Source organism: Diabrotica virgifera, chromosome 6 (genome assembly GCF_917563875.1).
Source record: "Diabrotica virgifera virgifera chromosome 6, PGI_DIABVI_V3a".
In the NCBI taxonomy this organism is placed as follows: domain Eukaryota; kingdom Metazoa; phylum Arthropoda; class Insecta; order Coleoptera; family Chrysomelidae; genus Diabrotica; species Diabrotica virgifera.
In genome coordinates, this window is record NC_065448.1 from 196,384,578 (window position 1) to 196,456,666 (window position 72,089).

General features: G+C 34.1%; 2 protein-coding genes across 2 annotated transcripts; both read left to right on the forward strand.

Annotated features, from left to right (window-relative positions):
- The first annotated feature begins 7,960 nt into the window (after positions 1–7,960).
- LOC126886269 (piggyBac transposable element-derived protein 4-like) lies at positions 7,961–10,213 on the forward strand. Its single transcript, XM_050653139.1, has 3 exons — positions 7,961–8,555; positions 8,614–8,727; positions 8,787–10,213. The coding sequence occupies exons 1-3, from the start codon at positions 8,285–8,287 to the stop codon at positions 10,211–10,213; spliced, it is 1,812 nt and encodes a 603-aa protein (XP_050509096.1). The 5' UTR covers positions 7,961–8,284.
- A 10,741-nt stretch (positions 10,214–20,954) lies between these two features.
- Positions 20,955–37,388, forward strand: LOC126887093 (uncharacterized). The gene is made up of 2 exons (XM_050654428.1): positions 20,955–21,362; positions 35,959–37,388. Exons 1-2 carry the CDS (start codon positions 21,045–21,047, stop codon positions 37,321–37,323), a joined length of 1,683 nt encoding a protein of 560 aa, XP_050510385.1. The 5' UTR covers positions 20,955–21,044; the 3' UTR covers positions 37,324–37,388.
- Positions 37,389–72,089: the final 34,701 nt, after the last annotated feature.

Here is a 72,089-nt window from a genome sequence, read left to right on the forward strand (position 1 = left end):
GTTTTTACTTTATCGTACTACATACGCAGTATGAGTATAATAGATAAAGTTATAGGATCGTGCAAAAAATTTTTTTTCAGATTTCACTTTTTTTCGACGTTTTGAGTCCCCCTGAGTCTGAAAAGCAAATAAAAAAAACATGTCGGAAGTATGTACGTACGTATGTACGTACGTATGTACGTACGTATGTCGCCACCGCCCAGCAAAAACTACTGGACCGATTTCGATGAAATTCGGTATGAGTAAGTTTAAGAGAATTTTGTCGAGAAACTAAGCTTTTGAAAAAAACCTCTCAAAGGGGGGCCGAAATAGGGGGGTTATTTGGGGCCCATTTTTGCAAATTTTGACCGAAACGAATGAAATTTAACTTAAAGTTAGCTCATCGATAGATAAATAGAAACACGGAATTTGACATTTCCAAATCCAAAATGGCGGCCAGCATGGCCGACCGCCCACCCGACACATTTCCCTACCAATCTAAAAATTTGTTTAAGATAAATTTAATTTGAAAAAACATTTATATAGCCTAAAGATGGGGCTATAACAAGAATATTATCGTTTTTCAGAAAAAGTTATGGGTTGCCTATATTTAAGGGGTCAAAATTTGACATAAATTTGAACTAAATTTTCTCAAAAATGACTCCAAGGAATTTGTTTATTTTTTGATATATTTTTGATATCCTATCGGTAAATTGAATAACATTAGTCAGGTTTCTTAACTCCTCATAGGAGGGGAGTTATGAATTTTTTATAAAAAAATATTCGAGTGCCCGTAACTACCTCTGTAATAGAAACTAAAATTTGAAATTTGGCAGACTTATATAGTACTTTATTATCTATTAGCACAATAAATTTTACCCACAATATGGCTTCCGGTTTAACCGGAAATGAAAAATAAATCTTAATTTTTTACATACGCCCTGTATATTTTTACATATTTTGAAAGAATGTAAAATTATCTTTCCAATGACATAAAACTCGTTGCTGTAACTCAAAAACTCGAAAAGTTACAGAAAATTGAAATTTTGCTAGAATCTTGTGTGTGTCCTCTCACGCGATCATAGCAGAGCATTATTATAGGGCAGTCAATGAGGGTATTTGGCTCCGAATTCCATCCTACTACATCGATGTACTTGATATTTTCACAGTAAGTAGGGAATAGCTCAAGAAACAAAATCTACCCTATATACTATGGCGCTTTTATCTTGGGGCAATTCCCACCCCTTCAAGGGGGTGGAAAATTTATTGGTCAAAATAAGCATGGAAGTGGCTAGAGAACCCATTTTTAAGCAAAAACTGATCTATACTTTTTTTTGAGAACTCAATACTTTTTGAGTTATGCGCAGTTGAAAATTGGCCATTTTCATTTAAAAATGACACGTTTTAGGACGGTTTTTTGTGAATACCTTAAAAACTATGCATCAAACTAAAAACATTATATAAATTTTTTTTTAATTATAAATAACAAAGAGATTCGTTCCTTCGTAAATTTTCTATATATAATACAAAAAGAGATATGGTAGGTAAAAAGAGTTTGGTTTTTGGTGCATGCTCAAAATGCTCATGCTTTTGTAGTGTTTGAAAAGGCCTTTAAAACGAGCACTGTTAAATGTCGGTTACATTCAAACTAAGCGAGATATGGTGCAAAAAAATATATGACTAATGTACTTTAAGGAAAAATGAGAAGTACATACATTTAACCCCTCATTCACCAGAATTTAAATGCATTGTTTTTCTTTTGCAATACCTCTTAATATAGTGTTATTTCTACTTTCAAAAAGTTGGACGGGTGAAAAAAATAAGATCAAATTATAGGGCGCATTTTTAAATTTTCTTAAAATTCTTCCTTTTGCTCCATGCAATTCGCAAATAAAAATGTTCTATCCCCGAGAAGTGGTGAGAACCGCCCCCACGATAAAAGCGCCATAGTATATAGGATAGACTTTGAATTAGGTGATTGGGCTTTGTGCTACTCCCAAAATTTCATTACAATCCATGCAGTAAAATGCAAATATTGTAAACTATTAATTTCTCAGAAAAATGGACTAATTTGAAATGAAAGTATGACTAATATTCTATTGATTTATGCAATAATCTATAGTGTGTCCCCGAACATTTTCTCAAATGCGGGAATTAATGATGCGTAGAACCATAAAATATTTTCAAGTATACAAGGTGTTTCTAAAATATCAAAATAACGAGTAACTTTGTTATTTTTATAGAATGGCAGTATCTAGTACGATAACGATAATAGATCGGTACGATAAAGTTCTCGGGCGGCCCTTCCGTCCAGCGTTTTTTTTCTTTTTTTCTTGGAGTTATATTACTACGGGCCCTTGTAGGGTTAAATTTTATTAAGAATTTCGAATCTCTGAGTTGTAGATTCTAGACCTAATAATATTAAGATTTAACTAAAATCTCTTAAATAAAATGTGGCTACTTACTGAGTTACAGGGTGCTTTATTTAAAAATTTAAAAATTTTTTTTACCAAGTACTTTAAAACTGTTTGACGTATCCTTATCATACTTGGCAGAAAGTGTGGCAATTATACACCCTACCAAATTGTGATTAATAAACGTTTCTAGCTAGTGCCAGAGGCGTACGACAGGGGATAGTGAATGATTGACCCTTTCCAAATTCTACGCCACTGATGGAATTACTATTGTAGCGAAATTTTTCGATCCTCCAATACCTTGTATGTAAATAACTTTATTGGTATCGATAAAGTCATCAGTTTGAGAGATATTAGAAGTTTAAAATGAATGAATGAATGAATCAAAATAACTATGCCGTTTCATTTTTAACGTCCAATATCTCGAAAACTAATGACTTAATCGTTACCAGTAAGGAGTATATTATTTACATAGAAAGTATTGGAGAATCGAAAAATTTTGCTAAAATAGTAATTTCCTCAGTGGTGTAGAATTTGGGAAGGGTCAACCATTAACTGTCCCCTGTCTTACGCCTCTGGTGGTAGCTAGAAACTTTTATTTATCACAGTTTAGTAGACTGTATAGTACTCACACTTTCTGTCAAGTGTGATAAGGATACGTCAAATAGTTTGAAAGTACTTGGTAAAAATAATTTTTAAATTTTTAAATAAAACACCCTGTAACTCAGTCAGCAGTCACATTTTATTTAAGTGATTTTAGACCAATCTTAATATTTTTAGGTCTAGAATCTACAACTTAGAAATTCGACATTCTTAATGAAACTTAACCCAAAAAGGGACCGTAGAAATATAATTCCAAGAAAAAAAAAGAGGAAAAAATACAAAAAAATTTGTTAATTTGTGAAAAATTCCCAGGAACCCAATTATCGAAACGGTATTTCAAAATATATAATTCCCGCGACGCTATTAAAAAAATAAATTATAAACAAATTTGAATAATTTTGAAATGCCATTTTAGGGGGAAGTTTAATGGAAATTTGAATTTATCAATACATTTATCGAAAATATACATAAAAATAAAAATAATAACATTTAATACAGGTTAATATTTCTTTGAAAATAGAGTAATATTTAATAAACAAGTTCAATATCTCAAAAAATATTAAATAGTTTTTGACCAATTTTTTTTTGCTTAAACTGGTAACATATCGCAACTTAGTCTGTAAAATAAGATATTTTATAGTGCTTATTTAAAACGCTAAAAATAATTTTTTGTAAATTTGTTTTTAAAATTTTATGTATAGTTACTTAAATAAATAGGGGGCCAAATTTAATTTAGTAAGTCTTATATGAAAGATTCACCCTTCAACTTTAAAGAAAACAATCCTATAGACCTTCATTAGTAATTGGATGGCCTCAGCAGTTAAAAAAGTAATTTTTTATGCAAAAATGACCCCTTTTTAATTATTTAAACAATGATCCCCTTGTATGATTTGGATACTTTCTTGAAAATATCTTTTGTACCCACCTAAACTTTGATATAAAATTTGTTTCAATCTGTACGAATTTACATTTTGATTTACATGTAGTGTAATTTTATTTTACTAGACTATATTATTATTGACTGGTTAACAGAGCTATAATTATTCATGATTTAACTTTAAATGTAAATAACAACATTAAATAAAACAAAATTTTCGTCGAAAATACTACAAAAAGAAAAATAAGTTACTTTCCTTGAGTATATTCGCAGATTGTTTTGAATAAAATAATCACATATATATCATAACCACTTGTATACTGTTTTAACTCAACAAACGACGTTTTATACAGATCTTAGATGGACAAAAACCTTGCACAAGTCGACATGTGACACTGTATATATATTCGGGGCATCGTTGATTTTGGTTAACCATATAATGACACTAGTATCATCGATATCAACGAGAAATACTTTAACCATAGACGGCCATGGGCCATAGCCATAAAAATATTTTTGAGATAGGAATTTATAGTTTTATTAAACTGTTGATGCAATAAAACCGTTATTAGAAGAAAGACTAAGTTTTCAATCTAATGGCATATAAAGCAACATAATGTTACTCTACATTCCACCAGACTGAAAACAACGGGAACCTTCTCTGGTTACACCTCCGAGGCTTCTACAATTTGCAAGCCATAACGATGCTAAGACTAAGGAAGATGAGGGAAGTTTACAATTTATAATTCACGTCCCATCTGCTCAGCGCGGTAAAGTTCCAACGAGAATGGTTCCCATCATACTCCAATCAAAGTAAAAATGTAAATAAAAAATGAATAACCATTTTCAATTTCGTTGCAAAACAAAATACAGCCGCATCATATTCTAATCCAATCAGAGAGGGCAGCAAGCTCCTCTACCGGTTTCGAAACTTATTAGTCTCTCATCAGGAGGCACATATGTGTCCCAATTTAGAGATATGACGTCATCGTCGATTTTCTTAAATGGCAACACTGTCATTTTGATAGCTAATTTGATAGGGTTTGTAAAGTTATACATAACTGCAAAATATCAAATTTTTATTCTCTACCATTTACAAGATAATAGAAAATAACAAAGTTATATCTGTAATTTGGAATATATTCAATAATTAAAATACTAACTGTTTTTTTGAAAAATGCTCAGACCCGTCGATTAGTATATCAAATTATAATATCAAATGTCATTTTTGACATATAATAATAATGTATACAGGGTGTCCCAATTTAGAGATATGACGTCATCGTTGATTTTCTTAAATGGCAACACTGTCATTTTGATAGCTATTTTGATAGGGTGTGTAAAGTTATACACAACTGCAAAATTTCAAATTTGTATTCTCTACCATTTACAAGATAATAAAAAATAACAAAGTTATGAAGAACAAGAAGTAATCAAATAATAATTGAATTTATTTATTTCAATTAAGCAAATGCTCATAACGTTGCCCATTGACAATTTGACAATAATTGAGGGCAACATTATGAGTTTTTACTTAATTTATTGAAATAATTAAATTCAATTATTAGTTGATTACTTCTTTTTCATAACTTTGTTATTTTTTATTATCATCTAAATGGTAGAGAATACAAATTTGAATTTTTGCAGTTGTGTATAACTTTACACACCCTATCAAAATAGCTATCAAAATGACAATGTTGCCATTTAAGAAAATCAACGATGACGTCATATCTCTAAATTGGGACACCCTGTATACATTATTATTATATGTCAAAAAGGACAATTTGATATACTAATCGACGGGTCTGAGCATTTTTCAAAAAAACAGTTAGTGTTTTAATTATTGAATATATTCCAAATTACAGATATAACTTTGTTATTTTCTATTATCTTGTAAATGGTAGAGAATAAAAATTTAATATTTTGCAGTTATGTATAACTTTACAAACCCTATCAAATTAGCTATCAAAATGACAGTGTTGCCATTTAAGAAAATCGACGATGACGTCATATCTCTAAATTGGGACACCCTGTATACATTATTATTAAATGTCAAAAAGGACAATTTGAAATACTAATCGACAGGTCTGAGCATTTTCCAAAAAAACAATTAGTATTTGAGATATTGAATTTATTCCACTTTACAGACTCTCTCTGTATACCTTTTATAAAGGATTTAATTATTTTTTATATTACATGGTATAAAGCCAACTACAGGAAAACTTTTTCCTTGTGGATTTTTCTATTTGATGTAAACTTTTTCGTCGGCTATTTATCTAATATTATTTTTTAGTCTTTTATATAATAATAGTTTTAATGTTTTTAATATCGATGGCTTAATGTGAAAACCTTGTATCTCACGATTTACAACTGTTAGAAAAAATCCAAATACACCAGACTATTTTCTACAGCCGAAAAAAGAAACCACGTATATCAATTGCTCTCTTGATTTAGTGTGAATACCACGTATATTTATAACCAAGAATTTGGTACTTAATTTGGCGTGTTTGTTTAAGAAATTCGACTTGGAGAAATGTTTTTTTGTGAACAACAAAAGGTAGTCCGGCATATAGAAACATTTTATAAACCTTAAATCAAAAGATTTGTACTGTATCAACCTAGTATTTGGAGGTGTGCAATAAGCTATGAAAAATGAAAACCTCGTAAATAATCATAAACACAACCTCATTTTAGATGAAAAACACGTATATCGAGATATACGAGGTTATAATAGTTACTTGGGCAAAGGCTCTATATACTGTAAGGATATTTACGTGGTTTTCATAATTAGTATTTGTATTTTCAATTTAATAGCAACATTTAATACTTTCAGCTCTGGGCCAAGATCAGATATTTCGCACCATGAATGCAAGAATATCACAACTCAAAAATTACCATTTTTTGTTTTTTATGAATCTGTAATGGTAATGGGTAGTCTAACATAATGAAAGAGTATTATAACTCAAAATTCAATATAAGACATTATTAAACAATATTAATGTTAAGTTATAATACTCTTGCATTATGTTAGACTACCCATTACCATTACAGATTCATAAAAAATAAAAAATGGTAATTTTTGGGTAGTGATAGTCTTGTATTGATGGTACGATTTGTCTCAATGTGCTCAAATTAAAATATGTAACAGTAGTTTTTGTTTTTAGATTATATTATGCAGAAAATCAGTTTTTTGCCTCTCCTGTAAAATTGTAATTTAATGAGATACGAGGTTTTCACACTAACCCATCGATATGTAACTTCAAATCAAGCATATGTTTTAAGTTGCAGCATGTTGCAGTAATCTAGTAGGCCGTAGAAATTAGCCATTGTGTCTGTGAATATTATTATTATCTGTCAATATTGATGTATATACCCGTTTTAGCATAACTAATCCACTGCATTATTGTTTAAGGTTATAACTCCTTTCCGCTCATTGGTGCTTTGCTGTGAATCCAGACGGGAGATGGAAGAGTGGCTTGGTGCTCTTACTGCTGCTTCCCAGCGCCGGTACAATGAAACTGAACAACCGGATTGCCTTTCGGGACAACATCATTGGTAAGTTATCCTATATAACATCTACATACAGTAAATAAATACACAACGCGTCATAAGTTAGGGATATTCAATAAACTATAAACGGGTGGGGCATAATTTTATTGTATTATTATTTATTTAATTAATAATTATTTATGAATTATTATATTTAATTATCCCTCACTTATGTCTGCAAGTTTATTTAAACCATAGTCATCAGAAATTAAATAATTGTTTAAATATTACGGTGCTATTCCTTTTAAAAATTTGTAATTCCTCAAAAATTAACCAAAATTAAGAAGAAAAAAGGTACTTAAAATTGCTTTTATTGCAAATTATACAACCGGTTGCGGACATAAAAAATGATAATGGAAAAAGAGAATGCTCCAATTGTTATAGGTTAGTGTAGAGGAAAGTTGCCAATTATGGAATACCATTTTGTTTTGGGGATATAAAACAATACCTTTATAGAAATCAAAACAATTTAATGTGACGACACATCAGTCATACATTTTTATATAGTAATTAAAAGCCTTGTATTAAATATCTTAACACGTTAAGCCCCATGTGTACCACACTGGCACACACTCTAGTTTTATCTGGGACCGTGTGTACCTATCAGGCCACAGCGAAGTGTCGTGTTCCTAATGCCGTGGCTCGTCGAGGATCGCATTTGCCGTGCTTTCTTATGTATAAATGTGTGTAAACGGTCTGTGGTAAACAAAATCAGAGGTTGGTCCGTTAAACCACGTGTTCACAAACAGGTTAGGTTATAATTTCTAACATGCTTCAGTCAGTATCGGTTCGAACGTCTAACGAGGCTAACACTATTTTCTCTTCAGTTTTTTGTTAAAAAGTGGAACTAAAAAATAAGATAATGTTCCGTAAAGGACTATCGGAAGACGAACTTCGCAGACTTGCTGAGGAGAGTGACTTTAGTGATAGTAGTATGTCTGAAAGTACGTTTTATGATTCTGATGCCGATCCAGTGTACAATGAAAATGTTACTGATGGTTCTTCAGACTCATACAGTAGTGAATATGAGTCTCGTAGAAAAAAAGCTAAAATTTGCAAACAAACACAAAATTGCAAAGAATTTACTGCAGGTTCTAGTTCTAACCAAAAGGAGGCTGATACAAGAAGGATAGGTAAATTATTTAAGAATGCACAAATTCGGTTTGTACTTTACTTTTTTTTGCTTTGTAGAAAAAGCTGAATCTGCAAACGTTAGCCTGGAAGCTGTTATTGACGATGTATCAAGAAATAAAATAACTGCAGGTCCTAGTTGTATCCAAAAGGAGGCTGATACAAGAAGGATAGGTAAGTTATTTAGGAATGCACAAATTCTGTTTGTAGTTTACTTTTTTTTTGCTTTGTAGAAAAAGCTGAATCTGCAAACGTTAGCCTGGAAGCTGTTATTGACGATGTTGTATCAAGAAATAAAATAACATGGAGCGATGTGCCAAATCCAGATGATCTCAATAAGTTCGAACTATCATTTACTTCAGGAATAAATCAGGAAGAACTCGCAAAACTTACAGACCACAAACCAATAGATTTCTACCTACTGTTTATCGACCGTCAAGTGCAAGATTTGTTGGTTACTGAAACTAATAAATACGCCGAACAAACCATAATCGCTGGTATTGTAAATGAGTCAATAACGAAACATTCGCTTATGAGTAACTGGAGACCAATTGACAGAAAAGAATTGCTTCGATTTTTGGCTCTCATTATTTGGATGGGGTTAGACAGAAAACCGAAACTCAGAAATTATTGGAGTAACAATTTACTTTACAAAAATGAAGTTTCTAAAATGTGTGAAATAAGTAGAAGTCGATTTGAAATATTATTACACTTCTTTCACATTTCAGATAACGAGAGCTGCCCACCTGGAAACAGACTCTACAAAATTTCTCCTCTTGTACAAATACTAAATGAAAAGTTTCAGAAAATGTGTACTCCTAGAGAATCGTTATGTATTGACGAAACTATGGTGCCATTTCGTGGTAGACTTAGTTTTTTGCAATACATTCCTGGAAAAAGACACAAATATGGAGTCAAATTGTTTAAACTTTGCGTCGCAGATGGATATACGTACGCCGTTAAAGTGTACGGTGGAAAAGAGATGCAACCATCTGAAAAGTCGTTAGCATCCAGAGTGGTGATGGAACTTATGCAACCGCTTCTAGATACAGGCAGAAGTTTATATACTGATAATTTTTATACGAGTGTTGACTTGGCTCATGATTTAAATAATAGGAAAACCCATTTAGTCGGAACATTACGTTCCAATAGGAAACATAATCCCAAAGCGGTAGTCAATGCAAAATTAAAAAGAGGTGACATGAAGTATCTACAGAGTAATACAAAAGTTGTTATCGGAAAATGGAAAGATAAACGGGACGTTTTGTTTTTAACGACCAAGGATATTCCTTTGATGATAGATGTTCAAACAAAACGTGGACCTGTTCCCAAACCATCGACCATTGTTGACTATAATTCTGCAAAATCTTTTATCGATGTGTCGGATCAAAAGGCTGCATATAATTCCCCTGTTCGACGAAGTATGAAGTGGTATCGTAAATTGGCTGTGGAATTACTAACAAATACCGCACTTGTGAACTCTTTAGTTCTCTACAAATCTGTTACTGGCAAACATCTCTCAATTACTGAGTTCCGTGAACAGATTGTTCAAAGTCTTTTAATGCCTCAAACAACTTCTGAAAACTCTTTAACAACTTCTGAAAACTCTTTAACAACTCTGCATACGTTGGACGAGAAAGAGAAAAGGGGAAGGTGTTGAGCATGTTACAAGAACTTTTCGAACCGTGAAGGAAGAGCATCAGCGATGAAGAATGCCAAAAGGGTATACACTTTTTGTCCGGCATGTGCCGTTAATACCGCATATATGTGTGTTAAGTGTTTTGTGAATATTCATACATGTTCTTTGAAAAAATAAATTGTTTTTGTATTTTTAAACTTAAAATATCTTAGGGAGAAGGTATTTGATTATCTTCCTGGTGTGAGCCAATATGGCACACATGGTCCACATTAAAACAAATTACAAAAATAATTATAAATAGACCGTGTGTACCCTGTTGGTACATGCTGTTTTTTTACTTAAAAAATGTATTTTGTTTTTATTTTAGAATAGAAATAAATAGTTATACACATTCTTATTTCAAAATTATTAAAAAAATGTTCCGGTCTGACAGAAAAATTATGTCATGATGGTCCGGGGCTTAACGTGTTAATTAACAAAAAAAATCGAACAAAAAAAATCCCAAATGAGTAACTATTATATGGAATATAGGCATAAACCAACATATCAATAACAAAAATAGACATCAACTTCTAAGATCAAATAAATTAGAAAAGAAAATTGTGAAAAATGAAAAAGTAGCTTAATTCACTTGCAGACATCACAGATCCATGTATGAAACTCTGAACTAGCACAATCATAATGAGCCCACTTACACTTAATCCACTATTCCATAATTAGGCACCAACGACTCTCCATATTTGGATTTGTATATTAGTTCAAACTAGTATCAACATTTTTTCAAGTCGTAATGTTTTATTACAGAAGGTCATAAAATATCAAAATAAAGGTACTACTGATATACGCAATAGCTTAACAAGTCCGCTTTCATGCATAATAATCAATAATACTCGTTGAATATATTTTCCTTTGAAATTTTCTGCGAGACGATAAAACAAAACGCGCCTGTCAGACACGTATCGTTCGCGCATCTGACACAGAGGTGTGAATACGATAATAAAGAGAGAGACTGAAATAGATCTTGTAGTACGCTTCCAACTTATATTTTCGGAGAAATCAAGGGATTCCATATTAGGGCACTATTCCATATTTGGTTACTTTCCTCTAGTATAAATTAGACTGGCCTGCATTTCAAAACCTTTTTGGTGAGGTCGGGAGTTAATCGATGACTTTATAATATTTTTTGCACGATTGATCATTTTTGACTGTTTACCGTGACAAATTTTACGTCAGTAGGTGACATTTATTAGCAACTCGACGGTAAGTAATCCAACTCGACGGTAAGTACTCCAACTCGACGGTAAGTAATTCACTTACCGTCGAGTTAAAAAATCTCTTAATTTTAATTTATTTTTTGAAAGAATAAAGAAAACTAACGAATTGTTTATTAATATTGAAACTTATGGTACAATTTGTTAATTTTTCTCTTCAAATACGCGATCAAAGTTGAAAACTTGGAAATATCAATGCCATCATAGAGAAAAACGGTGGATTTAATCATTGAATATTCTGCCCAGAGGCTTCCAGGAGCTTTCAACTGCATATGTATTTGAACGAAATATGCCAATAGAGTCTTTTCTTCGGTTCTTAAATTCTTGCCTTCACACAATTTTTTAAAACTTTGGTAGGTATTTTGATAACGGATTTTGGATTTTTCGGGAATAATTGCGGAACACCCTTCTTCCCAAGCCCGTTCAATTTCTTCAAATTCACTTTCGCTCATTTTAATTTATAATAATCAAAATTGTACTTAAAATTATTGACAACTAAATAAAAACTCAATTCTCCATTGTTGTTATGCACCCTAGTTACTACCTAACAACCAAAGTATCTATCTTGATAAAATGAATGAAACTAGTCAATATGACGAAAATGTTTAATTTTATAATTTATAATGGTATCAATCGTGCAAAAAACGTTATAAGCATGTCGAACGTTAAGGGTAACCGATCTCAGACAATAATTGGAGTCGTCGCTCCGCTCCTCCTCCATACAATAATTGTCTTCGATCGGTATAAAACCCTTACCGTTCTCCATACTTAATATACTATAGTGCATGCTGAATTCAAAAATATAACACATTTTGCTCAACCAGTTAGACGTTAATTTGACTGCCTTTTCTTCAATACAAATGAATGAAAATTTGCAGACATATGCATTCTAGGGATAAATACTTGAATAGTCAAAAAAAAATTATGTTTATTAATTGTTTAAATAGAAAAAAAAAACGATTTTAATGGAAAATAATTCAATGCTCTTGTCTTTTACAATGTAGAAACTTGAAGCTTTTACAGATTGTAGCTAATTATATGAAAGGAACATAACTTCACTTTTTACGTTAATTGTTTATGCCCGAAATAATTAACATGGGCCCGAATGTGTTTGCAGAAGAACAGGCTTACGTAGCATTGAGTCGAGTGCGATCATTAGACGGCTTGCACATCGAAGAACTGAATTGCGATAAATTAACAGGGTCTACACCGTGAAATAGTAAAGCATTAGAAGAGATGGAAAGACTGCAAAAACTTTAATATATGTAAATAATGACTTTGATTTAAGAAATTTATGAAGAAATTACAGAAAATGTACAATGTATATTAGCCCAATAAATGACCGTTTTGGAGTGTAATTTCCAGGGGCAGCTCCGAATTGCATGAAAATTTGGATTTAGGTTCTACTTACCCTCCACTTCAAAGTTGAATTTGTGCCGTTGGTTGCTTTTACTTGGGGGGTGACATTTACCACTTCTCGTGAGGTGAAAAACGCGTGTTTAAAATAAGGCCGGAAATGGATAAATTGGCTTATTTTAAGCACCTTTTGTTATATAAACTTTTTTACGTAAGTCAATACTTTTCGAGTTATTCGCGATTTAAAATGTTGATTTTTCGACAAAAAAACTACCTTTTCAGACGGTTTTTCCCAAATAACTCAAAAAGTAAATATTTTATCGAAAAAAAAGAATGTGTGTGTACTTTGTACGCACGTAAGAAGTTATACTTCTATTATATGATTTAAACGAAATTAATATACTTTTTATTTATATTTTGTTTAAATATTAAACTAATTTATACTTACTACTTCTCAAACATTTTTATTAGAACAGTGCCAAAAATTAAAATAATAAAAGAATAAAACACACACAAACACATTAAACAAGCCACAAATGATGTCTGAAAATTAATTGTCGAAAATTTTTTTAACTAAATACGTATTTTCTGAAAATACAATTATATAATAAATATACTTACAATCATAAAATGTATTAAAAAAAACAAAAAGAAAGTTTATATTGGGACTCGAACCAGCGCTGATAAGAGCGGTTGGTATTGGAATTCACTCGCCTTCTCCGCTTAGCCATGGACACTATGTGTCATTATTTACGAAGATCGACTAACTAAACGGATTAAACTTGTGATATTTTGATATTTTGAAAATTGATCAAATTATTTTAATTTTGAATTGAAATGATTTAGAATTGAAAAAATACAACAAAACATAGAGCAAAAAACCAATATATTAGGTGAATATTGATAGAAATTTTGATGGTAATCAAATTATATAAATAAAAGTATTACATACTATGTATTTTGGCAGATCAAAGGTAGGTTTATACTCATGATACATTAACAATTATTACGTACCTGTTGCTTTTAAAAACTATTTAAAAGTCACTACAATATTATAAACTTTTTTGTTTCTGTCCTCACAACAATAAAGCTAATATATTATACATTTGTTTACCTTTACCTCCAAACCACAGCTGCCATATCGGATAATTTTTGACATGTCATTTGAACATCCAATCAGAACAAAGTTATAATGCGCATGCGCCGGGCTGATAGGTTTTAACATATAAAAAAATCACCCTCTATCGCCGGTAAAGAAGTATAACTTCAAAAATATTTTTAGCAAAAGTGTAGCCTATAAAAAACGAAAGAAATGGTGTACCAGTAAAGTCTACAAATTGAGTAGAAGCAAAGTTGTAGCTCATGAAAAATACGTTCTTATTCGTCTAATTCCAAATCGAATAATTCAACGCGAAATCACTGACGAAAGAAGCGATTTTCCGGAAAACCTTATTAACTTTTTTAAAGTATCGAAAATAAGCTTATTATTTGTTTTTTTACAAAAGTTTACAGCATCAAAAATAAACGAGTTACACTGAAAAAAAAGTTGGCCCCTTTTTTATGTAAAAAAAAAATCGTGAAAACCTGCCTCTATTTAGCACTCTAAATGAAATTAATCGTTTGGCTTTACCATCTATTTTAACTGTATGTGTATTGTTTATATGATCTGTAAGTTTGATTGGTTTGAAGTGATTATTTTTGAAAATATTTGGTTTTATAGTAAAAAAAAAATTCTAAAAATTTTTGAAAAATTTCATTTTTTCAAAATAACTTAAAAAGTATTAGTGATAAGAAATATCTTAAAGAGTAAAAAAATGTAGGTTTTGCTATTATAAATATGCTAGTTTCATTTTGTTTCTCCGTAAGACAAAAATTGGTTAAGATATGGCTGTTCAAAATTTGCATACACTCGTGATTAGTGACCCATTCAAGCTTTCTCAATTATAACCCTTTAAAAAACTAACACTTTAAGCCGTTGAGACTGACAAATCATATAAAAAATAGATAGGTAAGTAAATTGTTTGTAAAGCAGTAGCGATTAATTTCATTTCGGGAGCTAAACACAGCGAGATTTTCATGATTTTTTACAAAAAAAAAAAGAGGGCCAACTTTATTTTGAGCGTAACTCGCTTATTTTTAATGCTAAAACTTTTCTTAACAATTAAAACAAAGCTTATAATAAACACTTTAAAAAAGTTTAAATGGGTTTCTCCCGAAAAGTGCTTAATTCTTCGGTAATTTAACCTTGAAATATTCGATTTGGAATTAGACGAATAAGAACATATTTTTCATGAGCTACAACTTTGTTTTTATTTGATTGATAGACTTTACTGATACACAATTTTTTTGGGTTTTTTATAAGCTACACTTTTGTTAAGGATATTTTTTTCGATAAAATATTTACTTTTTGAGTTATTTGCGAAAAACCATCTGAAAACGTAGTCCTTTTGTCGAAGAATCAACATTTTCAATGGCAAATAACTCGAAAAGTATTGACTTGCGTAAAAAACTCTATAGAACAAAATTTGCTTAAAATCAGTCAATTTCTCCATTTCCGGTCTTATCTTGAACGTATGTTTTTTCACTCCCGAGAAGGGGTGGCTGTCACCTCCCAAGTAAAAGCAACCAACGGCACAATTTCAACTTTGAAGTGGAGGGTAAGTAGAAACTAAATCCAAATTTGCATGTAATTCGGAGTTGCCCCTGAAAATTACACGTTATCGCCGAATTTCCCGTTCATTTACTTGGCTATATATCAAATGTTGAAATAAATGCAAAAACATAAAATGCGTATTATGTACATCGTTTTTTTTTTATACATGACGATATATTTTAATGTTTGAAAAGTGTAGGCCTAAAAAGTAAAAAATAAAAAAATATGAAAAAAAAATTTTTGAGGCACGCTTTTCTTTAGTTACGGGTGACTAAAATTAAAAATATAAAAAAATCAACTAAAAGGCAAAAAATAAAAAAAATAAAACTCGAAGAATTATTCGAAAAAAAACTGTTAGACAAAATAAATATACAAAAATCTCACACATTTGTTGAAAAATTGAAAAAATCTAACACATTCGTTAAAGAAAAGCGTGGAGCGTGTCTTCATCGAATAAACGGATTGAGGATAGATATTTTTTACTTTTTGCGCCCCACGCTTTTCTTTAACGAATGTGTTACATTGTTTTCAATTTTTTAACGAATATATGAGGTTTTTGTATATTTAATCTGTCTAACAGTTTTTTCGAATAATTCTTCGAGTTTGAATTTTTATTATTTTTTTTGGTTTAGTTGATTTTATAATGTTTTTAATTTTAGTCACTCGTAACTAAAGAAAAGCGTTACTTAATTTTTTTTCATATTTTTTTATTAGCTTTTGAAAATGGACTGACTCATTTGCAAACAATTCATCATTTTAATTTCTCATTTCTATCCCAGCGATAGAACAACCAATTATGTGTCGTAAATTGATATGCTGAAATCGTTACTGAGCACAAAGCTAATCTAAATTGTAGAATAAACGTAAATCAAATTCTACGAAACTCTCAAATTTTGTTCAATATTTCATAATCCCAAGAGACACGACCGGTGCGCGGTGTATCGTTTCTTAGAAAACAGATAACGTCGTTTGATTTACGGGCAATATCACAACCAGCAGTTTCCGATTTAGGTCTCTGATTATACAAGATACTTAATTGGTGTATTGATTTCGTAATCAGCCTAGATGAATGGAGAATAAGATATTGGCTTCTGCGAACTTTATGTGCCCACTCGACCTCACAGATTCACATTAAACATATATCAAACTGGTCATGACGATATAACTATCCTCTGTTCAATAATCAAGAAGATACAAAATAATTAATTTTCAGATCCAAAAACCAATTAAGTAACAACCAAATATACAGGGTGAGTCGTGAGGAACTGTACATACTCCTACCTCGTATAGAGGCTCCTATGGGGAATAACAAATGACCATTAAAAAGTGTCTGCTCCCATTGTTTAATAATATAGAGGGCGAGTTTCGCATTTTGACAGAAATTTGTATTCGTCATAATTTTTGAACGGTCAGATCGATGTGTCTCTTATTTTGGCCAATCGTTATACTATTACCACCTAATCAACTAATTTATTCAAACTAGAAAAAAATGAGGTCCGGCTTTAAAAAATGAGTTCGTTTGGGTCTTAGAAAAAATTTCACCCTGTATACGCTTTTTGAAAACTCTAATATGAATTTTACAAATTAGACAAATAGGCAATTAAAACGGCATATTTATTTTTTTCCGCACACGATTACTTATTTTTTTTATAAAAAAATCAAATTTCACTATGAATTAAAAGTTTGGTAAAGTGAACCATAGATTTAAAAAAAATAACTTTTATTACAAAAATTAATTTTTTTTGCACAAATAAGTAATTTATGTTACCATCCAATCAACTGATTTATTCAAACTAGAGAAAAATCAGGTCCGGATTTAAAAAACTAGTTCGTTTTGGTCTTAGAAAAAATTTCACCCTGTATACGCTTTTGGAAAACTCAATATGAATTTTACAAATAAGACAAATAGGCAATTAAAATGGCATATTTATTTTTTTCCCACACGATTACTTAATTTTTTATTAAAAAATCAAATTTGTCAAAATCGGAATTTTAACCTAAAAATGAAAAAAAAAAAAATGAACTCACGGTTTAACTCGCTATAACTCTGTTCCATTTTAATATTTTTTTTTCTGAAATTTTTACAGCACATACCTCTTACCATTGTGAATACTCTGAAAATTGTTGTAGACTTTTAGTCTTCTTCTTGTATCAATTTGATCACGTCTGTGTTAAACTATGGAGTCCAAAAGAAGTGTTATGGGAAGTTTTAGATCTAGACGTGTTATAGAAAAAAAAAAATGGTAAAACTTTTAATTTTAAGAAAAACGTTGTTTTTGTAAATTAATTTTTGTAAAAAAAGTTAATTTTTTTAAATCTATGCAAAAACTTTGCCAAACTTTTTATGCATAGTCAAATTTGATTTTTTAATAAAAAAATAAGTAATCGGGTGGGGAAAAAATAAATATGCCATTTTAATTGCCTATTTGTCTTCTTCTTCTTCTTCTTCTTAGCCTTCTATCGTCCACGTTTGGACATAGGCCTCTCCCAACTCCTTCCATCGGTCTCTATCCTGAGCAACATATTTCCAATTCGTTCCGGCTACTCTTTTAATATCATCAACCCATCGTTGTCTTATTTTTGTAAAATTCATATTAGAGTTTTCAAAAAACGTATACAAGGTGAAATTTTTTCTAAGACCCAAACAAATTACTTTTTTAAATCCGGACCTGATTTTTTTCTAGTTTGAATAAATCAGTTGATTGGGTGATAACATAAATTAAATATTTGTTCAAAAAAAATTCATTTTTGTAATAAAAGTTATTTTTTTTAAATCTATGGTTCACTTTACCAAACTTTTAATTATTCATAGTCAAATTTGATTTTTTTTTATAAAAAATTAAGTAATCGTGTGGGGAAAAAAATAAATATGCCATTTTAATTGCCTATTTGTATGATTTGTAAAAATCATATTAGAGTTTTCAAAAAGCGTATACAGGGTGAAATTTTTTCTAAGACCAAAACGAACTTATTTTTTAAATCCGGGCCTGATTTTTTTCTTGTTTGAATAAATCAGTTGATTGGTGGTAACATAAATTAAATATTTGTTCAAAAAAAAATTAATTTTGGTAATAAAAGTTAATTCTGTTAAATATATGGTTCACTTTACCAAACTTTTAATTCATAATCAAAATTGATTTTTTTATAAAAAATTAAGCAATCGTGTGCGGAAAAAAATAAATATGTTATTTTAATTGCCTATTGTCTAATTTGAAAAATTCATATTAGAGTTTTCAAAAAGCTTATACAGGGTGAAATTTTTTCTAAGACCCAAACGAATCAATTTTTTTAAAGCCGGACCTGATTTTTTTCTAGTTTAAATAAATCAGTTGATTAGGTGACAATAGTGTAACGATTGACCAAAATAAGAGACACATCGATCTGACCGTTCAAAAATTATGACGAATAAAAATTTCTGTCAAAATGCGATACTCGCCCTGTATATTATTAAACAATGAGAGCAGACACTTTTTAATGGTCATTTGTTATTCCCCATAGGGGCCTCTATACGAGGTAGGAGTATGTACAGTTCCCCATGACTCACCCTGTATATCCATATGAAGTCATACATTTTCATAATTATCGAATAACCCTCACACTTAATAAGAGTTATATACTTACTGAAAACTATTCTAGGTTCGTGTGTCGAAAAACAGTTTTCAGTAGAATAGGTAGAAGTTCTCTCTTCTTTTTCTTTATCTACGTTATTGTATAACGATCATCATCATCAGTAGCACGGCAACTCTTTGTGGGTCTTGGCCTCTTCTTCCGGTATTCCGACATATTATGGGCTTTACGCTTCCAGTAATTTTTAAGGTGTTAACGGGTCTTGTTCAGCTTGCTCTATATATCTAAGCCTGGGTCTTATTTTTGGTCTTTTATCCATTAACTTCCTACATCCATACTACGTAAACCATTTTGCACAGTCTTCCAGTATAAAGTCGTGTATGGTAAAAAGATGTACCGTCCTAGCCATACGTTAACTTCTCGCTCTCCCTTGTATATAAATATGTCTTAAAATGTTTCTTTCGAACGTCACTACTAGCTTAAAAAGTCTTACAGGGTTTCTGTGGCAGAAGTAATTAATTACTTTCTAATTATGATTTCTCAGCCAACCTTCTCGTCATGGTTCCAAAACTTCATCATACCAGGTGTTCCCTCTTCCACAATTCCCTTTAGCCGCGTTACTATAATTGTTTAACTTCTCGCAGGCACAACCATTGTGTTATTTACCAGTTGTGTAAACAGTGTAGATAAAGAAGTAGCTCCTCGTTACCAAGTTTGCCGAGGTAGTTGTAGTGCGTCACTATTTCTAGTCTCAGGGACTCAGTAGACATATGATTATTAACTCTTTTTTTCTTTTTATGAAAAATAAAAAATTTATTTCAGAATATGCAACATAAAATAGTTCGAATTTGAATTGAGGATAAAACTAAACCAACTCCCGCAGAATATGTAAAAACATTGGGAAATCCATTAAACTTGGCTATCTGTCGAAAGTTTGGTGGTAATACAAATACATTTAGTAAAACAAAGAAGACCAATACGTCAATGTCACTTTAAAGAATAAAAGTTTTACACTAATTTCAAATTTTGAAATATTAATTTTCTCATAAAGAACTTCACAGAAATAATCATGAATAGCACAAATATGTTAGCAGCGAATAAAGTCAAGCTGCACGGCATGACTTCTACCAAATGGACAACAAAAAATAAAATTACGCAATACAAGGGACTGATTAATTTGTAAACCAGAGAAAGTTTTAAACATTCCTTTGAGCTAATTTTGAATGGTTATAACATAAAACTCCAGGCGACGAGTTCCACTCTGGGCTCCAGGTACCTCAGAAACCATCGCCGTCATGAAATTCGTGCTCAGCGACTCCCAAAACCCCCGGGTAATGGTTGTTAACTGATTTTTAATGACTATAACATAAAACTCCAGGCGAAGATTTCCAACCTGGGTAACAGGTAGCTTGGAGACCATTGCCGACATGAAATTCATGCTCAGCGACCGCCAAAACCCGAGCAAGGGCTATTGACTGATTTTGAATGATGATAACATAAAACTCCAGGCGAAGAGTTCCACCATGGGCACCAGGTACCTTGGAGACCATCTCCGACATGAAATTCGTGTTAAACGACCCCCAAAACCTCCAAGTATAAAAACTGAACTCTTCGTCAATATTTCCCGAGTTACAAATTTTTCATTTTCCATCTCTTCGAGATGTGCTTTGAACATAATAAACTTTTCTTATGCCCAAAATGCAATTTTTATCTGACGGAGATCAATTTAGTTCACAAAATTTCCTGACACTATCCCGAATCGAATGCAAAAAGTTACATGACGATTCATCCTACTGCACAAATTAACTTTACTAGGTTTAATGCTTCGTTGCCGTAATGCTATTGGGATATCCATGAAACTTGGCTGTCTGACGGTAGTTAAGTGGTCATATTTAGTGAAAAAATAAGACAAATATGTCAATGTCACTTTAAAGAATAAAGGTTTTACAATAATTTAAAATCTCGAAATATTAATTTTCTCATAAAGAACTTCACAGAAATAATCATGAATAGCACAAATATGTTAGCAGCAAATAAAGTCAAGCTGCACGGCATGACTTCTACAAAATGGACAACAAAAGATAAAATTACGCAATACAAGGGACTGATTAATTTGTATACCAGAGACAAAACCATAATAGAGATGGATAATGCAATAGCTAGAAGACGGCAGGCCAGGGAGCTTAAGAGTCTTCAAAGAGAAATCGAAATTAATAGAAAGAAATTGGACAATGCTATACGAGGAGATAAACAAAAGTTGCGAAATACTTTAGCTGATCATCGAGAACTCCAACTGACTTTTCAAGACGCTGCTCCCCAAAAGGTAGTTATAAAACTATGATTTAAATATTATTTTTACTTTAAAATATATGAATTTAGATATTCTTCTTCATCTGCCATATCAGAATTATCCGACGTTGCCGATCACCATTGCGAAGGCTTCTTGATTTTCATTAATATGGAATAATAGTTATCGTGCATTTGATATTTGAGTCCATTCACGAATGTTTTTTAATTAAGAAACTTATTTTCTTCCTACACCTCTGCGGCCCTCTAATAATAATAATAATTTCCCCTTTTCTTTTTCTTAATTTCCCCTTGCTATAGTACCCAGATGAGACATTTCTCGGTGTTTAACAGTCTTTAGTAGTTCTCTATCTTTGTTGAAGTTTTCTTAAACCATCATTCTCTTTGCCTTATCCCTATGCGGGGTCGGCTTCCCTAATTGCATTTCTCCACACAATTCTATCTTGGGTCATATCAATATCAATCCTCTTTACCAACATGTTCTGAGTTACTGTCTCCCCCCAGTTCTTCTTTGGTCTTCCTCTCCTACTCCTTCCAGGAATCCGCACTTCAGCTATTCTTCGTATTGGGTGATTAACGTCTCGTCGTTGAACATGACCAAACCATCTTAACCTATGCTCTCTTATTTTGGCATCAATTGGTGCCACACCAAGGCTTCCCCTAATATACTCATTTCTAATTTTATCCTTCTTTGTCACTCCACTCATCCATCTAAGCATTCTCATTTCCGCCACATGCATTCGTTGTTCCTCTTTCTTCTTCACTGCCCAACATCCAGTTCCGTACATCATAGCCGGTCTTATGGTTGTTGTATAGAATTTTTCCATCAGCTTCATTGGAATTTTTCTGTCACACAACACACCACTCGCTTCTTTCCACTTTATCCATCCAGCCCTAATTCTACTGCATGCATCTCCATCTATTTCTCCATTACTCTGTAATACCGATCCCAGGTACTTAACACTATTGCTTTGTACAATCAGTTCACCATTCAAAGACACTATTTTATTTGTACTAACTCCATCTTAATAAACATTCCAAATACTCTGTTTTTGTCCTACTAAGTTTTAAACCTTTTTCCTCAAGAGCTTGCCTCCACTGTTCCAGTTTTTGTTCTAAGTCTCTTTCACTATTTCCTAGACATCATCAGCATATATTAAGCACCATGGAATGTTACCCTGTAGTGCCGCTGTTATCTGGTCCAAAACTAATGAGAATAAATACGGACTAAGCACAGAGCCTTGGTGTAATCCTACTTTCACATGAAATTTATCAGTCTCTCCCACACCTGCCCTTACACTAGTCGTTACTCCCTCATACATATCCCTCACAATCTTTACATATTCGCCAGGGACTCCTTTCTTATTGAGTGCCCACCACAGAATCTCTCGAGGAACTCTATCATTTGCTTTCTCAAGATCAATGAATACCATATGAGCGTTTGTTTCTTTACTCCTGTAATTTTTCATCAACTGCCTTATAATGAAAATTGCATCTGTTGTTGATCTGCCCTGCATAAAGCCAAATTGATTCTCGGATATTTCGGTCTCTTCACATACCCGTCTATCAATTACTCTTTCTCATATTTTCATGATGTGGCTAAGCAGTTTTATAGCCCTGTAGTTTGTACATTGTTGTATATCTCCCTTGTTTTGTAAACAGGTACCAGTATACAGCTTCTCCATGCGTCTGCCATTTGTCCAACTTCCATAGTTGAAGTTCCATCCGTTGAAGTTTTCTTAAACCATGTTCTCAAATTCAGCAGCCATGATATTATCCTTCTACCGGATCTGAATGCGCAATCGTCAGCGTCAGGGATCGTTCTCCTGGAAAATAAAAAAGATGGTGAGATACTGACTTGTGATCATAGATCAAGGAGAAATAAATGACTACAAAATAACTTATAAGATTCTACATACCTCTATCTTTTTCTTCAGTCGCTTCTACGTCAGAGCTGTCTTCTGGGAGCTCAACGTTCTCACACAGTTTCAATGGTTATTGGTGAAATTGTATTATCCGAAACGACAACGATACGATCAGCACACCACTTCAATTACTTGTTGTTTCATTTGCACAAAAGGGTCAGATACCTTCGTTAAGTTTCCGTTGAAATAAATTAGACTGGTATCTCTATATGAGTTGAATGTGTAAAATACAATGAGAGCATTGTGTTAAATTGTTATATTGTTGTACAGAAAAATAAGTTAAAACCCTTAAATACTGAGATGCGTTGTGCCATACCCCGCCGGATATATATTTTGTTGTAAAACTTGGTTTATAAAAGATTTCTAGACAACCATCTGTGCACCTTTAAGTGGTGGTGTAGGTGTAATTGTACCTCCTCCCAACTTCTGCAGTTTTTTTAGTATGGTTTCGCCTTTAAGCTACGTTCACGTAAAGTTTTCTTACGCAGTGGCGTACTGAGCATGGTTCCGCGGAACAAGGGCCCGGGCCCCGCAGGTGCGCTTTTTGCTTCTTTTGTTTCTAATTTGATGGGGGCATTTTGAACTACACAAGTACACACTTAGGAAATGTAACTGCTTAATAACTTTTAATTTTTGTGTACGTATTATAAATAAAAATGAAGGATACCTATTCCTCAAAAAATTTGAAAACAAAATTTATTGAAATACAGGGAACCCTGTTGTAAGCTTCCTTACACGTTTTACCTGCTTTCCAAAGCCCATGTTTCAACATTTGTAAAGACTAACCGACAGGCCCTACCTACACGTGATAACTCAAACACTTGTATTTTTTATATTAGCAAGATTCATGAATAAGATGTAGGTAAACTACAAAGTTGTAAATATGCATTGCAAGTTTTATACGGCCATAAAAGTAATCCCAATACAATAGGTTCGATACTCGTGTTTATTGAACCGTCATCATTCAGCCTGTACTTTTATAGAGGTAGATAATTCTTAAAAATTGAAATTAAATTCTAAATATAGACAATAGTGGTAAGGATAACAAAACACTATGCATATATGGACACTAATTTCTGTTTAAGAAAATCTCGTCGTTTGATAAAAGATATCAACCCCGCCGTTATATAGGGTTTTTTTTTGATAAATTTTTTAAGCGTTTTATCTACCGAGATGTTTGTATGTAATTATTTAACTTATTTATAATAATATTATGCAATTTCAGAATCTATTTTGTTGATAAAAAATTTTATTCCATTGTCCATTTTTTTGAAGCTGTGTCAGTTTTCCGATAGGTACTAATGAGGTTTTTAATCATAAGGTTTTTAATTATGACTGGAATTTTGGATGTAGAAATTTTTTGAGTTTCATTATTTATAAAAACGGCTGGCATAAAGTGATCAATCATTTGAATATGAAAAACGATAGGATAAATATTAATTTACTGTTTTAATAGTCTATTGTTTTTTTTTTAATTTCTAACATCAAAAGTAAGTAAATTTCGATCAAAATAATGTTAGTATCTTTTTTTGGTTGGTAAAAAAGTCGTGAAAATCACTTTCTAATTAGCATATGAAATGATATTACCGCTTCACAAATTACTTTACAGATTGTTTATAAGATTCGTTGGTTCAAACTGTCTTTTTTGAAAAGGCTGTAGTCAAACGGGCTTGAACGAGTCACTGATCACGAGTGTATGCAAAATTTGAAAAGACATATCTTATAACCAATTTTTGTCTTCAGGAAAACAAAAAGTCCAAAATATTCACAATAGCAAAACTTATATTTTTTATACTAGTTAAGATTTTTGGTATCACCAATAATTGTTAAAGTTATTTTGAAAAAAAAAAACAACATTTTTTCACAATTATAATTTTTTTTTAATTTAAAACCAAATTGTTTTCAAAAATGAGCACTTTGAAGCGGTAAAACTTACAGATCATAATATAAGCAATACAAAGTCAAGTAACTTGTGAAGCGGTAACGATTAATTTCATTTGGGATGCTAATTAGGGTTGTTAATATTTACGACTTGTTTACCAAAAAAAGTGTCCAACTTTATTTTGAGCGTTACATAGTTAATATTGATGCTAGAAACTAAAAAATGACAGAAATATATTAAAAACTGTGTGATGACTTTTTCTTTAAAATTTATTCATTTTTAGTTATTTCACGTTGAAATATTCAATTTGGAATTTTACGAATATGAACCTACATTTCGTGACCTACTGGGTTTAATGACTTCGTATATACACCATATTTTTCACTTTTTTTATAAGCTATATTTTTACTAAGAATATTGTTTTCGATAACATACTTACTTTTTCAGGGTATTTGCGAAAAACCGTCTCACGTCTCAAAACGTGTTTTTTTTTTGGAAAAATGAACATATACACTCACAAATTATTCGAAAAATATTGACTTAGTGAAAAAATTCTATAGAACTTAAAGGTTGCTTAGAATTAGTCAGTTTATCCAATTCCGGACTTATCTTGAACGTATGTTTTTCACCTGAGAAGGGGTAAAACATACCTAGGGCAGAAGCGCACATCGGCACAATAGGTATCACTTTTTTTTTGTTTGACATGATAGCTATGTGTATGCCAAATTTCATCTCAATCCGAGTAGTTCTTGGGTCCGCTGATCTATCAGTACGCTACTATTCTTACGGTATCACGTACCTCATGTCGGTGGTTACGTTTCTATAGTTAAAAACAGATCATTCAGTATTATTTCGCTATTAGTATGGCAGCAAGTTCATCAAGTTGTTTTACTGTGCTTTCAACATTACAGTAGACTCCCGTAAGTTTGGCCACCTCAGGACCGGGCCCTAGGCCGAACTTAAAAGTGGCCGAACTAACCGATGCTTACCTAAAAAATGCCCATTTATTGTTTGTACGGATCTAGCAAACAAAAAACACTTTCACATTCTGTAGAATACAACACAGAGGAATACTCTGACATAACACATATGAAAAGATAGACATTTACAAAAATACTATAAAACAATACTTACAGAAATTTAGGCCGAAAAAAATTTAAAAATATTATTGCACATTGGTGGTTTGGCTTCTTAAACAGTTAAAAAAGTCAGTAATTGTTTTCTGAATTTTCCTTTTTAATGATTTTTGATGTGCAAAGTCACGCCACTTTTTAATAATCATTACATCGATGGCAGTTGCTTCTTTTTGCTTTTCGACGTAGGTAGCTGCCAGTTGCAGACCTGCTTTGCCTTCAGCGTAGCTCATTTTATTTTCTTCATCTTCCTCTTCATTCTCAGAAGCATCTTTGTCGTTATCCTTCTCATTTTCTTGGCGAATGACACACTCTGTGATTTCGTCGTCGTTTAAAACCTCGTTGTGTAGCTCCGTTTCAAAGTTGATTCACTCCAAAACATCTTTAACAGTGGGACAACAGTTCGGTAGTTGTTGAAGGTTGTGCAGTAGAGCTACATTGCCATCAGGTTCGTTAACAAGAATGTTGTTTGGCTCATCTGCTGATGCGTTTGGTTGGTCAATGTTATCTTCTATATTTGGCCAAAGTTTTTTCCAAGACTTTACAAACGTCGACGGTGGTAATTCGTTGTATATCTTGGCCGACATGTACACAACATCCTTCGTATTAACTGACTTCAGCACTTTTAAGAGGTCTAAGTTGTCATCAGCCTCCTGTTTGGAAAGAACGTCAGAAAGCAGTTTTCGGCGATACTTTCTCTTGAAGCACTCAATGACCCCTGGATATATTGGCTGTTGAAGATTGGTTACATTGGGTGGCAGGAACAGCAGTTTAATTTCTTTTTGAAGACACTGAAGACCTTCCTGGTGAGTAGGCGCGTTGTCAAGCAGTATAAATGCTTTGATGGGCAGAGCTCGCGTCTAGGTGGCGCTCGCCAAGTGCGTGACTAATGCTCAGAAAGCCGGCCGGTCTAAGCGGAGACCGAACTAACCGAGGCCGAACTTACGGGAGTCCACTGTATTTAAATTCTAAAGGATTTTGTGAGAACCTCCACCATTTATGTATGAATGCGTTCATACTTTCCTTAAAAAAAATAAAGTTTACTTTATTTGAAGCAGTATTTGAAGCAATGTGAAAAATCATTCCATAGTTGCTGTAAAAAGCAAATACAGTGATATAAGACAAATTCATATTGAAAACAAACGAGAATAGGCAACTGTATGATATACCGCATGTCAGTGTATACGTTTTGCAACATCCACGTTAGTGGGTAAGGGTTAAAAGAGTACCTTTTTGAGTTTTCGGGCTTTTATGTATAGTAGACAGAAAGAGCCATGGAAAGACAAATGCTGAGCATTAAATTATCAGACAGGAAAAGAAACGAATGGATCCGTAACAAAACAAAAGTGAAAGACGTCTCTACCCAAGTAGCAAAGCTTAAATGGAAGTTCGCCGGACACACCCTACGGCAGAAGGATGAAAGATGGACTAAGATGGTAATACATTGGAGACCATGGAACCACAAACGAAAAAGGGGAAGGCCACAGATGCGATGGTCAGATGACCTGAAGAAACACACTGGGTCAAAATGGATGCAAATTGCCCAAGATAGAGAGGCATGGAAGAAGGAAGAGGAGGCCTATATCCAAGGATGGATGTTTAGGGCTGATTAGATAGATGTATAGTACAAACGGAATGGCATTTGACCGTTGCCAGCACCAGAAGATGGTCACCGCCCTACAAAGAGTAGGATTAGACGAGAAGGACATTCGGATCATCATGAATTTATACTGGAACCAGCGTGCTCAAGTCAAGGTCGAAGACCAGTTGACCGACCAAGTGAAGATCATGCGAGGAGTAAGGCAGGGCTGTGTGCTCTCGCCGACTCTTTTCAATATATACTCTGAGGAAATTTTTACTGAAGCCCTCACAAACCTAGAGATGGGAATCCGAGTGAACGGTGAATACATCAATAATATCCGCTACGCCGATGACACTGTATTACTAGCAACCAGCCTAAATGATCTACAGGCCTTACTAGACCGTGTGAGAACTGTGAGCGCAACATACGGACTGAACCTTAATATTAAGAAAACTAAATTCATGGTTGTCAGCCGTGTAAATTTAGATCCCGGAGCACTAATGGCAAATAGCGAAGAGATCCAGGGAGTCGACAGATTCACTTACCTCGGAACTACCCTCAACTCACAATGGAACCACGCTCAAGAGATTAGATCCAGAATTGAAATGGCACGGTCTACATTTATCAAGCTGAGATCCTTGCTGTGCTGCGGTGATCTCAGTTTGGGAACCAAGATGCGGATAGTGAGGTGCTACGTTCTTCCAGTGCTACTGTATGGAGTTGAAGCCTGGACACTGACGCAAGCCACTGAAAAGCGGATTGAAGCCTTTGAGATGTGGATCTACAGGAGGATACTAAAAATATCTTATGTGGACCATGTCACCAACATTGAGGTCCTACAGCGCATGACAAAAGAAAAAGAAGTGCTTAATGTAGTAAAACAACGTAAGCTTGAGTACCTTGGCCACGTGATGCGGAACGAAGAAAAATATCGAGTTCTTCAACTCGTCATGCAGGGCAAAATATTTGGCAGGAGAGGACCGGGACGCCGTCGTATCTCGTGGTTGAAAAACCTCCGACAATGGTTTGGGATAACCTCCGCGGAGCTGTTTCGCAGAGCAGTCAACAAAACAATGATAGCCTTGATGATCGCTAACATCCGGACCGGATAAGGCACTGAAGAAGAAGAAGACAAACGGAATTCGGTCAGAATGTGTAGACGTTATTTAAGCATAGGGCCGATATTTCAATAGCTACTTAAGCTTTTGCTTAGCTAAGCCTGTGTCAAAAGTTAAGGAGAAGCTTAAGCTGGGTGCCGTATTTCCATCATTCTCTTAACTAAACTGATGCTCAGCTGTAAAGTTAATTGGTTTGGTACCTCTGAATACGTCAAAGTGCCAGAGCTAACTGTTCTGAGGTAAAAACCACTACTGTTGACATTTAATTTTATCTTGTCATCTGTATCAATGATATTTTTACTTCACCTAATTTTGTGTACATGGTACATGTGTTTTTAGTTTATTGTCTATATTTTCTCTGGTTATAATTTTATTGTTATTTTGCATAAGCAATAGATCCGTCTTTGTAATTTTGTTTATTGGATATATTCCTTAAAATGTCAAATTGGAATGTAAGTTTATTTTTGTAAAATAAATATATTATACCTACCAAGCATTGTAGAAATAAACAATTTTCATGTGCCTACACCTTCCAAAAGTAGTAAGAATTTTAATAATCGTTATTACGATTAATAAATTACTAGATTATTATGTAATAATCCAATAATAACGTTATTACTTAAAAGTTGGTTTTCAAAACAACTCTATAATTAATAATCTATAGAAATAACCTCAAAAAACAGAAAACAAATTTTAAGCAAAGGCTTAAACCAACTCCCGCGCGAGCTTAAAATTATTTGGTTTAAGCCTAGGCTTAAGCCTCAAATTGAAGTGGAAATACAGGCATCTAAGCTTAAGCAAAGGCTTAAAGTAAGCTTTGGCTTAAGTGAGGTTGGAAATACCGGCCCTTAATCACTGAGTACTATTACCGATAACTGCGATAACGGCTATGAATGGAAATATAAAAGTTCGGAATTATAAACTCACAATAACTTTAACGAACGTAAATTGTTTGTATAGACGAGGATTTACTAAGAAAGAATAAGGTTTAGCACTAGAAAGTCTGGCCTTAACTACCTTGAAAGCCCGAAGGGATCATTTTGGCCATAAGTTCTTAAATCAATAAAAACTCAGTTTAAAGAAATTATATCAACTCTAGACAATAGAATCTGAATTGGTTTTTTAGTTTCATTGTTTCACATATTCGCTGCCTATCAAAAATATATGGAACACTATACAGTTTGCATTTTTTTTTCATTTTCCACACATTGTCTTGTTACAGCCGTGGCACTGATTGGAAGTATGCTTTCCTTTACAAAATATTCTCAACTGACATTTTTTTCGTTTTTGGATAGTAACAGTGCTGGATGTTGAAAGAACCGGTGTTGCTGAGTATGGAGCCCATAATTCTTCACACAGCCGAAGAATAAACTTACGAAGACTGAGTCTACTTCCAGTTCCTTCTTTATAATTGATTCATGCATTTATTGCTCCTAAGTCAAGAGTAGTATAGAACAACGTGCATAGGCCATCATCTTAAAGCAATTATTGTAGTATAAAGACGCGCCATTTTGTCCTCTACATCAGTCACATACTTGGTTTGTTTATAAAAATTTACAGTTTCAGGAGGTTTCTTTTTCCATAAACAGCAACATCCACTGATTGATGTAACGAGCTCAACAAAATCACATTTTTGTCACTCTTTCCTTGCTATTCAGTAAGTGTTATTTTTCGTCACTCTATTGTAACATACAATTCTCCATTTTCACACTTCACGCTTAGAAAATATTTCTTTCTGTTGCGATTCAAAGGACCCACAAGCCTTTTTGATTACTTTTACAATACCCTGGTCAATTTCAACGAAGTGAAGTAGTTATCTGTCGTAATATTTTTGCCCTTTCCCAGTTGATTTTCCATTATTTCCAAAACAATGTGTTCATCAACAATTGAATCAACATAATGTGTTTATAAACCAAAAATGATGCTGCTTACATTTATTTTAGCGCGTAGTCACTAGAAAACGCGTTTTTAATCAAATAATTTCAGAATGGAAGTCGAAGCTGCTATGCTGTTATATTTTATGAGCGCTAATTACTATTTTATCTACTCTATCTCATATTATGTATATCTAAGTTTTTAGTTTGTGAAGACTGTCATTATAGATAGCAGTGCGTTAAGGATTTAAAGTGTGCGTGAAGTAACAATGAATTTTAAATGGGATTTACTTTTTCGCACTGTTTTTTGTCATACTTTCATATAATCAAATATCCTTAACTTTCGCGTTGTCAAGGTGATGACATGTGAGCAATAAATTACAACAAAAGTTTTGACAGTTTTGTGGTTTGAAAGAAGTTAGAATTTTTAAATGTCAACGTTCTAAAAATTGTAGTATAGAAATGAATTCCAGTGACGCAGAGTTACAGTTTTTTCATTTGTTTATCGTAGATAAAATATTGTATGAAACTTTGCGTGAAGTACTTTTTCCGAACTTACGCGATGTATAGCACTCACTCCGCTGTCGCTCGTGCTCTAAACATCGCGTGCGTTCGCAAAAAGCATACTTCACGAACTGTTTAATAAATAACTATTATGAATTTATTATTTTACACCACTCTATTTTCAATACACCACTCCATTTTCGTAGAATAGTACCTATATATTTCACAAAACAAATTACACTGCTACACTGCAAGCTAGAACTTGTTGCGTATAACTGAAACAGCGCTAGTGTAGCCAAAACAACGCGATAAGTAACGGAGTAACTCCTTTGATGTGTCGAAAGAAACCGCCACCCGATCTATCGCCTAACATTTAACGGGATTAATAATGGCAATAACAAATTAGCGCGCTAAGTCGTGGCTACACCTCTCTTTAATGTCAAATAATGCGTTAATTAACGGCATTAGACGTTACTGTGGCCCCATCATTAGGGTAACCATTTACAATAAACAAACAACAAACATAATAAACAAAATTGTTTTGTGTTAAATAAGGCTTTGTATCAAAATACTAAGTCATAAAATATGAAATTATTATTGGCTCAAATTAAAAAAAAACTCCAATAACTTCAAATCGCAACAGGGGCCAAATTGGCTCCTCCGACTTTCTAGTGTTAGTGTGCTAATCACTGTACCCGAATTGGAAATATGGAGTTCATCACAGATTATTGCCAAACTGAATTTTGTTATTTTCGGTTTAAATTATCTAACCTAATTCAGAGTCTACTATCCCTCAATAACCAAAATCTCTCTGTATGTTACAGACCTTTTAAATTGCTACAGCCCAATAAAAAGTTTTTCTCTAATTGTTATATTTGGTATTAGGCGAGGAAATAAAGCACTAAAATCGACTAAACTTCTAACTTTTTTAAAGTAAGACGGATCATTATGAAACCTTTTGCATTCGATTCAGTAGAGCTTCAGGAATATTATTGATCACTTGGCATGAGGAACACATGAAAATGGTATTGTTGTAGGCAAAAAATGCATTTTCCAAACTGCATCTCAAAGTGTTCAAAAACTAAAAATTCACAACTCAGAAAATAATCCTGGAAATGAGTTAAATTTTTATAATCGAGGGGTTTTTGAGACCGCTGAACAGAAATATTGTGTCAGCGAAGCTGTAAGAGGTACCTGGTGCCCGGTAATCCGGTATGGAAATTATGAAACATTATGAAAATCGTTGAAACTTGTTATCCCCAGGGTTTTTAAGGTAGTTGAATTCCAATATTACTTCTACGATGCTGGACGAGGTACTTGGTGCCCGGTGTGTACATCACATCCTAGGAGGTCTGGATCCCGCGTATGAAAAAAAATTATTAATAGCAAGCTGAAAATTTGTTAATAGCTTAAGGGTGTCTAGTCGGACAAACTTTGATGTATGGGAACACTGGAACAGGGGAAGTTTTAATTGTGGAACACAAAAGACTTGCAGATGACATAGTGATTACGAGAAGTATATCCACAAGAGTAGCCTATTTTATCGTAAAGCTAAACCGAAGGTATAAAATAAAGATTATTCAGGTATACGCACCAACATCCGGATGAGGAGATTGAAGACTTCTACGATGACATCTCAACGGCACTGAAAGAAACACCAACACATTACACGATTATATGCGGCGACTTTAACGCACAAATCGGTCTAAAGCAGGATGAACAGGAAACAGCACTAGAATTTCTATTACAACAAAATCTATACCAGATGAATAGTTTCTTCTTTAAAAAATATCACAGTAGATGGACCTGGAAAAGCCCAGATGGTAAGACCAGAAACGAGATAGACTACATAATCAGTGACAAAAAATATATATTCAACGATGTCACAGTCCTTAATAGCTTTACCACAGGCAGCGATCATAGAATGGTAATAGCCAAACTAAAATTAGACTTAATAACAGAAAGATCCAAAATGATTAGGAAGAAAGCCAACGAAGATGCTGTTTCATTAGGAAGATGCTGTACGAGGTACCTGGTGCCCTGTATCTATATCGTCTCCAGAAATTTTAATGGGAATTCGTAATAAAATTTGTTGGAATTTGTTATTCCAGGGTTTTTAAGGCTACTGAGAGTTTTAATCATATTATACTCGAGGTTCTGACATCTTTATATCTAAAAAAATTATTATTAATAAATAGATACTAAACAAAATTTCGATTTTTTTTTTCATAACTTGCGCTCAATTAAAATAACTTAACTATTATTGTCATCACTGTTGAATTCTACACTACTCAACAATTGAAGTGGATAATTTTAAAATTCCTAAAATTAACATATAAAACTATTTTTAAAATAATTGCCTGTACTATACTCTATATGCTATCTTTATTGCCAATATTTTTTGCATATGGTTTTTTTCTCCCTATTCTTATCGGCCCTTATCTCGTACAAAGAGAGAAATGTTGTTCCAAACATGAATATATCATTCGTATAAAAGTGCTTGTATTGGCTTTACCAGTTGTCAATAAGTCAAGAAATCTATTTATCACAAAAACATTTTGTCGCAAATACGTTTAGAACTAGTTCAGCTCGAGCAATTAGTTCGTTGGATCCAACAAGGCATAACTCAACAAGTGATTTCTATGAGGCTAAATGTGTTGCAAAGTGTGATAAGTCGTGCATGGAATCGGTATGTAGCAACTGGATCTGCAACATACAGGCATGGAGGAGGAAGAGAACGATCTACAACTCGTCGGCAAGACCGTTTTGTACTTCTGACGGCAAGAAGAAACCCAACATTCACGGATTCCAGAATTAACAGTATCTTCAGGCATGCTACTGGACGAGCGATTTCCAGTCAAACTGTCAGAAGACGGTTACATTCATCCAATTTAAGGGCTAGACGGCGCGCTACCCATCCACGACTAACTAGGGAGCAGCGTGCATGCAGATATCGCTGGGCGATGGAACACTATCAGTGGAATTTCGAAAATTGGAGGAATTGTCTTTTTACTGACGAGTCCAGATTTCGTTTGTATACGAATGATGGCCGAATATTGGTGTGGAGGGAAAGAGGACAGCGTTACAATGAAAATCTGAGAGTCCCAACCACTCTTTTTGGAGGTGGATCCGTTTACGTGTGGGGAGGCATATGTTTTGACGGTTGCACGGACTTAGTCGTCTTAATTAATGAGACAATGACTGCTACACGATATCGAGACAGAGTCATAGTACCAATAGTTGTTCCATTTTTTGGTGCAATAGGCGAACAATTTGTTCTGATTGATGATAATGCTTGCCCTCACCGTACGAGAATTGCCAACGAGTGTATAGAAGCTCATGGCATTACAAGAATGGAGTGGCCACCGTGTTTACCTGATATGAATTGCATTGAACATGTTTGGGCCGAAATGTCTAGGCAACAAAACAGGCTCCTTCAACCGCCCCAAACCTTAGATCAGTTGGCCATTACATTACGCTCGATTTGGAAAAGTATACCGCAGCAGTTCATCAATAATTTAATAAGAGGTCTTCCAAATAGAGTTAGAGCGCTAAGTCGACACAGAGGTGGACCCACACACTATTAATTTTTCTTTTCGGGATATTAGAAATTGAGCAGAAATAGAAATTTTAGGTTGTTAATTTTACAATTTTTGTTTATTTTCTATTTTTTTTTTCTTAAATAATTTCTTTCTGTCGGTTTATCGGTATGAAAATACAAAGTAAAAATAAATCTTTATTTATATCACTCCATTTTTCTATTTGATCTTATGAACAAAAATAAAATACACATTTTCATAATATCCACTTCAATTGTTGAGAAGTGTATTATATATTATTATAACTCCAGGAGAGTACATAGATACCGGGCACCTCGTACAGCATCTCCAAAGCAATATTCGTGTTTAGCGGGCTCAAAAACCTCGGGATAACAAGTTTTAACGATTACCAATTTCATACCGGTATACCGAGAACCAGGTACCTCTTACAGCTTTGCCGATCCGATATTCCTATTCAGCGGCCTGAAAAACCCACGAGTCTGAAAATTGAACTCATTTTCATGATTATGTTCCGAGTTGTGAATTTTTATTTTTTGAACATTGTGAGATGCACTTTCTGCCTATAGTCGGAGAGATAGAAGCGAATTTTGCTTGTGATAAGTAATATGGACAAACTATGCGGGGATACTGACTTATATCCAAATTTTGCTGTACTATCATGAGCGTCACAAAAATAAATAATAAAAACCGCGATTTTGACCCCTTATAACTACCCTCGTCCCCCACTCTGGTTTTCGCCTGTTGGGCAAAGTCATGTACACAACTAATTTAATAATATCCCCGTACAGTTTGTTCATATTACTTATCACATCACAAGCAAAATTCGCTCCCAGCTCTTAGACTACTACAATTATTCAAGTTTCATTTGTTCCTCATGCTTAAAATCATCATTACCTTATGTTTAAAAAAATTTCTGAAGCTCTTTCAAATCGAATGCAAGAGTTTTCATACGATTCGACTTGTTTTAAAAAAGTTAGAGTTGTAATAATGCTTTAAATCCTCGCCTATATATTTATCTTTATTTTTTATTTTAGGTAATTGATACTGTACATCAAGTAAATTTTACAAAACGTAAAATGAGAGATATGCTGGCATATCGAATGAAATTAAAATCAGACTTATTAATTGATCTTAAGCTTAAATGCGCTACATATGAAGATAACTTGAAGTATGAAGCCTTACAGCCAATGCTGCTCTGCGAAAAGCAGGCTCATCTTATAACAGGAAAGGTCCATGACGCCATTTTAAAAAAAGAAGCAGCAATTTATATACGAAATTCTTATAAAGAAATGATCGCTATTATGAAGAAGGATTCAATTTATTTTGATGCAATACTGTTGTCTATTAAAGAGGATGGTTTAAGTCAAGGTAAATGTATGATAAATGCGACAAAGCTTGGTCAGCTAGGAACAGAATACTTGGACGATAGAAGACAAGAATTTCAGTTTCTTGAAAAAATTGTTAAAAACGATATGATAAGTAGAAAAAAGGACTTGGCTTTAGTCCAACAGAATGTGGAAAACTTTACACAAAACTTAAAAAACCTTATACGCCACGATAGCGACATAAATTTAGGAAAAGTAGAAATTGAAGACAGTCCTAGTTATAGCGTATTCGAACAAGAAGTTCAAACTCTTCAACAGAAATTAAAAATTTTAAAAGATGCCTTCTTCACCCCTTCAGTGGATCAGCTCTACCCATTTTTGAGGGAACAGCTTCGTCAGAAGGAACGATTAGCAGAGCTAGTGAATAAATACGAGAACAACAGAAATGATCTGTTTAAAAAAACTAATTCTGCAAAGTTATTGCTGTCTACTTTGGAATTTACAATGGTAGAAGGTACTGGACATTATACGCATGAGAAAATTAAATTAACAGAAGAAATTAAGCAACAACAGGTAGAAGCAACAAAATATGATGAACGTATCAATTTCAGATACCAAATTTTAGCTAAAGTAAGAATGTCATTAAAGCATCTTCAATATATTTCTGAATTGGTCTTAACGGATACTTCAACAAAACCTGTGCCATATCCTCGACATGGAAGTGATCCTCCAATACGTCCAGAAGAAGACGAAATCGATAGTGAAAAGATCATTCCCGAACTGACTACTAAATTTACAAAACTAGCCAATAATTCAAAAGAATTAATTGACAGCAGTAATTTGGAACGGGGGTATAAAATGTTTGAAAAATTCATGCGTGATAGAAGTAAAATCATTGAAGTCGATGTTGCTGCAAGTGAAGAATCACTTATCGAGACTATATTTACTGATGCCCGTGTGCCAACTCGTGATGATATTAAGAAGCAAAGTGCTGAAATTGTTTTGAGAAATTTAGCTGAGATGGAGTACAAACCTCCACCACAACCAAGAAAGAAGTACAAATTCAAAAAATAGCCCAAATAGTTTTTTTATAATTGGTAATAAATATTAGCGGAAAAATAAACTTAAAACAATTTGCATCATTGTGTTTACTTTGAGGGTCCGGATAAATCATGTGGTAGGATGTCTGACTTCCACGCAGCTGGACCGGGGATCGAATACCATCGCCGGAGATAACATCTAGACATTTTCAAAAATGTCTATAGGCCCCAGGTCGACTCAGCCTGAATAAAATGAGTAAAGTTTGCAGTAAATGGTTGACTTTAAATAGTACCGACTATAAGCATCCTGGGTTAACCGATGGTAGTATAAAAGGCCAAAGGCCCGGTTTCAGGTAAAATTTAAAAATGTTTATTTTTCTATAATCGTAGCAATTAAAATATGATATTTAATTTATTTTAAAACTCATTTGAAAATATTAATTTCGGGTATATAAGGCAAAGCAATATATTTTGCATCCGTTTTTTTGTTTTTGTCGTCGTAATTATTTAAAATTTTGTGGATCCTTTGCTTTATTATAGGAGTACCGTCTAGTCAGTGTTAATTGTCAAAAAACCAACTCTGTCTACCTCGTCTGCTTATCGCTCCGGAGCGGTCTTAACAATGGGCTAAGTCAGATATATTTAATGATATTTACGACCGCACTAATTGAAGTCAACAATTTACTGCTAAACAAACTTTACCTTGGGTAAAACCAGGTGTAATATTAGGCGGTTAAAGCGTGGCACTGGCCTGTTATCTTCCTTGTATAAATACCGTAGGCCCTAGAGATAGCAGACTACCCTGCTACAATCCCAAAGCCGTGTTAGCGGTATAAAACGAGAGACTATTGTGTTTACTTTGAGCAATATTACATATTAATTTGGTGCCTACAAAAGTATGTATTCTACCCCGAGAATGCGGTCTACCTGTGCGTATATCTCTATTATAGTGTGCGGTGTACCGATCGCAATTTGAAAATTCCTTAAGGATTTGCGCAAAATAATGAAATGCAAGAAACTTCTTATTTAAAAATGCACCCTAACTATTTACAAAAAAAAAAAAGAATGTGTGTGTACTTTGTACGCACGTAAGAAGTTATACTTCTATTATATGATTTAAACGAAATTAATATACTTTTTATTTATATTTTGTTTAAATATTAAACTAATTTATACTTACTACTTCTCAAACATTTTTATTAGAACAGTGCCAAAAATTAAAATAATAAAAGAATAAAACACACACAAACACATTAAACAAGCCACAAATGATGTCTGAAAATTAATTGTCGAAAATTTTTTTAACTAAATACGTATTTTCTGAAAATATAATTATATAATAAATATACTTACAATCATAAAATGTATTAAAAAAAACAAAAAGAAAGTTTATATTGGGACTCGAACCAGCGCTGATAAGAGCGGTTGGTATTGGAATTCACTCGCCTTCTCCGCTTAGCCATGGACACTATGTGTCATTATTTACGAAGATCGACTAACTAAACGGATTAAACTTGTGATATTTTGATATTTTGAAAATTGATCAAATTATTTTAATTTTGAATTGAAATGATTTAGAACTGAAAAAATACAAAAAAACATAGAGCAAAAAACCAATATATTAGGTGAATATTGATAGAAATTTTGATGGTAATCAAATTATATAAATAAAAGTATTACATACTATGTATTTTGGCAGATCAAAGGTAGGTTTATACTCATGATACATTAACAATTATTACGTACCTGTTGCTTTTAAAAACTATTTAAAAGTCACTACAATATTATAAACTTTTTTGTTTCTGTCCTCACAACAATAAAGCTAATATATTATACATTTGTTTACCTTTACCTCCAAACCACAGCTGCCATATCGGATAATTTTTGACATGTCATTTGAACATCCAATCAGAACAAAGTTATAATGCGCATGCGCCGGGCTGATAGGTTTTAACATATAAAAAAATCACCCTCTATCGCCGGTAAAGAAGTATAACTTCAAAAAATATAATAATATGTAACCTAATTATTTACAAAACGATACAGCCTAATTATTAATAAAGAAAAAATGCATGCACCTTAATTTAAGATAGAAAGGCAGGAAGAGAAAAACAAGTATACAGTGATAGTCAAAAGTCCGTTCCCTCTCGTATCTTTTTAACGGTTATACTTATAATAGTGAAATTTGGAGGGAGGAAATAAACGGACGTAAGCTTCTTAACTAGTCATGACAGGTGACGTAATAGTGACAGATGACGTTACAGCGCCACTGTGATCGATAATTTTAAATGGGACCTTATGGCAAGTGATTCCTCGTTTGAGAGGCATTTAAAATACCTATTCAGTCATACTAATTTTTTTGGGCTTAAGTTGATTTTGATTTTGGTGAATAATTTAAGTCAATATAACATTAGGCGACGACAGTTAAGGAGAAGCTGGTGACCTGGAAAATGTACATCGAAGAACTCTTCTGGGACTACCGAGGCAACCTCCCAGAAATAAATTGCATGACAGGGCCGTCAATACTAGAAAGCGAGGTGAAAGCGGCTTTAAAACAGTCTAAGAATGGTAAAGCCACAGGTCCGGACGAAATACCCGTCGAACTTATTAAGGTGATGAGTGAAGTAAACACGAAGGAATTAACTGAACTGTTCAACGCCATACACGACTCAGGTAATATCCCAGAGGAATGGCTATTGTCAACGTTTGTAACAATACCAAAAAAACGATCTGCGAAAACGTGCGAAGATTTCCGGACTATCAGCCTTATGAGTCATGTACTTAAGATTTTTCTTAAAATCATACATGCCAGAATTTACAAGAAATGCGAGGAAAATGTCGGTGAAATGCAATTTGGATTCCGCGATTCCATGGGTACACGTGAAGCACTTTTCACCTTACAAGTTCTACTTCAGAGATGCCGCGATGTTAGTTGTGATGTCTATGCTTGTTTTATTGACTACGCCAAGGCATTTGACCGTTGCCAGCACCAGAAGATGGTCACCGCCATCAAAGAGTAGGAGATACAAAGAGTAGGATTAGATGAGAAGGACATTCGAATCATCATGAATTTATACTGGAACCAGCGTGCTCAAGTAAAGGTCGAAGACCAGTTGACCGACCAAGTGAAGATCATGCGAGGAGTAAGGCAGGGCTGTGTGCTCTCGCCGACTCTTTTCAATATATACTCTGAGGAAATTTTTACTGAAGCCCTCACAAACCTAGAGATGGGAATCCGAGTGAACGGTGAATACGTCAATAATATCCGCTACGCCGATGACACTGTATTACTAGCAACCAGTCTAAATGATCTACAGGCCTTACTAGACCGTGTGAGAACTGTGAGCGTAACATACGGACTGAACCTTAATATTAAGAAAACTAAATTCATGGTTGTCAGCCGTGTAAATTTAGATCCCGGAGCACTAATGGCAGATAGCGAAGAGATCCAGAGAGTCGACAGATTCACTTACCTCGGAACTACCCTCAACTCACAATGGGACCACGCTCAAGAGATTAGATCCAGAATTGAAATGGCACGGTCTACATTTATCAAGCGCTGAGATCCTTGCTGTGCTGCGGTGATCTCAGTTTGGGAACCAAGATGCGGATATTGAGGTGCTACGTTCTTCCAGTGCTACTGTATGGAGTTGAAGCCTGGACACTGACGCAAGCCACTCAAAAGCGGATTGAAGCCTTTGAGGTATGGATCTACAGGAGGATACTAAAAATATCTTATGTGGACCATGTCACCAACATTGAGGTCCTACAGCGCATGACAAAAGAAAAAGAAGTGCTTAATTTAGTAAAACAACGTAAGCTTGAGTACCTTGGCCACGTGATGCAGAACGAAGAAAAATATCGAGTTCTTCAACTCGTCATGGAGGGCAAAATATTTGGCAGGAGAGGACCGGGACGCCGCCGTATCTCGTGGTTGAAAAACCTCCGACAATGGTTTGGGATAACCTCCGCGGAGCTGTTTCGCAGAGCAGTCAACAAAACAATGATATCCTTGATGATCGCCAGCATCCAGACCGGATAGGGCACTGAAGAAGAAGAAGAAGATAACATTATAGTTTCGCATTTACCTTATTAATAAAAATTCAAATGACCGCCTATGGTTTTTTTGTCAATAAAGTTGACGTTTTTCGGTTCTCTAGTAGTTTTTACGTCAACGTCAACCTTTCTAACAAGTAACCATAGGCGGAGGTTTGAATTTTTATTAATTACATGCAAAATTACAATTTTATATTATTTCATTTATTCATCAAAATAAGCTTAAACTGAAACAAGATTATTTATGGCCGAATAGGTATTTTCAATACCTTTCAAACGAGGTATCACTTGTGATCAGGTCCCACTTAAAATTATCTGTCACAGTGGCGCTGTAAAGTCATCTGTCACTGTTATTTCACCTGTCATGACTGGTTAAGAAGCCCACGTCTGTTTATTTTCTCTCTCCAAAATTCACTATTATAAGTATAACCGTTCAAAAGATACGAGTGTGGGACGGACTTTTGACTAGCACTGTATATTTCCGGTGTTTATATCACTTCCGGTTAAAAAGTTGGTAGCAGAAGTTCCACATTATAAACGAAGAAAAAGTACGTGTGATATTACCAATCGACATGTACTGAAAAGTGGAGTATCGGAAGTATATACTTCCAGTGTCTTTGTCACCTCCAGCTAAAACGTTGTGACCGTAATTTTGTTTCGGCTTCCGGCTTGCCAGTGACATCCGGTCACGTTGGGTAAAAATCTAGAACTTACGAAGACCAATAAGGGGACTTACATAAAATTTTAAATTCTAAAAAAATGCTATAAATCACAACACAACATAATTTAAAATATGTAGCAAAGAAAAAAATGGTTTTTGGTCCCTAAAGAGGATTAAACTCGAGAGAAATTCAAATTATAGCAGCCAGCCCAAAACTCGCCCTCATTGGTCGTGACGTCATACCATTATAATGTTTGAGGTCCGCGTAATTAATATATATCAAAAGTTATATTTTATTTTTGTTCAAAATACACTTGATTTAATAAAAAAACTGCTAAACAGACATCTCACGTACATAAAGACTTTGAGAATGAACTGAAATGACTTTAATATCTTTTCAGCATGTACTTTAAGTAACGTTTCTTATCGACTGGTAATCTAATAAATATTTTATTGGGGGCTTTAATGGTTGTACTTTAACAAAATGATACTAAACAACACTTATAATAATGTTTACTTTAATTTTTCATAGTAAACAGACATTCAATTCAATACTATCACTTCAAAAACTGTATTAAACTCATTAAATTGTCATTGTCATTACAAAGTATTATGATATGACGTCACAAGATTTCGCCCGCTTTTTCGATCGTTTGAAACTGTTTAAATACAAGAAGATTTTATATTTGTGCTTTTGTGTTATTATGATGTTTTGAGGCGTGAAATTTTCGAAATCTTATTTTTAAACGAAACTAAATTATTATGTAATAAACCAAAAATCTGCATGTTCCCTATTGCTTGTTTTAGAGAAACCTATACTTAAGTAAAACATTACTTTATCAATAATTATAGTAGGGTATAATTTTAAGATAGCACAATTTAAATATTAAATAATTACTTTTAAAATTTTCCCATATTCGCATTTTCATAGTCTAGTAAAACAATAGTTTGCAGTTTGAAGAACGACGCGAAGCGGGAGTTCGGCAAGCAGTCGACTGCGGAAAAGAGACTTTCTGCAAGAGTTAAGAACAATATTTTTTATAAGAGTCTTTAAAAAATGACCAAATCTTAATCAATTAATTTAATTAATATGAAAATACATACACGAATTAATTTTTTGACAAGGTTGTCAAAACCAAACTTTCAATATAATTAGTTAGCATGACGACGGTCTTGGTTTCCATGACGATGATTCAAAATGACTGTTATTGTCTACCGATTTGACTTTCGAATATTATGTCAAAATAATTTTATTTCATCGATTTGTCGCGTTAATTTCACTAAAACAGGAACACAATAAGATACATTTGAAATAAAATAGTAAATAATATCTAAATATTAGTTTATTGCATGTATTCTAATTATTTTAAGGCCATATTAAAATATCTAAACACGTGTGGAAAAGTAAAACGCGTGCGGAAAAGTAAAACGCGTGCGGAAAAGTAAAACTTTCTAAACTAAAACGCGTGCGCGAAAGTAGACATTTTTGCACGCTCGTAGAAAATAATTATTATTATATTCACATCCATTATACCAAATTGTGTAACTAGGCTACCAATGTACTAAAGTTGCTCTGTTGTGTTCCACTTATGTGTCAAATACACGGTAATTGGATTGCATTATTGAATACAGCTTTTGATTACTTTCGCTTATGCAATTTAGTATGTATGCGATAGATAATGAAGGACTTTTGTGTCATTATTGGTTTTCCATTGGTCTAGAATTTTATCTCTATAATATTATTATATATCTACTAAAAGAGCTCATTCGCATATTTCATTTACTCATCAACTCAATAGAAAATTTGCACATTTTTGTTTTATTACATAATAATGTTCAGTTTCGTTAAAAAATAAAATTTCCAAAATTTTACGCCTCAAAAACTCATAATAACTTAAAGACAAAAGTAAAATCTTCTGTGTATTTAAATCATTTCAAACAATCGAAAAAGCGCGCGAACATTATTGGCGTCTATTCGTAATATTTTGTATTTTGAGATTTGTCCTGTCTCATATAAAAGTGGGTATACAGTGATGAGCGCGCTAATAACTGGGTTATGCCATTATTTGGATCAATTGTATCATACTAATTGTAGATTTTATCCAGTCGTCAGGTAAGTACCTACTTGGAATGTCTAGAGCAATTTTTATTCGCGTTTCTTCTATGGCTTTGAGCATTTCTGCCGTTATCATATTATCTGGACCTAGAGTAATACTTGAGTTTATTGTTCGCCAGCCTTACTTCTTTCTGGAGTATATTAGGTTTTTCTGACATTTCTTCTGGAGTTTAATCAACAAACAATCTTTATGATCTGAGAAATATAATCTCCACGTTCCTACTATATTTTCTCTGTTGGTTCTCAGGGCTCCTGTTTGGCCTTGTGGCCTAAGTTCAGGTCTGTCAGTGTCTTGTTCAGAATACCTGAATGAATTATTTGAAGACGATAGAAACAACTTAACTCAGATAATCAATGCAACTGGGCCAGACATATTGAAAGAAGAAGTAAAATACGCGATAAGAAACGCTAAAAATGGAAAAGCAAACGGACCTGATGAAATCCCTACAGAACTGCTGAAGCTTTTGAATGATAAATCCGTAACCATAATATTGCATATATTCAATACAATATACAGTACTGGTATAATACCGCAAGAATGGTTGCTGTCTACGTTTGTCACCATACCGAAGAAAACTAAGGCAATGCAATGTTCAGATCATCGAACAATCTCCTTGATGAGTCACCTGCTTAAAATATTTCTTAGAGTCATTCACAACCGAATCTATCAAAAACTAGACATCGATATTAACGATACACAGATGGGATTCAGAAAAGGATTAGGTACAAGGGATGCTCTCTTTGCCTTGAACGTTCTAACACAGAGATGCCTAGATGTTAACCAAGAGGTACACGCCTGCTTTGTAGACTTTGAAAAGGCCTTTGACAAAGTACGCCACAGTAAACTCAAAGAAATCCTGGAGAGTAAGAACATTGACACCAGAGACATACAAATAATATTAAATCTGTACTGGAATCAGCGAGCTAATATAAAAATAGAAGAACAAACATCGGACGAAATAGAAATACGTAGAGGAGTACGACAGGGTTGTATATTGTCACCGCTCTTATTTAATATCTACAGCGAACAAATATGCCAAGAAGCTCTCTCATATGCAAACGAAGGGATAATAGTCAATGGAGAAGTTATCAATAACATTCGATATGCTGACGATACTGTGATAATGGCAAGAACAGCGGAAGATCTACAACATTTAGTTGAAACTGTGAATGAGATATGTAATAACTACGGCATAAGGATGAACGTCAAAAAAACCAAATATATGACCTTCAGTAAGAATCCAATAAATGACACTAGTATCACAATAAACGGTACCCAACTTGAAAAAGTAAACGAATACAAATACTTGGGAACCCTTATCAATGAAACAGGTGACCAAAATCACGAGATAAAAAGACGTATTGAAATTGCCAGGTCTACTGTTATAAAAATGAAAAAATTATTTTGTAATCGTGATATTAGTATTCATCTACGAACTAGAATGTTAAAATGCTATGTATTCAGTACTTTGCTCTACGGTGTGGAGTCATGGACTCTTAAACAGAGGAATATTAAAAATCTTGAAAGCTTTGAGATGTGGTGCTACCGCCGTATACTACGAATAAGTTGGGTGGATAAAATTACAAATGAAGAAGTAATACGCAGAATAAATAACGAGCCAGAAGTTCTACGGAGTATGAAAAAGAGAAAACTTGAATACTTAGGCCACCTGATGAGAGGACAAAAGTACACATTCCTACAAAATATAATGCAAGGAAAAATCCAAGGACGAAGAAATACAGGCCGTAGAAGAATGTCCTGGATGAGAAATTTGAGAGAGTGGTTTGGCTGTACCACTAACGAATTGTTCAAAACAGCAGTAAATAAAATTAGAATCGCCCTAATGATATCCAATCTCCGATAGGAGAGGCACTCAAAGAAGAAGAAGTGTCTTGTTAGTTAACATATTATTCTAAATAGATTTTTTGGCACATTTTTTTACCATGGCTCTTAATTTCTTTGCATACATTGTGATAGTATTGTTATTAGCCTTGTATCTTCGTTTTATTTCTTTGTTAATGTTTCCAAAACTAACCTTTTCTCTGTTGGTATGTATACATACCCTTTTGTCAATGATTTCTTCTAGTCTCAATTATTTTAAGGGTTTCATAATCTGTTTATTTCCATAATCTATATGATATTATCCATAATCTGTTTATGAACCATAATCAAGAGCAATGTTAGGTATACGACTGTCAGATAAAAAGAGGAACGACTGGGTAAGATCAAAAACAAAAGTCGAGGACATAACAACAAAAGTTGCCAAACTTAAATGGAGCTTCGCAGGCCACACTGTTAGACAAAAAGACCAACGTTGGAATGCAACGATACAACATTGGAGACCTTACCAAAGTAAACGACCGAGAGGAAGACCACAGATGAGATGGGTTGATGATATTAAAAGAGTAGCCGGAACGAATTGGAAATATGTTGCTCAGGATAGAGACCGATGGAAGGAGTTGGGAGAGGCCTATGTCCAAACGTGGACGATATAAGGCTAAGAAGATAATCTGTTATTGATTATATATTGACAAACAGAAACATCCACCACTTTCAAGTACTAGACATACGATGTTCAAGTGCAGATAATATTGGAAGCGATCACAACCTAGTACTTGGAAAAATCAGAATAGAGCTACAAAGAAACATGAAAGAAGACCCTGTTTAATGTGAGACAAGAATAAAGGTATAACAGCTACGAGACTTGTCAACACGAGATCTATACCAGAGAAGACTGCAAAAAGTACTGAATGAAAACTACATTACACCGGATGAAGACATAGAAGAAAGTTGGAGGAAGATCAGAGATAATATCAAAATGGCAGCAAAGGAAGCACTTGGAGAACCTAAGATAAGTAAACACGTACGAAAAAAAAAGGAGAACTCCATGGTTCTGTAAAGAAATAAAAATAAAATGCCAAGAAAAAAAATCTACCTAGAATACAAGTCCAAAAGAACGGGACAGACATATGAAGAATATAAAAGAGTACGAAATAAATTAAACTCAATAGTAAGAAGGACGAAAACAGAACATTGGAAAGCATTTTCAAAAGAGATGGAGCACGACTTTTATGATATGCAAAAGAAAATGTGGAAAATGATAAGAGGTCAAAGAGCAGAGATGAAGGAATCGTTAGAAGTAAAACATATTGATACAAATGCATGGACAACTTACCTAAAAAACCTCTATCAAACAGCTAATCACAAAGAACTGGAAACACCAGGATTAGAATCGGATGAGAAAACAGAAATTAAAGAGGAAGATATAAAGAACGCCTTAAAAAAGATGAAAAATCTAAAATCTCCTGGGAAAGATGAAATAGCTAATGAACTTTTAAAATACAGAGAAGATAGACTTCACAAAGAACTGAATATCCTTATAAGTAAAATAATAAATACAGGAACAATTCCAGAAGAATGGAGAATCACTCAAATGATAGCGTTATTTAAGAAAGGTGATAGGGCAGACCCCAGTAACTCTAGAGGGATAAATTTACTAAGCACTATACTGAAACTCACAACAAAAATATTTATGGAGAAAATAATGGCGTGCATAAATATATCGGATGAACAACAAGGATTTAGAAGTGGAAGATCATGTAACGATGCAGCTTTTGTGATAAGGCAAATAGCGGAGAAATCATTAGAATATAACAAACCAGCCTTTTTCTCTTTCATAGACCTAGAGAAAACGTTTGATAGAATCCAATTAAAAGATGTGATACACCTACTATATGAGAAAAATTTACCACTGGAAATCATAAAACTGATAGAAAACATATATGTAAGAAATAAAATAGAAATAAAAGTCAATGGAATAATAACAGAACCCATAGAAACAAACACAGGAATCAGGCAAGGAGATTCACTAAGCCCTCTACTGTTTAACATAATATTTGATGCAATAATAAAACAAGTGAAGAAAAAAAGAGGGTACAAAATGGGCAATAGAGAGATAAAAATACTCTGTTACGCTGATGACACCGTGTTAGTAGCAGAGTGCGAAGACGACCTACAAAGATTATTGCACGAGTTCAACATTAACGCAAAAGAAATGAATATGAAAATATCAGCCCAAAAAACAAAAAGCTTAGTAATTGCCAAAGAACCAATAAGATGCAAATTGGAGTTAGACAATCAAATTATACAACAAGTAATGACTTTCAAATATCTGGGAATTAATCTATCAGCCGACAACAATATCGAAGAAGAGGTAAAAGATCAAATAATTAAAGCCAGTAGAAAGGCCGGATGCCTAAACGACACAATTTGAAAAAACAAACACCTAAGATTGGAAACAAAGGCCCGAATATATAAGTCAGTTATTAGGCCAGTTATGACTTACACGGCCGAAACAAGACCAGATACAAGAAAAACACGAAGACATCTGAAAACCAACGAAATGAAGATCTTAAGAAGGATTGCTGGAAAAGGACTACAGGATAGGGTAAGAAGTGAGGAAATCAGACGCATATGTGGGGTAGACAATATAAATACCTGGGTAAATAAGAAAAAAGAAGAGAGGAATGAGCACATAAGCAGGATGTCTGAATCAAGGATAGTAAGAATAGCCAGGGACAAGTCACCGTTAGGCAGGAGAAGTATAGGACGCCCAAGGAAAAGATGGAATGACAACTTAGGGACAGAATGAAAGGCACCGTTGAAGAAAAACAGGCAGTACTGAGAAGAAGAAAAAGAAAAAGAAGAAGATAATCTGTTATCCAGTGTCTCTGTTGCAGAGGATTACTTAGCGTTTGGCGATTAATTGGTTTCGTTGTACAATGTTTATTAGACTCCCATATTTCTGTGATCTACCCTTTCTATTAAAGAGCATACGTTTTTGACTTTTTTGAGAAGGTCGTCCTTCTTTCTTAGTTCTGTACACTTTTTTAGTTCTATAAAAATACGATACTGGGACCCGAGCACGCCAAATAGAATTCTATTTTGCTGACTTCACAAAATCGAATTTCACAATGCGAGAATCGACGGCTGCTAGGCAACGTGACGTCACTAAAATAGAATTCTATTTTGCGTTTAACAGGTTGACTGCCAGGTGGTCGTATACGACCGATAGTTTAATAAGTACTTCATGCCACGGCGGTCGTATACGACCGATTTGATACGGTCTATGATATAGTTCCTGTTTTGCCAGAGGTCGTGTAGAGAAGCGGATTTATTGCAGTACATATTCAACCAATGCATGTGGCATACAGTCGTCGTATATACATATCAATTTTCACTTTGGCAGAATAGGGGAGACTGAAATGATATCGAAATTTTGACATGTCTTAACAGTCAAAACATAAATTGAAACGAACGTCGATGTGTATATACATTTTGTATACTGTATACTATATACTACACACATCGGCGTACGTTTCACTTTCTGTTTTGACTTAATTTGATTGAAAATGAATCGTACCGCATGGGAAAAGTTATAGGTATGGAAGTTATAGGAAGAAGGAGGTAAGAAATATTTTTCGTCTTTTTCAGGTTTAAATTGTTTATAACTCGAAAACTGTTAACTTTAGAGAAAAATTCCAAAATAACTTTTTTGTTTTCAATGATCAAAAGAACCTAAAATAATGTACCCGGGTTAAAAACATTGATCTTTTTAATTTATTTAATTTTTTTTTTAATAAATGTAGCTAAATAACTTCGCAATTATGGCATTTAGATATAGGGAATATAACACGAAAAATAATCAGCATTTATTAAGGACTTCAAAACGCAAAAATATACAGGGTTTTCCATTTAAAATAAGAAAATTATTTAGATTTACAAAAAAACGGAAGTTCTGACAACAATGTACTTGTCGCTATTATATCGGCCGCATTAGAAAACCCTTTGTCACCAAAATCTATAAAAAAATCGTGCAAGCCGTTTTCAAGATAATTGAGGCTTTCCATACATAAAACTCACTCTGTATAATATACTCCATTCAATAATACAAGGCAAGGTAGACGGAAGAAGAAAGGTCAGGTCGAAGAAGACCGTAATGAAGAAGAAGATTATTTTGTGTTCAATTACATAAATTTCTGTAAAACTGATTATAGAGTATTATTTCATGCCACATACTCCCTCCATCCATTCAGATAAATGATAGTTATACAAACTAAAATTAATGGAAGAAGGCGGTATGTACAGTTTTTATTTATTTTTAGAAAAAATACTAAAAATAAAAACAAATTATCAACATTATACAAGGTGTCCCAAAAGTAGTGGAACGGTCGAATATTTCGCGAACTAAACATCGGATCGAAAAACTGAAAAATACGTATTTAATCATTTTCAAAAATCTACCCAATAACATCAAACACCAACCCTACTACACCCCCTGGAGGTGGGGTGGGGGGTAACTTTAAAATCTCAAATGGAAACCCCCAGTTTTTCTTACAGATTTTAATTCGTTACGTAAAAGTAAGCAACTTTTATTCAAGACATTTTTTCGAAGTGTGGATAGATGGCGCTATAATTGGGAAAAACGATTTATCCTGACACCATAGGTAAATTATAGAAACGGTCTAATGTCTCACGAAATACACTTCCAAATGAGAAACTAAAAAAACATATGTTTCATCTTTTTCGAAAACCTTTCGAATAACATCAAACGTGACCCTCCAACCCACCCCCTGGAGGTGGGGTGGGGGGTAACTTTAAAATCTTAAATAGTAACCCCCACTTTATATTACAGATTCGGATCCGTCATGAAAAATTAAGCAACATTTATTTGAAACATTTTTTAGAATTTTTAATAGATGGCGCTTTAATTGGAAAAATACGATTTATTAGCGCCATCTATCAGAAATTTTAAAAAACGTTTCGAATAAATGTTGCTTAATTTTTTATGACGAATCCGAATCTGCGATAAAAAGTGGGGATTGCTATTTAAAATTTTAAAGTTACCCCCATCCTACCTCCAGGGGGTGGGTTAGAGGGTCATGTTTGGTGTTATTCGATAGTTTTTCGAAAAATATTAAAAATCTGTTTTTTGGTTTCTCATTTGGTAGTGTATTTCGTGAGATATTAGACCGTTTCTATAATTTTACCTATGGTATCAGGATAAATGGTTTTTCCCAATTATAGCGCCATCTATCCACAGTTCGAAAAAATATCTTGAATAAAAGTTGCCTACTTTTACGTAACGAATCCAAATTTGCAAGGAAAACTGGGGGTTTCCATTTAAGATTTTAAAGTTACTTACCCACCCCACCTCCAGGGGGTGTAGTGGGGATTATTGTTTAGTGTCATTGGATAGAATTTTGAAAATGATTGAACATGTATTTTTAAATTTTTCGATCCGATGTTTAGTTCGCGAAATATTCGACCGTTCCGCTACTTTTGGGACACCCTATATATAAAGGAGTGCTTATAGCAATATATATAAATAAAACCAAATAACACAAACAATATTTTCATGATAAAAGTAGAGGAATAAAAACTTTAACTGCCCATATTTCAAAAGGTAGGCTTTGTAACATACCTCCTTCTTCCACTTAGGTCTTCAATTATTCCGAACTAAATAACATACAAAAGTTAAAGAAATTAAAAATTATCAGGTATTTGGAATATTTGTGGAAACAATGGTGTGGTTGACCTTTACAAGTGTCACAGTAAGTTACTACTTTTTTGATCCGATTTTTTGTTACGTTTCCCCGAATATTCTCTTTATAACAACCTTTACTTTATTTTTTCATTTTATCATATGGATTTCTCACCAAAGTATGAATTTGCGTAGATCTCGAACAGAACAGAACGACCGCCTAAACGACCGGTTGGCACCACGGGAATAAGTATGTCGGCTACGTTCGCGCCCCGGCGGTCGTATTCGACCGCTAAGATATTTTTTCAAAAATTGGGACTTCTGTAAAATTTGTAAAACATTAATAATGGAAGTATTTCAGTTGGTTGCCAGATGTACTTTTTTAACTTGGCACCATGAACTTTTTAAACATTTTTTGTGGCAGTCAACCTGTTAAATACACTCACTGACATTTAAGAATTTACAAAATGGCTGAAATTCCAATCCCCATTATATACTTAGGTCTAAAATCCGCAACCTCCTTTAATTACGATTTTTCTCGATGGCACGTTATTTGCGTTAGAATATAATTAAAAAGCCTTTTAACCTGGCAGGTCATTTAAGTTATATTCAAATAGGTTTTCCATTTTCATTTTTCCTTTTATTCCTTTTAAAATCAGTAATAAATTTTCAAGTAAGTAATTAACAGCCAACGTGTTAAATACATTAGTAATCACAATAAAAAAGAACATTAATCAAAATAAAAAGTATCTAAATATAGAATAGGTTTTTTAATAGCAAAACAGCAATACACTTATAGGAAATCAAATATTTATACTGAATAATGTGATTAAAAGGTAACGGACTTGTACGATAAAGCATGTAGGTACATACCGGGTGGTGAATTGGAACACGGGCCATAGGAAACTCAATGTAAAATTCTAAACTTTTGAATTAATGCTTCCCTAATTATTTTACATCAAAAGTCATAAGAAACTATTTGTAGAGAATTGAAATCTGTATTGAAAACAACTGTTAATATTGTTCTACGAATAATAATTATTCAAAATTTTGTAAAAATATAATACAATTTCCAGAGAAATACGCCAAAGTTACGCAACACACAGTGCAATAATGTGTATAAAATTGCATTCGGTGACAATGAATTTATTATATTAACAATTTGAACTGTCAATTTCTTTATTTATTTTATCATTTATTGTTTAAAACACAATAAAGTTGATCAGATACCCTCAGTTAAGGAGAAAGTATTAATAATAAAGATATTTTCTTCAGTCAATAGTGTTCTCACTGTCAGTTAAATAGTAACGTGTGGCCTAATATGCCCACACATACCTACTGCTGTAAATACATTATATTTTTCAAAATTTTGGAATGTGTTTAAATCGTAGAACAATTGTAACTTCGGTTTTTAATGCAGATTTCAGTCCTCTACAAATAACTTCTCATGACATTTGATGTAACTTAATTAGGGAAGCAGGAATTCAACAGTTTAAAATTTTACATTGAGTTTCCTATGGCCCGTTTTCCGATTCACCACCCTGTATATTAATAATAGTAATAATAATAATAATAATAATAATAATAATCCTGTGGGAGTTTTTTGTCAGTTCTTCTATCAGGCGCGGCCCCCTGCGAATGGGGGATACTTTCTGGGTATTCGTAGCGCCAATACCCAGAGAGTAGCAGGGATACTTGCCGTGGAACAAAAACTGACACCTGGCAGTAGGTATAAAATGCACACCCATTAATATGGAGAATTATGGTTTATGTTTAGGATCGCTGCCTGGGGATCGCCAGGGCACGTCTGGAGCCGGCGCTGGACGTGACAGCATGCGGGACGTCGGTGGCAGGGTGTTGAGGAGGCGGGCCCCTGTCACACAAACAGCTACAGCCCAACAACAACAACCACAAGCGAGCCAAACAACAGCAAGAGCTCCACTCGCTGAAGGTGCTGCGCTGGAACATCAGCCGGCGCTCACTCAAGCGGGACGACCGAGGCAGCGCATGAAATGGACTGTGTCCATTAACGAAAGCATTTTGCGCTCCTATTATAAGGTGACAAACCTCGGTCAAGAAACGATCGGCTACAGACAACAGCTGTATGCCGAATTTTGCAGGGAGTACCCAGATATTCAAGTATCGGAGCAAAGAGTATCAGATCAATACCGGGTAATCATAAGAAACAACCTTATCCCAGAGACTAGACGCAATACGATCAAAAGCGAAGTCGAAAGGGAGATTAATAACCAAGAGCTAGTTATAGATCAAGTCCCTAATGCAGTTCTTGATGAGCAGATTCCTGAGATTCCTATAGCAGAAACTCAACCTGACAATACAGAGCAGGAAAACAACGAGTTGCGCGATAGTCTAGCAAACGAAATGGCTCGTGCTGTACAAGAGTTTAATGGAACAAATCCACTTAGCAGACCACCGCTACCACGAATAAACTCTTGTAAGAAACTAGGTGCGCTGCTACAAATTGTGAACACTGAAGTCCTACCCAACTATGTCGTAGAAGCCCACTCATTGGAATATCTGCATATGCTAATCTACTGTGCAGCAACAGCAATTGCTAATGTAATGGGCGTTAAGATTAGAACAAGACGGGGTACTAATAACGGAAGGACTTGTAACAGGACTGCACCTTGGGAAAAAAGACTTAGGCGTAGGGATATTGGTCAAGTAACAGAATATATAAGAGGTGTAACAAGTAGAAAAATCATTAAGAGAGCTGAAGAAATAATGCGGAGCACTGCAAGACACTCGAGATACGATCCGGAAAATAACACAGCCCAACAGTGTCTGGATACATTAAAACAAAAACTCTCCGTCTATTCAGGTCGATTAAGAAGGTATAAAGTTAGTAACAACCGAAAATGTGACAATGTACTTTTTGAGAACTCTGAGAAGGCGTTCTACCGAAAACTCAATTCCACCGTAGAAAGTGTCGACAAGTCTTACCCAAGCCAAGAAGAGATTCATGAGTTTTGGGGAAATCAACTTTCCACACCGGCTGCTCTTAACAACAATGCTGGCTGGATAGAAGATACGACACACAACTGTCACCACTATGTCACAGCTAACTACGAACCATTCACTACCGATGAGGTCTCAAATATCATCAAAGAGCTTCATAACTGGAAATCTCCTGGACCAGACGGAGTTCAGAACTTCTGGCTTAAGAAGTTTTGGAGTATTCATGAGTGCTTGTCAACATTAATTAATCATGTTATTTCTAACCCGCAGGAAATACCATCATTTCTAACTCAGGGAACCACTTATTTAATACCGAAGGATCAAAATAACACCCAAGATCCAGCCAAGTACCGCCCAATTACTTGTCTTCCAACTTTGTATAAATTGGTCACATCCTGTATAACCCGGCGTATCTACCAACACTGTGCTCTAAACAATATCATGGAGCCTCAACAGAAGGGATGCGCTAAGGGTTCTATGGGTTGCAAAGAACAACTGATCATCAACTCAGTCATTTCTAACCAGGCATTCACAAAAAAAAGGAACCTCTTTACTGCCTTTATTAACTATAAAAAGGCCTTTGATTCAGTGCCGCATGAATGGCTTATAGATATATTGAGAATATACAGAGTCGATGATAACATAGTGACTTTTTTAAGGCATATAATGACAGGTTGGAAGACTAAAATTCACCTCCAAATACCTGGTGAAAACAATATCGAAACGGAAAATATCGCAATCAACCGGGGCCTGTTCCAAGGAGACTCGCTGAGTCCATTGTGGTTCTGTTTGGCTATGAACCCTCTATCACAGCTATTAAATTCCACTGACTCAGGTTTTAGCATTAAAAACAACAATACTGTAGTAGCGAAGCTTAATCATTTGTTGTATATGGATGATTTGAAATTAATGGCTTCTACTCGAGACAATCTAGAAGAAATGCTAAAAACAGTAGAAACATTCTCTAATGATATTAATATGCACTTTGGACTAGACAAGTGCCGCGTTTTAAATATAGTCAGAGGAAAGATACAGCCCGGTGGATTTGATATGCAAAATGGCCAGAACATCGAGGCCATGGGTGAAAACGATATATACAAATATCTTGGAGTAAAGCAGGCGCGGAAAATTGACTATAAGCAAATGAAAACTGAGATAACTACTGAGTTTATACGAAGGATAAAACAGCTGCTTCATTCACAGCTTAACAGTAAAAATTTGTTTAAGGCACTAAACACCTACGCTTGTTCCGCGCTTAGCTATTCATTTGGTATTGTTAAGTGGACAAAAACAGATATAGAAAATCTTCAGCGAAAAGTACGAACACACCTCACAAAGGCACAAAAACACCATCCTAAAAGTGCAGTAGAAAGAACGACATTACCACGGAATCTAGGAGGAAGAGGACTTATGGATATAGGTGAGCAATTAGATAAACAAATTGCTAATTTAAGATCTTATTTTCAGATGCAAGCCGAGATATCTACTCTACATCGCGCTATTTGCGCAGTAGATGACACAACACCGATCAAACTGAGGGAACCAGAAATGCGCATAAACCACCCCACTAAAGACGAAAAAATGCGCGCCTGGATGGGTAAACCTCTGCACGGGCGACATCCCAATGAGATCAGCCAAGACTATGTCGACAATACAGCGTCGAACTATTGGTTGACATCAGGAAAGATGTTCCCTGAAACGGAGGGTTCATTACTGGCCATTCAGGATCAGGTTATACCAACCAGAAATTACCTGAAATATATCATCAAAGACCCTCAGGTTCAAAACGACAGATGCCGATATGGATGTCAAGCCCAAGAAACCATCCAACATCTTACAGGGGGCTGCCAGGCATTTGCTGCAACTGAATACAAGGAACGGCATGACGCAGTTGGAAAAATACTTCATCAAGAGATAGCTATCAAGCTGGGACTTCTCCAAACGGACCATCTCCCGTATTATCAATACGTCCCCGAGAGTATGCTTGAGGATGGCAACTACAAGCTATACTGGGACCGCACTGTGCTCACAGACCAAACAGTGGCACATAATAGACCAGATCTCGTACTAGTTAATAAATTAACAAGACAAACAACACTAATTGATGTGGCGATACCTAACAACAATAATCTACGTAGTAAATTTACTGAAAAGATCGCCAAGTACAGAGATCTGGAAATTCAAATACGAAGGCAATGGAGAATGCAAAGTACCCAGACGATACCGATTATTATGTCTACTACTGGAGTCATTCCGAAGACCCTCCTCGAAAGCATAAAAAAGCTGGGTCTAAATGAACACCTTTATAAGACCATGCAGAAAGCTGTACTACTCGCGACGGCCAGATGCGTACGAAAATTTCTGGGAGAAACTCCAGCATACCAAGTCACCTAGGGCTCGATAACACGGAAAGAGTCCCACCAGAGCTCAATCCTTTTGATACCGTAGGTATCTGGGATGAGTCAATTTTCCCCCTTAGAGGGAGTGTGAGCCGTATGGCTAAATCTGATAATAATAACTCCACTGTGTTGAGTCCACTGTGGTTCTGTCTAGCTATCAACCCACTATCTCAGCTATTGAACTCCACAGACGCAGGTTTTAGCATCAAAAATAACAACAATGTGGTTGCGAAGCTCAATCATTTATTGTATAATGGATGATTTGAAATTAATGGCTTCCACTCGAAACCAACTCGATGAGATGCTAAAAACTGTAGAAACTTTTTCTAATGATATTAGCATGCACTTCGGACTAGACAAGTGCCGTATTTTAAATATAGTCAAAGGAAAAGTACAGCCCGGAGGATTCGATATGCAAAATGGCCAGAACATCGAGGCCATGGGTGAAAACGATATGTATAAATATCTTGGAGTAAAGCAAGCGCGGAGAATTGACCATAAACAAATGAAAACAGAGATAACTACTGAGTTTATACGAAGGGTAAAACAGCTGCTTCGCTCACACCTTAATAGTAGAAATTTGTTTAAGGCACTAAACACCTACGCATGTTCCGCGCTTAGCTATTCATTTGGCATTGTTAAGTGGACAAAAACGGACATAGAAAATCTTCAGCGAAAAGTAAGAACGCACCTCACAAAGGCACAAAACACCATCCAAAAAGTGCAGTAGAAAGAACGACATTACCACGGAATTTAGGAGGAGGAGGACTTATGGATATAGGTGAGCAATTAGACAAACAAATTGCTAATTTAAAATCTTATTTTCAGATGCAGGCTGAAACATCTACTCTACATCGCGCTATCTGCGCAGTAGATGACACAACACCGATAAAACTGAGGGAAGCAGAACTGAGCATAAACCACCTTACTAAGGACGAAAAAGTGCGCGCCTGGATGGGTAAACCTCTGCACGGGCGATATCCCAATGAGATCAGCCAAGATTATGTCGACAATATAGCGTCGAACTACTGGCTGACATCAGGAAAGATGTTCCCTGAAACGGAGGGTTCATTACTGGCCATTCAGGATCAGGTTAACCAACCAAAAATTACCTGAAATATATCATCAAAGACCCTCATGTTCAAAACGACAGATGCCGATATGGATGTCAAGCCCAAGAAACCATCCAACATCTTACAGGGGGCTGCCAGACATTTCCTGCAACTGAGTACAAGGAACGGCATGACGCAGTGGGAAAAATCCTTCATCAGGAGATAGCTATCAAACTGGGACTTCTCCAAACTGACCATCTTCCATATTATCAATACGTCCCTGAGAGTATGCTTGAGGATGGCAACTACAAGCTATACTGGGACCGCACTGTGCTCACAGACCAAACAGTGGCGCATAATAGACCAGATTTCGTATTAGTCAATAAATTAACGAGACAAACAACCCTCATTGATGTGGCGATTCCTAACAACAATAATCTACGTACTAAATTTACTGTCTATTATTATGTCTACTACTGGAGTCATTCCGAAGACCCTCCTCGAAAGCATAAAAAAGCTGGATCTTAATGAACATCTTTATAAGACCATGCAGAAAGCAGTACTGCTCGCAACGGCCAGATGTGTACGAAAATTTTTGGGAGATACACCTGCATACCAAGTCACCTAGGGCTCGATAACACGGAAAGAGTCCCACCAGAGCTCAATCCTTTTGATACCGTAGATATCTGGGATGAGTCAATTTTCCCCTTAGAGGGAGTGTGAGCCGTATGGCTAGATCTGGATAATAATAGCTTTATTGCCCAACAGTTTCCCATTTACAGGACAATGATAAACATATTACATAATTTATAACACCTATGGGTAATATAAAGATTTAAGCAGTAGTACCAAAAAAATAACATTATTAATACAAGTTAGACTAAAATTAATATAAATTCAAACAGAACAAGAAAATAAACTAATAAAAAAAATTAGTGCTTATTTCAGACACTCAATAGCTACTTTTATAAAGTTCCTTTGAGAATATGAAAAAATATCACAATGCTTACCAATAACATTAAAATTTCTACACATTACATTAATAGGAGCCTTACATAGAATATTTGTACGAGCTCTTGTACACCTAAATAATATATTTGTTCTTAAATTAGACCTTGGAATATTAAAATTAATGTTTTCTAATAATGAAATACAATCAATTGCATTATTAACAAGATTGTACAAAAAAATTAAAGATGCAACTTTTCTTCTTAATTCTAAACTACACATACTACAGCGATCACACAAGTAATTATTATCTACACCTCTAGCCGGATAAAGACCATTTACTTTAAATATTAAAAATTTTTGAAATTTTCTCTGAACGCTTTCAATTGCAATGTTATGACAATCATAGAAAGGACTCCATACAATTTTGGCATATTCAAGTTTAAAGCGGACATAAGTATAATATAGCAATGTTAATGACTTTATATTATTAAATGACTTACAATTGCGAATTAAAAACCCATAAGCCTTCAACGCTTCAGAAACTTTCACACACATATGTTCCACAAAAGTGAGTTTTATGTCAAAAATTACACCCAAATCCTTAACCGTGTTCTGCCTTTCTAATATTCTATCGTGACAACTATAGTTAAATACAAGTAAACTTGATTTCCTAGAAAAAGTGACTACTTTACATTTTTTTTGTGTTAAGTTGTAATCTGTTGCTGTTACACCAATTTTCCAATATTTCTATATTCTGCTGAAGTTGATTACAATCATCCAGCTCCCTAATAGTAGAAAATATTTTCAAATCATCAGCAAAGCCCAGTCTTTCGCATGAAATATTTTCAAGAAGGTCATTAATAAATAGTAGAAAGAGCAATGGACCGAGATTGGAACCTTGAGGCACACCAGACGCAGCAAGATATATTGTTAAAGTATTCTTATAATTTCAGAGGGTTGAACGTGCACTGTATGAGGTTAAGTTGCTGGTTTAAGTGGAAATTTATAGAGGGATTGTGATAAACAGACAATAGTAAAAATTTATAGAACTCACCAAAATCCTGCGTCGATGATCACCAATCGCGTTTTGAGTCTCGCGAACACATATATGCAGTTACACCCGCAGATTAAACTGGTTCACGGGTTTTAGGCGTTCTTAACGTTTAACGGATATTTATATCGAATATCCTGGCTTAATTTGCGGAGATATGTTGCCAAACTAGAACTAACACACGAGAGAGTTATTTATACATTTGCTGCCTTTGCGAGTCAGCGGATAAGGGTTTGAACCCAAAAGAAAGGTTCAAGTACTTAGATTGATATGTCCTCAGCGGAGAGTGACACCTAATAGAGTCTGTAAGCAATTCCGTTCCCTTTTCAGGTTAAAGGTCGCCTCATATTATAATGCACGTCGCGTTTTCGTCACGTAGCCTTTCGTTTGCGAAAAATATAATTTAATGGTTTTTAAATTGAACCATTCATATTGTGCGTATAAGACACGTAACGTAGCGTATAAGACACGTTACGTCTGCGTTCGGTTCATTCGAAAACAATATTTTTCGGATGTTGACAGATACGGGTCGTTTTCTCCTTGTTGTTTATGTAGGTATTTGTTTGAATTTGATACCGAGTATTTAGACCGGTCAGTATCGTCGCCCTCGCTAGCGAAATTATTCCGATTCGATTTTTTGCACAAATTTACTCAAAGAGAGGTTCTTATAACATATCCACAGGGTGCCAGGCGGTGCCGTGGTCGAAAAATTGTTTAAACAATCTTTTTTAAACAAATTCACAAAAATATTTTTTCATTCGAGCAATATTTTTTTAGATAATTTGGGTAATTCTGAGCAAAAAAGGCTTCTTGTCATTTTTCTCTAAAATTGCGAAAAATCAAGGCTTAATAACTCGATTAAAAATTATTATTATAAATTTCAATAAGTGACCAAATCAAGTTTCAAACAACTTCTTCAAGGTCCTGAAGAGATTTTTGTCATTATTTTATTACAAAGCTGTTATTTTTAACTATTAACAATTACCGCTATAGTCCAACTGTATCGTCGCCCCCGTTAGCAAAATTAGATTTTTTTGCACAAACTTACTCAAAAAGAGGTCCTTATAACACATCAACAGGGTTCCGGGCGGTGCCGTGGTCTAAAAATTGTTTAAACAATTTTTGTTAAACAAATTCACAAAAATAATTTTTTATTAATAATTTAATTAAACCCAAATTAATAATAATTTGAGTTATTCTGGGCAAAAAAGGTCTCTTGTGATTTTTCTCTAAAATTGATTGTTGTCGAGTTATATGGCCATTTCCGCATTTTTGCAAGATATGTTTTTTGCAAAGAATAACCCAAATTATCTAAAAAAAAATCGTTCGTAATGAAAAAATTATTTTTGTGAATTTGTTTAATAAGAATTTTTAAAACAATTTTTTGACAACGGCACCGCCCGGCACCCTGTGGATGTGTTTGTTATAAGGACTCTTTTTGAGTAAGTTTGTGCAAAAACATCTAATCGAAATAGTTTCGCTAACGGGGGCGACGATACAGTTGGACTATAGCGCTAATTGTTAATAACTAAAAATAACAGCTTTGTAGTAAAATAATGACAAAAATCTCTTTGGGACCTTGAAGAAGGGGTTTGAAACTTGATTTGGTCACTTATTGAAATTCATAATAATACTTTTAATCGAGTTATTAAGCCTTGAAAATGGCCTTTTCGCATTTTCCAAATTTTTAATCGCATGTAACTTGACAACAATCAATTTTAGAGAAAAATGACAAGAGACCTTTTTTGCCCAGAATGACCCAGTTTATCTAAAAAAATATTGCTCGAAATGAAAAAAATATTTTTGTGAATTTGTTTAAAAAAAATGTTTAAACAATTTTTCGACCACGGTACCGCCCGGCACCCTGTGGATATGTTATAAGGACTTCTTTTTGAGTAAGTTTGTTTAAAAATATCGAATCGGAATAATTTCGCTAACCGGGGCGACGATACTGCCCGGTCTAATTTAAAAAGTAGTTTTCGAGGCAATTTGTCATGTAAACATGTGTTGTGACAATAAACACATCTGCACCACACCAAACTGAAACCAACGTAAACGTTCTATGTATGATAATGTGAATGGGCAGTCCGATTGACGGTCTGCAAACGCTACGTGCCGAAAACGCGACGTGCATTATAATATGACGCGACCTTAATAGTAAAAAAGATATTGATGTGCCCTCAACGCGCGGTGAGTGACACTTAAAATTAAGTATTTACCCTTAGGGTAAAAATATGTCGAAGACACATGGATGAGCGTGGTGTAGGTCGCGATCGCGGTCGAGGTTTACATCGATGACGGGCAGAACATACCGAAGATTCTTTCCGTATCCTCTTTTGGCATCGACATGCCTACCGCGTCTATTGCAGACCACCGGCTTACCCTTTCTGATATAGAATAAAGCCAGTAATTGATATATTGCTTCTATTGTATATATCATCCCATTGCTTATGGAGCATTTAATATTACCTGGCCATCTCACTTCACTAATGCTGAAAATATCGATTTTCAGTCTGGTAATTTGTTTTTCTAGACTTCTTACGTTCCATGTTCCAATTTTGAAGTTCCTCCAGGGGATTCTTAGCACCCTCTGAATATCAAAAGTCTGTTGGGGACTGAGGGTATCTTGTATTTCAATTGTCATGAATGTTTTCAATTATATAAGTGGTTATACTTCGTTCATATCTTTTGTGTCTCATTATAAAACTGATTACGTTAACAGAAAAAAATTAACTGAATCCTCGTAAATATTCTATTTTTGTGAAATTTGCGAGGTTAACTAAGATCATAAAATCGGTTTAACAAAGTACTCGATATTTATATAATTTATCTACCTTTATACATCGTTGATTGTGTATTTCACTTATAAAAAGTTTTATAGTGACGGTTTCCATTGAATTCACGTAGTATTACATAAAATTTACCTTTATTGTGTGTAATAGTGTAGATTCCCTGTAGACCAGAGGTTCCCAACCAGTGTGCGGTGGCACAATGGTGTGCCCTGAAATCCCTGTAGGTGTTCAGAGAAATTTTACCGTCTTTTTTACTAGTATTTACTTTTTTAATTCGCCGTGATAATAACTTTTACCGACTATTTCTCATTGAATAAAACTTCTGTTATGCGTGTTCTGTGCGTCTGCTGTTTCAATAGTTCAACACTCCACTAACATAATGCGGTAGCAGCAGTATCGTATGCAGACGTGCGTTAGTTCAACATATTACCGCTTGTGGCGATAGCGTTTGAAGACACTCACATATCACCAGTGTTACCAGGTTTAGTGAAATTTCACTAGATTTAATGATTTTTTTTACAATCTAGTGAAATAGTGATAAATTTTCAAAATAGACCCATTTTTAGTGATTTTTGGAAGGTTCTATTACTTATTGAATATTTTTGCTACATATAGGAAAAAAAATTAATTTGCAGTAGTATTTATAATACGTTTGTATTAAAATTCATTTGATACATCCCTGTAGTGTTTAAAAATTGGTGTACACAGAAAGAAAAATTCGCTAGAGGCTCAGTCAAAACTGAAGAAAATTAAAACTAATGTAGATGCTGCATCATTTTGGATTCCCCTCTTCAATGAATATCCACTGGTCACAAAGAAAGTTATGAATGCAATAATATTGTTTTCAACTTCTTATACACATAGTTTCAAAAGTTATGCATCACCCCTCGTATTCACGATGTTTACGCTTTTATAAAGCCGTATCTTTATTACATATTTAATGGGCCTTTTTTATAAAAAATATACCATTTTCGGTTTTTTATTTTATCGGATTACCCATTTAATTGACCTGGTTTTGCCAAGGTGTATATATTTGAAAAATTTATTCTGGTGAAATTTTTGAAAACGTGATTAAAAATGAATCGTAATTTAATTTCTGAGTTGGATCGTATAAGAATTATCGATTTAGTTGAAGAAGGCCCTTCACAGCGGTTCGTGGAGGAAAGAGGGGGTGTTTTTCAGAGTGATGTCTCACGGATATGAAATAGGTTCCTGGAGACAAACTCGATACGGAATAGAGCTCGGTCTAGTAGACCTCGAGTTATCAATGATCGACACAATAGATATATCAAAATTTCCATCCGTAGAACTTCTTCGATGTCTGTACCAGCCCTCCAAAGAGAATTCAGGCATGCTACAGGTATCAGAGTATCGTTGTCTACAATAAGAAGAAGAATTTTAGACTCAGGTTTTAGGAGTCGTCGACCAATAAGGTTTCCTCAGCTACAACCTAGGTATGTTTTGGACCGCCTCCAGTGGGCTCAAGAACACATAGAGCTCCCCCAACTGTTTTAGAATTTTGTCCTTTTTTCAGACGAGACCAGAATCTGTTAAATAGTGATAACCGGCGAATTTGTGTGTGGCGAGAGCCAACAAGAGCTGCACAGCTAGCCACACATGAATTCGCCGGTTATCACTATTTAAACAGATTCTGGTCTCGTCTAAAAATGCGCAAAATTACAAAATTGTTGGGGGAGCTGTATGTGTTCTTGAGTCCACTAGAGGCGGTCCAAATCATATCTAGGTTGTATCTGAGGAACTCTTATTGATCGACGACTCCTCAAACCTGAGTCTAAAATTCTTCTTCCTATTGTAGCCAACGATACTCTGACTCCTGTAGCATGCCTGAATTCTCTTTGGAGGGCTGGTACAGACACAGAAGAATTTCTACAGATGGAAATTCTGATATATCTATTCTGTCGATCATTGGTAACTCGGGGTCTACCAGACCGAGCTCTATTCCGTATCGAGTTTGTCTCCGTGAGACATCACTTTGAGAAAGACCCACTCTTTCCTCCACGAACCGCTGTGAATTGCCTTCTTCAACTAAATCGATAATTCTTATACGGTCCAACTCAAAAATTAAAGTACGATTCATTTTTAATCCCGTTTTCGAAAATTTCACCAGAATAATTTTTTCAAATGTTTATACCTTAGCAAAACCAGGTCAATTAAATGGGTAATCAAATAAAATAAAAAACCAAAAATGGTCTATTTTTTATAAAAAAAGGTCCATTAAAGATGTGATAAGGATACGGATTTATAAAAGCGTAAACATCGTGAATACGAGGGGTGATGCATAACTTTTGAAACTATGTGTATCTGTGAATCTGCTTTCTCGTCGATGAATGCCGTCAAGAAGAAAAATCGTTCACAGCTAAAATCTTTAGAGGACGACTTGAGGGTGTGAAATGGGTCTACAATACGTGCTACAAAGGATTTAAAAATGAAGTGTCACCAAGCACAAATATCGCATTGGAGATTGTGTCACTATTTTTAATTAGACAGACATTCTGTTTTATACTCAACATACTATTTATCCTATACATAAATTTTGTTTTCTTAAATTTCCTAATTAGTTTCCATAATGATCAAAGCACTAACTCAATGATTTATGTTTTAACACATTATGAATCACATAACAATACATTATGAATATACTCATTATAGAAATTATTTACCAAAGTGTGCCGTGGCTAAACGAGTTTTTAAGTTAGTGTGCCTCAAGCTAAAAAAGTTTGGGAACCACTGCTGTAGACCCTATAGTCCAGTCAATAATAGGGCAATTCAATTTCACCAGTTCATAAACCCAACTTCAAAAATCGACGAAGCTCTATACAAAAAAGTAGAGAAAGGCGGATATTTCTGGAATCCTATCGTTTACTGATATGGCGAGTGGAATATATAAACAAAATTAACCAATATTGGTACCCAACCAGAATATCAGTATTGCATTGCAGGAAACAGAACTCATAATAGATAGATATAAATACCTAAGACATGAAATTTGATTGGTAGGCATTATGAGACCTATGAACTGGAGAGAAGAATCGGTTTTGGGTAGGCAGCAAGTGGAAAACAGAGAGACGTGCGCTGCTTAAAAGTGAGCTGCTCACATGCCTGAAGAGAAAAGTATTCGATTAATGCGCCCTCCCACTCTTGATATACGGAGCAGAAACACTTAGTATAGTATAGTATATGGCTTAACACCCCATGTGGGGTTTCGCCGCTTTCGCTTTCTAGATCCATTTTACGGGGTAGATCAGTCCCCATGATCATTGTATTTGTTCATTAATATGTCTCCATTTCGTCCGGTCTATTGCCTTCTCTTTCCATTTAGTAATTCCTGCCCCTCTTAGGTCCTCCTCTACTTCAGTTAACCATTTCGATCTGGGTCTACCACGTCTCTTTTTTCCTCCTGGTTGCCACAATACCATAGCTTTTGATACTGATTCTGGTCCTTGTCTCCATATATGATCCAGCCATTTGGTTCTTTGTACTTTTATTTTCTTTACTATATCTTCACCATTTAATTCTTCTAAAATTTCTTTATTGGTTCTCCTTCTATACTCTTGTTCTTCGACTCTCACTGGACCCAGTATTGTCCTTATTATCTTCCGTTCATTTATCCTTAATTTCTCTTCTTCTTTTTTTGTCATAGTCATCGTTTCTGCTGCATACATCGTTATTGGTCTTATTATTGTTTTATATATATTCATTTTTGTTTGTTTGGTCAATATTTTACTCTTTAGTAGTTTTCTATTTGCTTGGTATACCCGGTTTGTCGGAGTTATTCTTTCTTCGATCTCCGTTTTTCTTTTCCCTTTGTTGTTTATCATAACGCCCAGGTATTTAAATTTCTGTACTTCCTCGAATATTTTATTTCCTATCTTTATCTCTCCGTTTTGTTCTGCTTTTCCGACCCTCATTAATTTTCTTTTCTTTTCATTAATTCTTAGTCTCATCTTCTTTCCCTCTTCTTCAATCTCCATTAATAATTTTTTCATGATTTTTCGTGTTTTTATTATTATCGCTATATCATCTGCATAGGCGATTAGTTGGTAACCTGATGCTCTTAGGTCTCCCTTGTGGATCTTTCTTCACAAAAAATCTATTGTGAGATTAAATAGTGTTGCTGAGAGTGAGTCACCTTGTCTCACTCCTTTATTTATTTCGAACTCTTCTGTTTCCCCTTTTTGTGTTAGAATACTGATTTTTACTAGACTTCTTAACTTTTTACTTTCTCCTTGATATTTTAGGGCCTTCATTATTTCCTTTCTCTTTATCGAGTCAAGGGCTTGTTCAGAGTCTATAAATAATATTCCTATTTCATGTTGATGTTCGTGTGCTTTTTCCATAATTTGGTATGTATTGCATCTGTTGTTGATCTGCCTTTTACGAAGTCGAATTGGTATGGTCCTATAATATTTTTTGTTTCAGCCGTTAACCACTTTTGTATTATTGATGATAATATTTTATAGGCAACGTTTAATAGTGTAATACCTATCTATGTAAATAGTTCTTACAATCATGCTAGTCGCCTTTTTTATGGATCGTTATAATCTGTCCAATTTCCCACTCGTTCGACATTGTCTCCCCTTTCCAATTTTTTTAATCAGTTCATGTATTTTTTCATGCAATATGTCCCCTCTATATTTTATAAGTTCTAGATTTATTCCGTCCTTCCAAGGTGCCTTTCCATTATTCCCCTTCATTATAGCAGAAAGACTTACCTTAACAAAATTCTCGGCAACCAAACTGAGAGTTATACAGAGAAGAATGGAACGATCCATGTTAGGAGTAACTCTCAAAATAAAAAACGAAGACATCAGGATAAGAACCAAGATCACGGACGTCATCGAAAAGATAGTAAGACTAAAATGATGATGGGCAAGATACCATCTAGAAAGACAAGAGAAAGGGAAGACAAGAGAATCGTCGCGCGTCGGTCGACCACCTAGACCTAGAGGATGGGCTGGCAATTTAAAAAGGCTAAATAAAAAATTGAGAGCAGTACAAGATAGACGGGGTTGAAAACACGAGGAAGGGGCATATTGGTCCAGCATTGGACATTTGAAGATGAATGATGATTGTAAAAAAAACGAGATAATAATGTTAAAAGTCACGCGTAAAGTAAAAATACAAAACAGCTGCTCTGAAGAATTAAGTACAAACAGAGGACTAAGACAGGGGACGCGCTGGCGTAACTCCTCTTTAAAATTGCCCTTAAGAAATTTATAAAAAATGCAGAACTAAACAACGCAGACACAATTTTTAAATATATAAGGTGTGCCAGCTAAAAAATTATATCTTTACGAGTTTTTGAAAAAATGGCACACCCTTTATACTTATTATGTTTAATTATTTATTTAGATATCTCGATCTATTGAAATTTTTTATTAAAAGCTATCTTTTTAAATCCGAATAATTGAAATATTACAGTTATGGTGAATTTGGTAATTTTTAAATCACGCCATGATCAATGACCGTGATTTTTAGATAACGGTAATTGTAAATAGTGACCGCGATCGCCGTTCTTTTATGTACAGTAAGAGGTAGACAAAATAATTGTAAACTAAACATAATCGCGATTACTCTGTATTAGGTCATACTATAAAAACATATTGCTGATATTAAATATGCTTAACGCAACTAGATAGTTGACTTATTTATAATATAAATTTACAACACCAACAATAAAGTAATCCATTTAAAAAGTAATACAAAACTACTTTCTTAACAACGCTTTCTCTTTAGATAAAACTAAAAATAACTCTAAAATAACGGACTCCACTTGCGATTTGTAGTTGCGCGATTGTTTTGTCGCGAATATTGAACACATTGTTTCAAATACAAGTCAATCCATTTTTGCGACTAAATAATCATGGATTGACTTGTATTTGAAACAATGTGTTCAATCTTCGCGACAAAACAATCGCGCGACTACAAATCGCAAGTGGAGTTCCGCGCTTAAGAATGTTTTTATGAAAGAAAGAAATATTCAATACATCTGCAACAACATAAAATGCATCGTATTTCACAGTTCCTAAAATTCACTGTTGGTAAATCCCCATGTTAATAATCGCTGTTCCTTAAAGCGCGATCACCGAGAGTATCGTAATATTTATTATAAATATTTACTACATAGCTCTTTAAATTCACGGTTCCTAATAATCGCCAAATGATACGTCACATTCGCAGTAAATATCATATTATTCTATAAATAAACACGTTTTGGAGACGGTGAATGCGAATTGATATCTGGTATCTGGTCACCGTTCTTGAAGTTACTAAGGAACGTTCGTTACCAGTAATTTTTAATTCACCGTGAATAAATCACCATTAGTGAAATAACGTACCAATTACTAAAATATTAACAAGTAGAGTTACTTTGTGTGCCCACCGCGTAGGCCAATGTTCCTAAACCGTTGCGTTAGCGCTATCTATTCTCTTGTATCTATAAAACAATATTCTATCCTCTATTTATTCCTGGGATTAAAACCAACCTTTTATTTCCAGGTACGCTACATCTCACGCTCGCCCAACTTATTGCAATGTTTGTCGAGAGGCTCTTAGCGGAGTTACAAGTCACGGCCTGTCCTGCGAGGTTTGTAAATGCAAAGTACACAAGCGATGCGCTGCAAAAGCTATCAACAACTGCAAATGGACAACGCTAGCTTCCGTTGGCAAGGATATCGTGGAAAACCAAGATGGGGTAAGTAGCTTTTCATGAAAATGCACTCTTGGCATTTATTTAGGTGAAAAGGGTTTTAAGATGTTTTTCTTGGAAAATATCTATAGTCCCTGCTGCTCTCTCTTGTGGCCACAATGCCCTTAATTTTTACAGCTTTGGCATTATACAGTGCGCTGGAATAAGTGTTACCCCCCTTATTAACTTTTATTTATTTTTAGCACATAATCAAAATGCTCGGACAGGTCAATTTTTAAAATAATCATAATATATTATAGCATTAATGTTTCGAACTTTATGCGACCCCTCTTCAGGTGAGAGGCATAACTTTGATTTTTTTAAATGGGAAAGTACATCATGTAACACCTCATTTAAAAGCTTTTGAAATACTGATTACAAAAGGGTATAATACTTTAATCCTATTTGAGAGCGTAGGCGCAAAATTTTGGTCGAATTATTTTTAAATTTTTTTCGAATCCTGAGAAAACTAATAAGTATTTTTTAAAAATTTAAACGCAGAATGAAATATATATATATATATATATATATATATATATATATATATATATATATATATATATATATATATATATATATATATATATATATATATATATATATATATATAAGTAAACGTTCAATATTGGGTTTGCAGCAATAAAAAGTGAAATGTGTACTCTTGTAAATTTTTTTATTCCAAGCTTTCGGACATGGTTATGTCCTTCATCAGGGAGCTACAAATGTGATGAATAGTTTGTTAACGTTGGTATAATTAATTAAAAAATTCGCTACTTACAAACTTATTGAGATTGTATCATCAATGATGTTATATTATAATGTTGATAAAATTTATCACAGTCTGTCATCTTTGTTAAGTCTAAAACTTACTCCTATATTTAAAATCAAAAATTGCTTTACATTCACAACACTTAATTATTATAAAACCATGCCATGACATTGTTATTCTTAATTTTATTATATCGCCATTAGTTTTTGTCACGACAATCAAGTAGTTTTTATTATTGGCTTTTCGGAACTCTCCGTGTGTAAATTTAAAAATATTCGAATTGACAGATAAAAACTCCACACCCACAATATCAAGCAACTGGCAGTACAGCAAATTATAGGCCTATCATTGGGTGTATTGTGGCAATATAAATTATTTTATATTTGTTAATATTAGAAAGGAGTGAAGCTTTAACCTGCCAATTCTTCAATACAAAGCTTTTCAAACTAACATAAAAAAATTATTTAGGTCATAATTCTAACAACGTTACAATTGATTGAGTTTTTATTTTGTATGACCCCAGTATCTGTGTGTATAAAAAAATTACTAAATTTTTAAACAAACTTCAATGAAAAAAAATTATCTTTTGAAAAAATCCTTCAAAAACTTTCTTTCCCTTAAATGTCCATTGATAAATTATTGGTTTTGTTATTGTTGCATTTATCTAGTAGTAACAGATAGGAGATAAATGCAACTAGATAAATGCAACAATAACAAAACCAATAATTTATCAATGGACATTTAAGGGAAAGAAAGTTTTTGAAGGATTTTTTCAAAAGATAATTTTTTTTTCATTGAAGTTTGTTTAAAAATTTAGTAATTTTTTTATACACACAGATACTGGGGTCATACAAAATAAAAACTCAATCAATTGTAACGTTGTTAGAATTATGACCTAAATAATTTTTTTATGTTAGTTTGAAAAGCTTTGTATTGAAGAATTGGCAGGTTAAAGCTTCACTCCTTTCTAATATTAACAAATATAAAATAATTTATATTGCCACAATACACCCAATGATAGGCCTATAATTTGCTGTACTGCCAGTTGCTTGATATTGTGGGTGTGGAGTTTTTATCTGTCAATTCGAATATTTTTAAATTTACACACGGAGAGTTCCGAAAAGCCAATAATAAAAACTACTTGATTGTCGTGACAAAAACTAATGGCGATATAATAAAATTAAGAATAACAATGTCATGGCATGGTTTTATAATAATTAAGTGTTGTGAATGTAAAGCAATTTTTGATTTTAAATATAGGAGTAAGTTTTAGACTTAACAAAGATGACAGACTGTGATAAATTTTATCAACATTATAATATAACATCATTGATGATACAATCTCAATAAGTTTGTAAGTAGCGAATTTTTTAATTAATTATACCAACGTTAACAAACTATTCATCACATTTGTAGCTCCCTGATGAAGGACATAACCATGTCCGAAAGCTTGGAATAAAAAAATTTACAAGAGTACACATTTCACTTTTTATTGCTGCAAACCCAATATTGAACGTTTACTTCCTTACGTTGTCAGCAAATACTTTTGGTTTATATATATATATATATATATATATATATATATATATATATATATATATATATATATATATATATATATATATATATATATAATCTAAACCTTTCTACCTAACGGTGTAAGGTGTTTAAAAATACATTTCATACATCTACATCATATACAAATCGTCTCCAATCTTGCT

Coding starts and splice junctions, on each gene's coding strand:
- LOC126886269 (XM_050653139.1), top strand. CDS start 8,285: ATGTTCCGTAAAGGACTATCGGAAGACGAACTTCGCAGACTTGCTGAG. Junction 8,556..8,613: donor GGCTGATACAAGAAGGATAG/GTAAATTATTTA, acceptor TTTGCTTTGTAG/AAAAAGCTGAATCTGCAAAC. Junction 8,728..8,786: donor GGCTGATACAAGAAGGATAG/GTAAGTTATTTA, acceptor TTTGCTTTGTAG/AAAAAGCTGAATCTGCAAAC.
- LOC126887093 (XM_050654428.1), top strand. CDS start 21,045: ATGAATAGCACAAATATGTTAGCAGCAAATAAAGTCAAGCTGCACGGC. Junction 21,363..35,958: donor AAGACGCTGCTCCCCAAAAG/GTAGTTATAAAA, acceptor TTTTTATTTTAG/GTAATTGATACTGTACATCA.